The sequence below is a fragment of the Patagioenas fasciata genome, chromosome 5, assembly GCF_037038585.1.
Source record: "Patagioenas fasciata isolate bPatFas1 chromosome 5, bPatFas1.hap1, whole genome shotgun sequence".
NCBI lineage: Eukaryota > Metazoa > Chordata > Aves > Columbiformes > Columbidae > Patagioenas > Patagioenas fasciata.
The window spans coordinates 6737599-6809687 of NC_092524.1; the positions used below are offsets into that span (position 1 = coordinate 6737599).

General features: G+C 36.9%; 4 long non-coding RNA genes across 4 annotated transcripts; 2 read left to right on the plus strand and 2 right to left on the minus strand.

Moving 5' to 3' along the window:
• The first annotated feature begins 1567 nt into the window (after nt 1-1567).
• Nucleotides 1568-7747, plus strand: LOC139828066 (uncharacterized). Its single transcript, XR_011739246.1, has 5 exons — nt 1568-2351; nt 5355-5494; nt 6546-6675; nt 7083-7182; nt 7646-7747. It is a non-coding gene; the product is annotated as an uncharacterized lncRNA (long non-coding RNA).
• On the minus strand, nt 6676-12736 carry LOC139828067 (uncharacterized). The gene is made up of 4 exons (XR_011739247.1): nt 12540-12736; nt 12169-12327; nt 9818-9985; nt 6676-7216 (listed from the first exon to the last, which is right to left on the minus strand). It is a non-coding gene; the product is annotated as an uncharacterized lncRNA (long non-coding RNA).
• Nucleotides 10090-15442, plus strand: LOC139828068 (uncharacterized). Its single transcript, XR_011739248.1, has 3 exons — nt 10090-10174; nt 11984-12078; nt 12892-15442. It is a non-coding gene; the product is annotated as an uncharacterized lncRNA (long non-coding RNA).
• A 1182-nt stretch (nt 15443-16624) lies between these two features.
• On the minus strand, nt 16625-21083 carry LOC139827988 (uncharacterized). The gene is made up of 3 exons (XR_011739137.1): nt 20981-21083; nt 18481-18562; nt 16625-16699 (listed from the first exon to the last, which is right to left on the minus strand). It is a non-coding gene; the product is annotated as an uncharacterized lncRNA (long non-coding RNA).
• Between the last annotated feature and the right edge of the window lie 51006 nt (nt 21084-72089).

Here is a 72089-nt window from a genome sequence, read left to right on the forward strand (position 1 = left end):
CGGCTGACTCAGGAAGACACTCATACTCTTGATAAACTTGAGTAAAAATATTTAGACAACCAGTTCACCCATTCAGTTGAGGTAAGTTTTGTGTTGAGGTAAGTTCAGTTTTTGTTGTAACAGCTCTGTTCAGTCACTCCCTCGATTCTTCCCTGAGCTTCATGGGCAAATCACCTTCACCCATATCCTGTGAGTCTTCTCTTCTCTTGTGGAGGTTTATAGACCGGTCACAAACTCAGAGACTAGTCCAGGTCTTTCTAAGAACTGATAGGATGGGCATTGCATCAGAAAAACAGGATAATGGCAAATCAAAACCAGAGTGACTTAACATAAGCACACCAACCACTATTTTTCAGAGATTTTTAACTTTACTGATCATCTTTAGATCAAACACGTCTTTGAAGCTATATAGAATATCCTCAAGTAAAATTTGTCATGGACAGTAGTTTAACATGGGGAATAATAGCAGACAGGAACAGCAGTTCTCCACTTCAGCTGCATTTCTTTGTTCCACCTCTTTTCTGATGAGTAGCCATGTTGTTTGCAATCATACAAAAAATTCTGCTTAATTGAGACAAGGGAGCTTCTTTTCTGCAGTTTTGTTTATAAAGTTTATTTTGAAGGTGCAATTAATATTGTGAGTTCCAGACCTATCTTTTCAACAGCAGTATGTGTATTCTTGTAAGGTATTATTATATTGAATCTCTGCTTTTTTTTTTTCCTGTATTTCTATCAAATTGAGGATATAGATTTATTTCAGCTCTTCTTAGGGTGTTTCATTCAATTACAACTACAACCCTTATCCTGGCAGCACGCTCAGGAGTATCTCACTGTGCTTCAGTCAATGATCACTAAATGTCATTAATCACTTTCATGGAACAAGAGAGGGAAGAAAGCCCAGAGTGAACCAGTTTCTCTTTTCACCTAGTTCTACGTGCTTTTGTCTTTGATCCTTAGGGTTATGTGCCCACCCACCCCCTGGAAAAGAGGAAACTGAAATCAGTATTAGACTGTTAGCTTTTGAAATAAGAATATACTTTAAAAAGCAATTTTTATGAATTACAAAAAGCTACTTATTTTGCTTTAAATCATAAGTTCAAGGATGAATCACATAACATCTTGAGATAGGCAAAACTCCTATTACTGACATTTGTATTTTGTTCATGAAAAGGAGTTTCACCCATCAAGAATTCTTAATTATATTGGCTGATCGTTACAGCATTGCAGATGCGAGCAAGCATAAAGTTTGAAGTCAGGAAAAAAACCTCTGTATACTGAGGACTCTTTTCATCATTTTGATGTATGTGCAGATGAATAATTGCAAAGAAGAAGGGAGAGAACTAAAAAAAATACTGGAATGTAGAATTATGAAACCAAGTAACTCCATATTTACCAACTGGTATCTCCTGGGTAATTTTTCTTTTGTTGGGGCTGGTGAGTGAGGCATAGAAACCCTACACCGATTATTTGATGTTATTTATCCCATAATATATGAAAAGGTGTCTTGCCATCGTAGACTGATCACCAGGAGAGAAATCATCCATCATAATTCCAGTGCAAACCATTCACAGCAGGGCCCCTGGTCAGTGTGGCACTTCAAAGAACAGAACAAAAACAGCTATGTCAAAATATAATTTTTGTCATTTTTAGATAGAGAATTCTGTTCTAGACAGAAGGGTTTTCTGAGGTTTGTCAGACATGGGAAGTCTACGGAAAAGACACAAACTGAACTTGGATCCAGATCAGAGTTAACCATTAGACCATTTTAAATCGCTGAGAATTTATATGGCATCCCAAATGACATGATTATAAAATTGAAACCTCACTGAAAATATTAGGCCTGACTTTTCTTAACAAACATGACTTTAATTGTACTAGAGGAAAGGTAAGTGTTATTGGACGAGAAATTTAATTATTTGTTCTTAAATGCATGGACTTTTTATACCTCTTATTTTGTTTCATTCCATTATCACAGAAAAAAAAAAATCATCCAAGTTTCCTTCCACTTCTGGATTGTCAGTATAATTTTAACACTGTTGGCTAAAAGAGCTATCATAAGGAAACAGATATATTAAACTTTATGAAAACCATTTGAATTTTACTAAGAATGATAAATATAACCATTTATTTTGTCATATGTTTAAAGAAACACCAGAATTGGAAACACTTATTTGATGCTAATCAACATGATACCTGCTTTGCTTTTCTTCCTTTAAGATGGTGAGCATTCCCATGGAAGACGCTGCATGTTGATAACTTTCCATTGCACTGAATGGATGTTCAGTTGGACAACTCTCACCAACTCTTCAGGAATTGGTCGAAGCATTTTTTGAGTTCTGAATACCATAAAGGTAATTAAGCTTTTTTCTCCTCCACAAACTAATTGTAATAAAAATTCACTAAAATGTCTAAGTTAGATGCCAGATATGAAATTGAAGACTTTCGTATATGTATTTTGATAGATTCAGATTGAACATATCCTTGCATAACTGAGTAGTTTAACATTAGTGCAATTAAGAGGACTAATGAGTTATATCTGTCTTTACTGTAGCTTTTTATCCTTATCTTCTGTTTAAAATGTGTTTCTAAGCTAACATTGCAGAACACCACATAAATAAGCCTGAAAAAAAGAAAAAAAAAATGCTTCTTTATCATCAGAAAAAAAGGCAAAAGAGAAAGAAAATAATACAAGATGGCAAATAATTAATTTTTCTTAATTGAACTGTACGAAGATACTCCACAGAACATTAAACCCCCATTTTATGTCATATGACATAAACTAAGTTATATTTTTTAATGTTATTCATTACATATCCCTATAAAAGGAAACATCTTAGCATGGATTGGAACAAATTAGTTTATGCTTCTTGAAAAATGTTCACTTTGAATGAGGTTAAAAGAGAATCTAAAGAAAGCTCAAAGCAAAACAAAAACAAGTAAAAAAAACAAATCAAACAACCAAACATACAAAAAAACCAAACCAAGACATCCCCTATGAACACCAGATGGACCAGTTATAAAAGAATGGCCATTGCCACACTGGGAATTTTGTTATGCCATGTCTGGGCTGGGTTTGCCTTCTCACCATGAGAACAAAATTCACATCTGCTTCAGTTTTTTTAGTAATTTATAATCCTGACCACTGAAATTACAAACAGGTGCCAGTTAAATGAAAACGCCATGTAAAAAAACCCTACACAATATGTTTTCCATAAGATGTGGAAGTATAAGAAGAAGGAAAAAAAAGATTGTTTTAAGTCATACAGTCAGAGAATCAAGGAACCTAAATTTTTAAGAAATTATCTTCAAGATGGGATCTTCAACATTATTTCATCCATAAATGTTAAGATCTGAAAGAAGTTGCACAGCCAACAACATCACAACTTCTCCAGGATGTGTATCTGTATCAGAAAATCTGAGGTGACAAGAGTCCATTATGGTTTTCTAGTCAGGTCTCTATTCTGGATGCATTAGATTTTTGTTTCTGCCCCTCTTGCCCCTTTCTCCATGAGAGAAATGTTCTTTCCATGAGAGAACAACAAATCATACATTAGTACTTGCTATATAGAATAATGTCAGCAAACAAGCAAACTACCAATGCTAAAGAAGTAAAAAGATGATCAAAAGGTAGACAGCACCAGATTGAAATAGGGAGCTGGACTGACTAGGTCTGGAGAAGGGAGGACCAGGTTAGCAATGTTAACTGTGGCCGTTTTCACACGAGTTACGGAATATATTGTTGGCAGGAAGTTATTAAAATAATACCTATAAAAGTAAACATATGTGATTACTTCATTAAAAACAGGTTGTAATAGAGATACAATTTGTTCAGAAACACAGGACCATCCAGTTCCTTAAAATAATTAGGCTCCTAAAAGACAGGTTGGGTAGAAGACAATCTACTTACCATGTCATTAATTTTAAGTCTATGCTAGGAAAGAACAAGATTTATAGCCAGAATGTTAGGGGAAATGATACTGTCAAAGCAGAGAAAACAACTAATTGAGCATTTAGTAGCTCTTTTACTTTCTAATGGATCCATTACATTCACAGAGCTTTAAAGTCAGTGTCTGTCAAATAGCTTCAAAACTACAGGAATAATTTTTTGAAACCCTGAAGTATGAAGTCAATGTTTCATCTTTCCTTTCTTACAAGGTCTTATATTGAGATGATAGAACTCAAGACTTTAAGGATATAAGAGAAGTCATAACATAAAGCTCAAGAAAGGAAGGCAGATTCTGAAACATTTCAATATTATAAGGTTAGGAAATACTATTGCTTTTTAACTACATTGATGCAAATCTTGAGGAAATGTTAGAATTAAAGTCATAGTTATCTTTGACCTCAGAACAATCGGAATCAAGTAATTTGTTGGGACTCCTGAGCTCTTAAAGCTGCTTTATTTTAAAAGGAAAAACTTACGAATTTAGCACATGGAAATTGCATTTAAGGGAAATGGAGACTGACTCCTAATCACCCCTGTTGCAAGTGATCACCAGAAATTAACACTCTTTTTTTTTTTTACATACTGTAATCTAAATACTGTACTTCTGTATTACTTTTATGGCCTTTTATAAAAGAAACAGAAGGGAGAACACTGTATTTATTTTTGATACAATTTTTAAAGAGTATTGCAATATTAATACAAGTGTGCATTTCTGACTTGTGTCCAAGAATGTTAAAACACTTGTTGTTTGAAATAAATGCTGAAACATTTAACTTTGTGTTACCAAAGAATATTTAGCTCCAGTAAATTAATCTAAACTTGAAAGAATATTCTGTTCTCCTCTATTTATGAAGAGCTTTGGGTGCTCAGGAACTTTATAGTGAAGCAAAGTTTTAAAATGATACTAATGTGTTTGCAATTAAACAGTGTTTACTTTAATTTTTAGAAACCCAAGGCAAACTTTAGTTTCATTAGGCAGTTTGAAGGAACAAGGAACATGTTTTGCTTTGGAAATTTTCTAACATTTCTTTTTACTAACAGAAATAAAAACTTGTCAAATTTTCTTAGAGAAACAAACAAAATTGAATTAGAACAAACAAAATTGAGGTATTTTTCTTGAACTTAAACCCCTTTTTATTTACTTTCTCTTACTAGAGTCTTGACTTTTTCACAACAGTGTCCAAAATCTACATGTTCAGGTAGAGTTAGATGCCTACAGCTTTACTTTGCCAGACCCAGGGCTGGAGTTTACTCATTAATTAACAATTAGCCAGTGGTCAGGCTGTTCTGACACTGGGAGTCTTGGATTTTTATCCTTCATTTCATATTTTCTCCCGTGACTCTCTGATGCAAAAGGTACATAAAAACTTAGGAATACATAGTAGAGTCAAAGTTTATTTTCTTTCAGATTTGCTGTGAGCCACAACACAAGGAACATCTTGTGATCTTTGAGCCTCATGAGTTTTATGCACTTCCAGGAGCTGATGTCAACAAACAAGCCATAGTTTTAGACCTGGGCACCGAAATTCTCACTTACGTCCTGCACAGGTAAGACTTTTACCCAGTTTTGCTCTAAGTACCTAGGTCATGTGTGTAAAGGCTGAATTTACCAGGGAGATGGTGAAGAGTAAAACAAATAGAAATGGATTCCAGTGTTAGGGTCAGGAAGCATCGGGGTGTGGCAAGATGGTACCAACACTTTCCTGATGAAACAAGCATCTCTTGTTATTCAAGCCAAAACACGTGGTGGGAGGAAGAGGAGGAGCTGCTTGCCAAGCCAGTTATAAAGACACACTGCTCCTGAATTTAAGGAGCAGCAGTAGATGGGAGAAGAGCTAAAATGAGGTTTTTATCTGATGATTTAATAAATATTTATGACAGCTCTTTCTCAGAGAGAGGGGTTTATTGGAAGATGTCACTACCACTCAGTGTTTGTTAAGAATAATTAATTTTGCCTTTTCTGCCCACGTGTTTGATATGATGTCAGCATAAAAGAAGGCAGAGCTCATGTTTCAAATAAGTAATTTTTCATTAACAGAGTCATGAATCCTGTGACTTGCAGCAGCGGTCTTCAAACTGCCCAAACCAGAGCTTGTACCTCCCACTTACTCAAGAGTCTTAATTATTCAGTAGGTTCTGAAAACACCACCCTAGCATACAACTGAATTTTAAGATAAGAGATCATAGTTTTATTTTAAGGAATTTGTCTGTACAACAGTGATACTATACTCCGAAATCTGCTCTCTATTATATTGTGCTAGGCCTTTTAACGTATGGATTTTGGTGAGATCTTAAGGACCACATAATTATTATATTTTTAGCCGTGCAGTGAAGTAACTTCCTTGTTAATTAGATATTCTGAAACTAAATTGTTCTCGAAGATTTTAACAAAATCTAATATATGGTATTTTTGCAAAAAAGTTTAAAACCCGAACACTCTTTACCTGAAATGCATTAATGATCCCCGTATTTTGTTAAATATGAACATTTAACAGTAGTTCTTTATTTTCAGCACATCTAAGTTAGCATGTTAAAAAGGATGACCCATGGGAAATTTTGACTGTTCTCTAACTCTGCATATCATCGTCTGTTGTGACAGCAATTGTGAAAGAATGTCAACTATTGAGAAGACACCTGCAAGCCATGGATGGCAGAAAACTGACCTACCGTTGTACTTGCTGATGTAGCATCAAGAGACAGTAGCACACCATGAAAATCACATTCCTCCGGTAAAGAACCACATGCACTTTTAAGTCATTATGGGGAAGTCTGCATTTCTGTTTACTATCATTCGCTGTCCAAATTGGATTTACTTTTTGTTAAACTTTTGCATTAGTCTTAAGCATCAGATTCAATCATCTCTCTTCCCGATGCTCTTGTTTATTACTCTATATTACTTTGGCTTTTCTTCCAAAAGAACTTTGGCAGTGAAATGAATGTTTTTAGCACCTGAAATATAATGCAATTAGAGGCATTTCCTGGCTTGACCCCTTTTTGGTACCACTGGGAAGGATCTGCCTATCAGGGCTGTGACAGGAGTCAGCAGAGCTCTCCATGGCCAAGAAAGTTCTTCTCCTTGGGAAGACTGTTGTTTCCTGCAGTGTCACTTCCATACTCACCTGATTTTCATTTCCAGCTCTACTGAATGCAGCCACAATGGGAAAGTTCAGAGGGAGGCGACCCTCCCGTGATGCAGGGAGAACACAGTGAGGACAAACAGCTCTGAGACAGCAAGGGTGGGTAAAGCAGTTGTGTAATTCACTGTGGAGCCTAAGACAAGGCAAGGGGGATAAAAAAAGGTAAAAATAGAAAATTTAACTAAGTATATAAATTTGGAGGAACTCCCAACTCCAAGATTGGCATATTAGAACAGAGCAAGGTCTACATGCACAATGGGGAATAAAAGACACACAATAGTGATTTTAAAAATCTAAATTTTTATTGTATTATGTGGTTTTTCTCTTTGGTTTTAGCTTTTTTTTTTTTTTTTTAATTTACTGCATTGGATTTATGACTGAAATATGTGTATACTATCTAATACGCTGCTTCTCTTAACACAGTAATTTAAGATGAATCTCATTAAAAACCCTCTTTCGGAACACATAAACAAAGCACTAATGTATTTTTAATGAGGTAAGGTGATTTCTTGCTGTGCAAATGTGCCCAGACCTATAAAAACACCGTTTTCTTTTTACCTAGTGAGGATAATGATGCGTGTTTATCAATGCATCATCGTCCTATTTGCTGGTAAGACTGACCTAGTGAGCTACATCTGAGAACCAGGGACTCCTCTGCCAAAAAAAAAAGGTCAGTAGCGCTGTTCTAAAATGACATTGTTTCAATAATGTTTGAATTGTTATAACCACCGTTTTCTTTGTTTGAATTACAGCTTTCAGTTGAATATGCGTTGTTGTTATTTGGTTTGGGTTTGTTGTTGTTGTTTTTGTTTTGACTTAGGATTCCCTGTTACGCTGCTGCTCATATTCAAAGTGGCACCATCAGAACTGTGGGGGATGCTCTGAATGGTTTCTCATGGTCAGAACAAAATCATACTCTTCCTTTCCAAAAAACATGGCGCTCATGTTGAAGAAGCTTCTTAGAAAATGTAGAAATGTTTGCTTAGCAGTTTTTCTTTTTATATAAAATCTTTATTTGTTGAGGGAGCTATGGAAAGGATTGAAAAAGAGCAGGGACAGTATTTTTAGGAAACAAGCCCAGAAAGAAGGCTGAAAAAATACCTGAAATACAGTTTCTGAGACAGAGAAATTTCCCCACTGCTGATTCACAAAAATTGACAGGAAACAAATCCCCCCAAAATGAAGTAACTTGTACTCTTGATCCAAACCATCTGAACCTCTTTGGTTCTACTTAACATAAAGCCCTCTGGATGCTGTGGGAAATTTCACTTGTCATTATGTATTAGACACTTTACATCCTATTAGAATAAGATGATGACCAAAAAAGTATGGGTTTGTGTATTTTTACATTATGCTGAGGTATTTCATTTTTTTTCCTCTTAGTGTTATCTAAATTGGTGTCTGACACATATTATTATTACTATGATTATTACCATTATGGGCTTGGCTTCTGTTTTCTTTCTACGTTTTAGTCTTGGCAACAGGTAGAAGTTTTAATTCATTTTGTAATTTTTCTGTGGGGGGTATATTGTATCACGCACTAAATAAATTCTATTAATTTCTCATTGTCTTCCGAATTTTTAATATATGCTAGCCACGGGATTATTACTCATACCTAAATCTAGAAAAAACCCCTAAGGTACAGAGTTATCTAATCTGATATAAGGCAATGGAAAAGTTCAAATTTATGTAGAATTTCTGCTCTTGGGTACAGGTATAATATAAGCAGAAACTTTCAAGGAAAACGCATACTTTGATCAATAGGCATTTTAATTAATAACTAAATGGTTAATGTATATTGCATAGAAAAAGACAGATCTGAGAGATTCTTGGAACTAATTTTCCTTTCATTTCCTATTTGTTGAAAAACTGGTCCTATGAAATAGTGATGAACTCTAAATTGGACTCCAAGAGGTTTTCAATGCTGCTAAATTTGCAAGAGTATTTTGTGAATTTTTTTAATATCTAAGGCCAACTTGTTAGCTAATCAGTAATAACGAATACTGATCTCAGCGTGCAGATTCTAGACAAAGACAAGGGAACTATTTTAGAAGCATTCAATTTCAATGAATGGACATTAGTTTGGAGGAAAACTGAGCACTGCCATCTTTTGTTGAAAGAGACAAACTGCAACTTTCAAATGTCAATATTTGGATCAGTTCTGATTTCTACGCACTACCTTCTATCACAAGGTTTGTTTACCACTAATTAGACAGATGGTTTTTCTTACTAAACACAAGAAAGAACATTTTCTGTATTTGGTGAATATTTGTCGAGGGAGAGAACTTCAAGTATGAACACATCTAGGAACAAGACCCACCATTTTACTAAACTACTATACTTTTATCAACGAAAACAGGCCAAATCCATGAGAATACATGTGGTCTTTTTTATGATAAAGACAATGCATTCAAGTTTGATTTGTTAATGTAGCTGATGTAACCTTCACTGCTGCTGAGAGATCAAGAGTTAGAGTGGTCAGAAGGTCTTTGCTTTCTGTTTTGTAGCTCAGGGATAAAAGGGTGAAATGAAAAAGGGCAGGTAATGTACATAAAAACGCAGAAATTTTTACTACTCCAATTTAATCATTATATATGATCAAAGGAGTTTGTAAGAAAGAGCTTAGTGAAATTTCATAGTGCCTTTCAAAACTGGGAATTCCGTGCTTTTAAAGTTCTTCTTTTTAAAGTTTTTCATTTTCCCAGGTAAGAAGATGAATCGGATCTACACTTACCATTTTTGTATGCGTAATTTGCTCATTTTGAGCTCTTTCTGACACTTTAGTACTAAACTCGGCAAATCGGGACTCTTAAAACTGCATTTGACTGTCAGTCTTTTGCTGAAGATGCACAGTAGGTAACCTATGGGCAACTGTTGGTTAATGCCAGTACCTCAGTAGGAGCTGAAAAAGAACAAAAATTCATATGTTTACATAATGAAATAAATAGGCTTATAATACATTCATTGTATTCCTCTTGTTCTCCCTTCCCGTTGTACAGTAGATTCCCACATGGAAGCTCAAGATGGTGGAGTCGCTTATGGCAGAGGGAAAGGTGTGAAGAGGCCAGATGATGGAAGAACCCACATTAATGTCAGTGCTGGGCTTAAACCATCCTGAATATCCCTAATTACAAAAATTTGCCCTGAGCATGTAGAACTACTACCAACCATCCTAAACTGCAGTAGGGAGCATGAAACCTGAATTCTCCTCCACAATTGGGGCTGTAAAGACTTCTTTGTATTCCCTATTAAGATGCCACCATAGTTTGAACACTGGGCATATCTGAAAGGGCAACTGTTATATTCTTGCTCTATCCAAGCCTCAGATGATCTAAGCTCAATAGGTAGTGTTAATTTTTTTCTTTCTGTTTGATACTATAAATGTTTTCTAAACCACTATCAGTACTTTAATACAAAAAGTCTTTTCCTTTGGCAGATCTACATTTAGTTTTTAGCTTGACCAAACATTGGGAAATTTATTTAGTTCTTGAGTTTTCAGATGGTCTATTTCCTTTAAGAATATTTGAATCAAAACATTATTTTGCTTCATTTATGTTTTACATGTAGAGGAAATTAACCATCCTGTATAAGACAAGTAACAAACACTCTCAGATCTTAGTCTTCTTATCTGTCAGGAGCCCAAATTCAGTAATATTCCAGTAGTCTTCCATGAATCTGAAGTTAAACAGATCAACAGCACAGATGCCTTTGGCAAGTCTCTGAGTAATTAGACTAATTACATGACCTCATGTATAGATTTGGATGTGTGGAGCATGACTGGTATGAGCCTGGACTTAGGAAAGAAGAGACCTGCAGCTTCTTGCTGTTCATCTATGGAATGGCCCACAGACCTCTGTCTTGCCCTGAAGACTATCCTAAAATATGGGATGATAACATATTTAGATAAAGATTTTCATAATTCTCCCTTCTTTCAAAATCCAATTTGTGGGAAAAAATATCTCTATAATCCTTTTTGATAAGAAATAATTAGACTCTACATGTATTAATATATATTTATTACATTAATATGTTCAATCAATGGGCTTATCGTGCAATTTTTTTCTCTTAGTTTTCCCAACAGGCAATGGTAATCACCATCTCACAGTCTTGAAGAATGAACTGTAAAAAAATCTCGTTTGGAAAAATTATTTGCTCAAACAGCAAAATATTAATGAAGACACCCCTATTAATCTCTGTGTCTTTTCTTGACACAACTTGTTAACAAGGTTTCACATGAAAATTACTGAGCAATTTCACTCTATGTCCTTAGCTTTCTTGGCTATGTAAGCACTGAATTTTGAAAGACATAAATTCCCTTATTTTAAGAAGTCTTTTTCATGTAACTTCTCGTAGAGGTTTGGCCATGCCAATGTTTTTATAAATATTAGCACAATTGCACATTAACAAATGCCTAAACACCCTCATTATTTGTTTACTGTAGGTATAGTTCAATACATTAACTGGAGTTATAGTTTAACACACTCAAAAGTAAAGTAATTTTTGCATAAAATCAGGGGGGTGGAGGGTGGTGTTTTTTAATCTAATAATTTAAACATATTTGAGTGAGTTCCACAGGAAAGGAATAGTGTTTCTGCCCCAGTCAAGGCTACAATCAGTTGCCAACTGACTATGCATGGCAAGAGCAAGGGCTCCTCCAAAGTAAGGCAGACAGCTGGGGTAGGAATGAGAGCAGTGGTGCGCTTCCCAGATAACAAGGGAGCTCTGACTTTTGCTAGTGGAGGGTTTTTACCTTTTTTTTTTTTTTTTTAAATAATAAAAAAGCATGATTTTTGAAAACTGAATGTAATGAGCTGCTTGGGCAATGCAAAAACCTCATAATAACAAATCTATATGCAATACAAATCGCTTGTTCAATAATCTCAATGCATTTCTTTCAAAGACTCAGATTTTCAACCTATTCCCCCATATACTGCGGAATGGCAGCGAGGCAGCCGCCTGCTGCTGGAAGTGAAATGGCTGCATTTGAGGAGTCAGGTATATCCTGGAGTGCTTCTAGTTCATTCATGATCTTGCACTTTCCTTACTAAGTTCTGCTTCCCAAGTAATTAGGTGGTATCTACTTACATGCAGTAGAATAACCTCTGTCTCACGCATTCATGCCTCATTTCCTCATTTAATGCTCTTTTCAGTCTTCTTGTTATTTATTTTCTTCAATATTACACTTCCAGCTCCATAGTCAGATGAGTCACACTCATTGCCATCCACAACAGCACTCTCCAAGGCCTGTGAAACAATAAAGTAATTTAGAAAAGGTTTTTCACTGAAGTTATACACAGTCAGAAAAGCTAACCTTTATTTTAGTGGCACTCAAATTAGGATGAAGTTCCATTCAGAAAAGATTATTCACAATAAAATACAGAGGAACATAATGTATTTTATATTTAAAAAAAAAAAAAAAAAAGAAAATAACCCACAATACCACAGCTACAACTTACCACGATAGTGGTGTGAGACATACTGGCTTACACTCACAGATTTTTCATTCAGAAACTGTAAAACAAACCAACGAAAAAACCATAGAAAAGGTCTCAGAAACACCTACATTAAATACAGAATGACTGATTTATTTTCTTCACAACAGAAGAGTAATTTCTCATTTCAAAATATTGTTTCCTTTGAGTTTTATACTGTTCCCTGTTCAGCTATCATTATCTGCCTACAATCATTACATTTCACAATTAGAATTTAGGATAAGAAAGTAATTGTTACTTTTCTGAAGGTGATGTTGACAGAGAGATAATAAAATGCCTGTGAGCTAGAAGAGACATAATCCCTTTTAACTTACAGAAAAAAATCCTGCTACCTGAGAATAACGATATCCAGAACCAAACACAGAAGAATCTATTTACCTGTAACAGAGGAGGAGCTTCTATACTTTTTCCATGAAGGAAAACCACCATTGTTTCAATCTTGTCACTAGAAACTTGACCTGCAAAAGTACAATACCTTCCTTTTTCTGTCATTTTAACCACAGTTTGATTGGAATATTCTGGATGAGGAGATGGAAAAATTGTTATTATTTCTCTCCATAAGGTGTCTTGTACCATTTACTTTCACCTCAAACACATATACAGCTTACCTGTACCTACATTGCCCAAACTGTTCTGTAAAATTCAAGCAAGCTTCAAGATGCTGGCCTCCTGTCCCGGCTTATAAAAAATCACCATCTGAAGACATTCAGTTGAATCTTCAGTGAAGCAGAAGTCAGCACTGCCGAATTCAGTGTGACGGGGCCACTTCTACAGCCATCACAGTCTGCCATGTGTATTTCTCCAAGTCTGTAATGCAAAAGATGAGTTGTTCAATTAACAGTTGTTGACAGGAGTAGGGCCCAAACACTTACCAGGATTCCCATATTAACTTGCTAGGTAAAGAAGGTAAATCTAACAATAGATGCAGAGTCTGATATTTTGTAGCTCATTAATTCTGTTAACTTGGGTTCAAGATGACAAATCCAACCTCCAACAGACAAATATTGCTGAAATGGAGAAAAAAATTAGCATGTATTTTTTTAATAGATAAATAAATACATAAATAAATTTACCTTTATATGGTAGAGGAGCTGGAAATGAAATTAAGGATTTCGACTCCCAAACTTCTAATCCGAAGTTCAGAACATACATAAAATGAAAGCAAAAAGATGACTAGTCAACCAAGACAAAACCACCACCATAATTACAAACTGGCATTTATGTCACTGTGAAGAGTCTGCCATTCCCGCTTAAAGAATATTTATTTTCTGCAAAATTAAACAAGTGTTACTTACCGTATTCATATATCACAAGTTTTCACTAGTTAAAAAATAAATAATAATAATACCATTGCAATGCTGTTAAAAATCAGAGCATAAAATTTCATGCTTGCAGATGATTAAAAGGAACCCACATTTTACACCACCTTAAAAATCTGCTTTGTCTCTTCTATATAAATTGTGACATGATTCGTATAATGAAGTTTAATTAAAATGTATTTTTTTTTCGTACCTGCATATTTCTGAAGGCCATGGCATGGTACAGGTCTATGTAAATGTCACATACAGAATTTTCAGACTTTCTGTATAGAAAACATTGTATTTCTGTAATATTTGTAAGAAGCATAATTGGCTTTGGCTGTACACCGACATTGTTAGCAGAGTCCTTTACAACAACAGAGTACATGCTGTAATTTTCCCTAGAGCTGAAAAACTCTTTCAAATGAACATGAGTCAGGCAGCACTTTAGGGAATAACATTGCGAAGTTGTAAATGCTGCTCACCGGTCCCATGAACCCTGCCTTCTGGAGGAAGTACAGCAAGTGTCAGAAATGCCGTGCACTCTAGTTTGGTGGAGTACCTGTTAGGAGAGGGGTATTTTCAAAGACGTTACTGTATGCCGTCCTGCTAACTTTGAAGACAAATTTTTATTTAGGTTGACAAAGACTTGCACCAACCAAATACATGAAATGAACTAGGGCTTGCTGCATGATTTAAATGCGGGCCCATATTCAAAACTCATTGGCGTATTTTGACCCAGGATAATTTTATGTTAAATATTGGTTATTCAAAACGTAACACCAGCTTATTTATTGGAGAAGCACTAACACTCATATGATAGTTCTTCTAAACTTACTTAAAGACACATGCTCAGCTCTTCCACTTTCTTCTAGGAGCCCGCCCTACTATAACCGTGCCCTCTGTTTGGAACTCTAGTCATATGGCAGGAGTCTATATGATTATTTTAGTGATTAAACTCTCATCAGAAGCAGGACAGAGCACAAGGTGGCACAAAAATAATTAAATCAATTTGAATTAAACATGAATTATTTACTTCTTTCTGCAAATATTATTACCTTCCAGGAGAAGCTGTCTTGTGATTTGATGATAATATCACTGTTGTTTATTTCTGTTCAGGCTTTGTGGCTTCACAAACGTGTGTTTTCCTGGGGTAGGTACTGTCTCAGATTTCTGATGGTTTTGGTAATTTTTGTCAATATTGAAAATATTTTTTTTAAAAAAGTCAAACAATAATATTTTCAAAATTGTCATGTTTCAAACAAGCACTTAGCGTATTTTACTGTGTGGCATAAATTTTCATTAAATGGTTGAATATATAGAGAGTTGATTCATTATACAAGTGTTCTAAGTCACTTTTATTAAAGGGCTTGATACAAAGCTGGGATTGCTAAAGTTGTGTATGGTGAAAGCTTCAAAATCTCTTGTCCTGTATGTCCTTACGCTTTACATAGTATCGCTACTCTGTGTGTAATGAATGATACATGAAGGGCTGTTCGGAAGATGTGCTGTAGGGAAGGAATATTCTGAGTCATGAACAGCGCTGAACTGTAGACTCATTAATCTGATTAAAAGCATAGCTCATTATAGCCTAGCTGGTTATGCAATTTTTAAATAATACATAGTTTGAGATCTCATTCATTGAAGTTATTATGTATTTTATTTATTTTTATGAGTTTTTGAGCTAAATTGTTGTATTATGCTCTTTACATCATCAAATTTACCACTGGCCATGCATGTGCAACATGTGCGTGTTGGCAACATAATACTTCTGTTGCTTCCTAGATACTTAGTTGAGCTGTCAGCTTTTTGGTATGGTTTGGAGTTATGCACAACTAACTCAAAACCCGACTATATTTCACGTCATTGGTGCTTGGACCTTCTCTGTATCTGTTTTGAAAAATAATTGTATAACCCCAAAATACTACTACTAAAGAAGCTTATAGCAGAATCTAGGCAATGCTTTGAAAGAAACTTGCTTGCTCTTTGTTTTAAAAAAAAAAAATCCAATAGGATATACTTAACAAACAAACTACTGAAAAATCAGTTCTATAACTGCCTTCATGCCTGTATTCAGTTCCCTGGTGGACAAAGTCATTAAGGTCACACTGATATGATTATTCTTTCTATGATTACTCTTTCTATGAAATGCTCAGTATTAGATACCATGAGGCAATCAGCAATAACTATTATTCTGAATCACCTCAAGAGATGCTGAGTCAGGAGACAGCAAATAGGCACCAACAGTTGAAGAAAAAAGACTGAAAAAACAATGTTGAAAGAAAATCTCCATCCAACAGGAGAATGTTAACACTGCAAAGCCAACTCAGTTAAAAGCTTTGGTTCATATTGTCCTTAGATGAGCTACCAATACCATTTTAGTAGGAATAGATAATGATTTGAGTAATATCCAATCTACTGTCTCTACTGAATGCAGAAAGTTGATCTGCATCATAAAAGATACAGGAAACATCCTGGAATTTGACTCCATGTGGGGAGGACAGTAAGGAAAACTTTCCTTCCGGACCTAAGATTTTGATTTGCGGAGCCCTGGCTGCCAGGCTCATGTTTGACATGACATGTCCAGAAAGCTTGTAATGTGCTCTGATTCTGCAGAGAACTGCTTCATAACTCAATTATAGTTCACTGGAAAGAAACATTTACTAACAAGAAACTGTGAATGACAGACTAATTCTTAGAACTAATTCTAGACCTTTTTATCAGAATTGCAGGGACTTTTTTCTTATAGACAAACTCACCTTTTTTGGAGATGGCAAATGCTGTTTCAAAGCTTCCCACTTTTTCCAGGTGCTGCAATGATTTATTCTGAACAGCAAATAGAAAAAATAAATTCTTGAGATTTTCACTTTATATATGTAACAAGTTCTGAAAATTTACACTGACAAAACTTCTACTAATGTTGAATAAGAACATATAAAGATTTAAACAAACCATGTTAACAAAGTCCAGAGGAGCTTAAGTAGAATGTAACTATTGCTGGCAAGGGTTTTTTTTTTAACATACTTCAGTAGATTAGCCTAAAATACAAAAGATGAGACTTAACCAAAGGAAACTCAGTTTCCCAGGAAGGGACTCTTAAGCTAGCTGAGAAGCTATTGGCACCAATAATCAGAACTGTTTACCCAGGGCTTCCCTGTGAAACATAATAAACTCATTTTTAAAACCTGGGCTATGTATCCCCTGTCTCGTTACTCAGCTCCCAAGAAATAGCACCACTTGGAAGAGAGCAGTAGTGCATCTTTCTGGGATTGTGGCATTTCAGGTTTTCTAGTACACACAAACATTTTTCTACCTGATCAGTGCTCAACTTACACAAAGAACAAGAGAAAGTTCTATCAAAGAATGTATGAGAAATTTAGCACATGCCATATTAAGGTAAGATTCTTACAGAAATGCATCTGAAAAAAGAATTATATTCATATAGCAATAGAACCATCTAAATCATAGAGCTGGAAATCCTTTTGAATGGAAAATGATATACAAATTAACCAGGAAAATTCAACACCGTGCTATTGCTCCTCCATCCTGTCTCTCAACGTGCTGTTGAATCTTCATCCAAATTAGTTAACTTGCATCTTTCTTTGACGTCGTCGAAGTCCTTTCATCTAAAGTTTCCCTGTATTTTAACAAGACACAATCTATTCCTTAAATGAGGGCAAGGTAAGCAGGCAAGATCTGAAGGATTCATGCTCATGGATCTTTGAGCTGAGAAGAATGCAAAGTCATGCACAAGATGCACAAAGTAATCAGTATTTGAAAATGTTAGTGTTTTAGAAGTGCTAGTGTTCAGAAGTCTCAATTGGGCATTTCTATACACAACTAAAATATTTTGACTCACCATTTAATAAAAAACCCAAACAAACAACAAAACACCAAAATAAAATAAAAAAGCCTACTAATGAAAAAAAAACTATTTTGCTTTTGTTTTCTTTTAATACACTTGGCCATGTCTCTTTAATACACATGGTAATGAAGTTGAAAATCTCTCCCTTTTTTAGTGCTTTTATAATATTTTAAAAAGACCTTTTTTGTGGAATAATGAATTATAATTCCATGGGTTACGGAATGGTTCCAGTAGTAGGTCCCTCACTTGTATGGTCACTGTGATTTTACATCTGTAAAGTATCATGAGTTACATTAATATACTTCTTATTATTAACTAATCAGAGTTTACAAGAAGTTCTAGATTTGCTCCAAAGGGCTCAGCTGGTATATGTACTGGATTGTCTGATATTAGGTGTTATGTTTTGAATCTGGTTTTCCATTAGGCAGATTTTATTTTATTTTATTTTATTTTATTTTATTTTATTTTATTTTATTTTATTTTATTTTATTTTATTTTCCTACTGCTACTACACTCACAGGGAATCACAGAGGTAACTTCTTCACCACCACATGTAGTTGGACTAGATGATTGTTGAAGGTCCCTTCCAACTTAGAACTATTCTATTCTATTTAAATAACTTATGAAGTTGTAGGAAATAACTGACATGTCCTTATTTAGAAAGATGGCTGTTTTGGCCAGTTTCACTGACACTACAATGGCAGTGCTGAAAAACAGTTGTTTTCCTTACATCAAGTCTTACCTTGTGGTAGTACAAGAAGTTCCCAGTGCCAGGTACAACACCCACTCTTCACATTCATCTTAATCACAGATGACTTCCCAAGCTGTAAAATGTAAATCACCTGTGTGAACAGATTCTTTTTTTTTCTGGAAAAACAAAACCAAGGTCAATTAAGAGGGCAGGTTTACTTTACAGGACATCTAATAGCATAATATTCCTTTAAAATCCCAGGCCAGTTATAATTGTGCATTTTACCCATCACTCAAATAGACACAGGACTTACCCCAGAAAAAAAAAAATCTCAGCTCTATAGGAAATAACAAGAAAAGGAACAGTATATTGATTGATAAAGAACCAGTCCTTCCAAAACACATGTCCAGAAGACAGCAATTCTGTAGCCAGAAGCTGGTGTAGTGAGTTAGTGACCCACAAATAATCACTTTTCACTTTCTCTGTGCCTGTTCTGACTGTTTCTCAACAGAAGCTTGAATGCCTTTTTATTTTTTTCTGAAAACAATGAAAACATAAAGTTGCAATCAAAATATTAAAGTGTTTCAGTGTGTATGTTTGTGTATTTTGTTTTAACCAAAACTTCAAAGCATTTTATTTAGGAAAAAATAATCTTGAATTGAACTTTTTAGCAAAAACCAGATCATCCAGGCAAAAAAAAATCCCAAGAGAAAAATCTCACAAATTAATAGAACTGTAGAAGAAACTTTGCTACTTCTGAGATGAAATATTTTGTTGAGCTGCAGATGACTGAACTTACTTGGATGGAAAGAGCCATGGCTCAGTATTGTTTGTGGGTTTTCTTAGAATTAGCTTCTTTGGGGTGAGTTGTTTGTGCTTAGCACAGTTACAGCCTTCTGGGCAAATTGCTGGACAAAATACATCTTAGAACAGACACGGAATTTTTTGGAAAGAGACAGGTGATGTATACCGGGCACAAGTATCTGTCTTCACTGGGAGTCTTATCTTCCCAGATGATGTCAGGATCTGCCTCATCGTCTCTGAGCACAATCCTACCAAAATTGATGCTTTTATTTATACAGAAGACATTTATTCATGAACATTCAGAACTATCAAAATAGCTATGTTTTCTAAAGAAATGAGAAAGTAGTTAATGTTCATGTGTTAATAGATGGGGAATACAAACTTTTGGGAGCAGTATATGCTTTGGACAGCTTATTTATATAAAGCATAAGATAAATTGTAAGGTCACAAAGAGATATAAATAATACATATATTTGTTATCTGTATAGCATTTTTCTTCCAGAGTATCTCTGATCTTTTCAATACTATCAGACTTGACATTTGGTCAAAAGAAGAACCTTGTAACCAAAGACACCAGAGAATTCTTACTTTCTGGGTACATGTAAAGCCTCTATTTAAAGTCTCATACAAAAGGTTTCTATAGAAACCTGAAGGGCTCAGCCAACCGGTGCTCAAAAGCTGAACCCTGAGGCCTATACAAAACCCACAAAACCATTTATTCATCCTTACGGCTCCTGAAGCCACTGATCTCTGTCATGCTTCAGCATACCTTCTTAATATATGTTATAGCTTACATTAGCATACTCTATCTCTGAAAATAAAGCATTCTCATACGTGTTGAAAGCATGGCTATAGCTCAGGTCCTTGACTGATCCCAAAGCTAGTGAACTGAAAATTAACTCTGATCTCCTTTTTGGCATATACTATCTCCTAAGACATGTAATATGAGTTTTGCTTTTTTTTTAAGGAACTGTTTGCCCTATATATAGTTATGTTTCAAATTGCTACTCACTAAAAGAGCAAGTATTTTTGGTTCCTTCTGAAAGTCATATTTCCATAGTGATGCCGAGCTGACAAAAATATGAAATACATCACGATAACTGAAAATTAACTCACTATCACAGATCCTGCTCCCAGATACCATTTTAAACTCAGTCTGAAATATTATGCCGGTACAAAACTAAGATTTTCCTGAACCTTATTTTAATGTATATTCAGTATAAAGCATTCAACTCTTCTTAATTTTCAGCTCGTTCCCTGTTTCTCTTTTGGTTTGTTTCAATGAGTGAGCTGAGTCTAAAATAGAGGTAATGACTCATTTCAGTGTCCACTCCTAAACAGCAGCTTGGATGAGGCTGCACTAGATTTGGCTTCCACTTTCCTGTGCAGAGAGACCCTCTCCTGACACTGCAGCACTGCCTGGTCCTCCAGCAGTCCTCGCAGAAGACTTCCACCCCTAATCTCTGCAGCAGGTCCTTCCATCATGTTCATTTCATAGTATAGAACCACTGGGGTCATCATCCCTGTGACAGTATTTCTCCATGTTGGTCTCTCAGAATGCTCATAGATGTTCTGTTGGTTGTTAGGGTTATTCGGAAATCCAGAGAGACATACGCATCCATTGGGTCACACAAGATTAAAACATTAACTAAGCAGAAGGTGTATAGCGCAAGAAAGATGGAAGGCAAATCAACTCTATCACTTACTTTGGGCAGTGCTTTCAGAACAGCCCATGTATTTCTCATACCTGCTTAGCGGGAGGTTTTCTTTGAACAGAATCTGTTTGCTTGACAATAGTCTTGGAAATGCAGACTCCTCCATTTTACTACTTCTGATATTTCATTGTGGCTCAATATCTGTTAAAACAACATTTAAATTAGAGTTTTGGTTGATAAATATAGTAGCATTTCCTTTCTGCTACACCAAAAAGGTCTTGCAAAAATGACAGAACTCTGCAGCTCAACAGCATGCCAATGCTTAACAAAGAAATGGCTCTCCAAGAGAAATGAAGCATTCATTTCTCTCTGAGTTCACAGAGCTACAATAATAGGACATACCACAGATACAAATTCCAAATATAATTATTCATACCATATATGAACAACTTTCACAAATGTTATGGAGTTTGGGGCAAGTTTATCTTTATAAAGAATTCATGACATACCTCCTTTCAATCATCTCACATCCACCCACACTGACATTTCACAAACCAAACTTATCCATAATACCTCTCAGCACAAGGCATTTTCTACACATTTGTTCAGGTCAGCATGCAAATGTTCTCACTTTCAAGTATTTCAAAAAGAAGAAAAGTACTCCCACATCCTTGTGCAAAACACTAGTCGAGGTCAAGATCAAGAATAAAGGCCTTTGTCTTCCTCTTTTGTCCTTCCCCTTACTTTGTGCAATACCTTCTTTCACACAGTGTGTAATACGTTTCCAGCGAGAACTTTGCAGCTTTTGCAACTTCTTTCTCCCCGGGATAACAAGATCAGACAGAAACAAAACAACATATATTAAACATCTTCCCATTTCAAAAATAATAACATTAACTCTTCTAGAAAAATTTAGTTGCAGAAAACAAAACGCAGGATTTTCTCTGTAAAATCCTCATTGTACCTTACTTATGCCAAGAACTTTTTAACGATTTCTTTTACTGTTGGAAGTAGTTATTGGAAATACTTGACATACTTTATAGCAGATTTTGCTCGTGTATGTTTATCACCCACTGAGCTGTCTAGACCAGGTTGTGTTTCTTTCAAAGATGTAAAAACTGCTGAACAGTCCTTTTTCTAACTCTGAGACAACAGTTGTGTTTTTCTCTTGGGTGGACCTCAATGACATACTTCACTTACAAAAAAATGACAAGAAAAACAACCAGAGAGTTCTTTCCATGGTAAGGCAATACATGTCTCAGCTGAAGACACACGTCTGTGTAGGATAGTTATATTTGATGAACCACAATAAAAGTTGGGAAACTAATCATAGAAAGTAGAGTGTTATTTATGCAAAGGAATGGTAAAAAATCATTAAACATACAAAAAATATAGACATACTTTATAGGAATTAACATGATGTAAAGGCAGAAAATGCTAACTAGCACATGCGGCTTCACCAAGACAATTATTCTACAAAATTCTTTAAGTACTAAACGTTATTATTCTCTGATTTACAGATTTTTCTTGTGGAAGGAAAGTCACTTGCTCACAGCTCGCTAGTGTGTCATGGTACCTGCTGTATAAAAATGAATCTATTTCTGACCCCAAAGAGCATAACTGAACTATTACACCTGAATAAAGTGCGGATCATGACTGCAGTTTCGGAGAAAAGTCCTCATCAGCTTCTGAATTTTATCACTGCACCACTTCAGTGCCCTGCAGACTCATTCATGAAAACAGTTTTCAAAACCCCATGTCAAAGGATGCTGAACAGAGTTTCCAAAGGCTTTTAACTCATTTTTAATCCTTGTTCCCAAGCATAGAGCTGATGCCAATAAAACGGCCAGAAGTACTTTATTTTATTTTAAGAAAAAATAGTTGGGTTTATGCTGGTATTGCTCCCCAGTACGGCTGAAATGTTTTATCTTAAACTCCCCAAAAATGGCAGCTTCAGGCAACTCATCTCAAGTTAAAAATATCAGCTTTAGGACTGAACTACAATAAAGCAAATGAAAAGGGCCTGGCAACTGCAAGTGTCTATAGACGACATTGTCAGATCCCTGTGCAGTCCAGGGTGTTGTAACACGTGTTTGGTAGATGGTGGCTTTTGTCATCTGGATGTACTTAATGATTTCCGCCACTTTGTAAATGCCAGACATGTGACATGAATAGAATTCACGTTACCACTTCAGTGTATAATCCTGAATAATCACTATAATCTGATTTCAGCAACTGATAGGGATGGACATCTACTTCCTTAACTTCCGCATCAGAAATCACTCCCAGTTCTCACAGTAAACTTCAGGAGACAAGAAAATGAGACTGAAACAAACAAAAAGCCTCTATTCAAGATTCTACAATGTCATTATAATTTCTGACCTTGAACATGTGTATAATTAAGAAATTAATTAATTCCACTAAAGGAAATAAAGCCATTGTTTTGAAGGATACTGTATGGTTCTTACAGCAGTAAAATTTAATGGAATGCTGTTGAAAATAATGAATTATAATTTTTTAATTACAAAAAATAGGAACTATCCCCACACAAACGAACAAACCCCCTGAAATTAAAACTAGCCAAACAGACGTGAATAAAAGATATTATTTTGCAACTTAAACTATATTTAAGATGTAAATAAATGGACCCCAATTAGGTCTCAGTAAGAGAAACTACCTAGTTAGATCTTTTATTGGTATATACTCTGAGGAAAGGCACTTTGATGCTTTCAGGGGAGATACTGCTCACATTTTTTTGCTAAATATCAGCACAAGTACTACAGACTGCAGAATGACTGCTGCTGCTGAAAAACCATCTAAAAAAGGGATCACAGAGGGAACAGGCACCAGATTTGAGTTGAGGACGAAATGTCCTAAAAATAACATGCCTACATACAATATAGCTGAACACAGAAGCAGCAGATAGTATAATCAATGCAAATTGAGGTCCCTAAAAAGGAATACTAGTAAGCATAAACTTGATACACTAGAAATAAAAGAAAAACTCAAAAGTAACACATACCACTGATATTTTAGATTTTTTTCTGAATATTCTACCAGGGATAGTAGTTTTGATTACTTTGCTTTACAAAGAAATGAATTAATTGATTACTGACATTATTTTCCATAATGTATAGATTTAAACATTTTAATTTTAGAATTCATTTATTTGCTAAGCACAGGTTAGACTAAAGTTACAAGCCTCTTAATTGTTCATAAAAATCAAAATAATTGATTTAAATTGAAACTGGATCCATTTAATATAAATAATGTATCAGAAAAAGTGATATGCTCTTTAAAATTCCATAAAGTTGAATACCCTGAGAATGTTTCGATCTTTCTAATATTCAAAAGGCTTCTCCTGAAGACTGAAGTAGACTAGAACCAGTATTTCCATCTTGACTGCCTTGGTAAAGGGGCTTAGCAGAACAGGCTGCACAAGGAGGAACACCAAACCAGCAAAGTGGGAATTCTACAGAACATTATTGGGAAAAATGTTAGTGTTTCTGACAGAGGAGCAGCAGATAGAAGGCTGTGACTAAGGACAACAACATTTTAGATATGAAAAATTGATCTTGTAATTTTCTAATAGTCTTCTAGCAAGAGATCAAAGAACGTGAAAGCATCGCTAATAAGACTGTGTTAAGAGAGATGTTTAAGGAGGTAGGACCACAGAATTAGTGAAGGTGTAGGCAACAGAAGAAAATTAACTAAAACACTTCATAGCACGTCGGACTTTTGATACAAGAATATAGGCGACATTGAAAAACACTCATTTACAGATTAATGTATTCCAATTGGAAAATACTCATTTACATGTGAATGTATTCTTATGAGCAAAGACAAATCATGAAAGGAAGGAGGAAGCTGAGCTTTTTAGTACTAAGTTGATAAAGGAAAACTTCATCATACAAACACTCAAAAAAGGAAGGAAACGGTGCTTATTTTAATTTCTAGGACTCAGTAGGCTATAAAAGCCAAGAATGGGCTATGGGCTATGTCCAAACAAAAGAAAGTCCTCACCTGAAGGTACCGGTACAGTTCCAGCAGTAATAAAATTACTTTTTCCAGGTGCTCGGATCCAGCCCAAGAAGCTGTTCTCCCACGTCTCGCTGCAATGAATAACAACCAAATACCGTTTTACGGGTTACAGACAGGACAGTGAGCAGACTGCTGCCCTGAAACGTCGCTGACACAGAAGCCTTTCCTAAACTTTTTGCTGAACCCTTCCATTTACTAGCATTCAAACTAAGCATTTACTCAGTACACAGCTTGCAAAGAATCTATATTTTCAGAAAATTACTTTTTTTTTGCAAAATTAACATCTGCAAAATAATGTCATTTCACACGTACAGCAGAATAACCATTTCCAAGCAGAATATCAACATTCTAGATGTGGACTTATGGATGTTAGAGAAATATTAGTATTCAAACACATGAAATAAGCAAGGTCTGGGTTATTTTGTTCTTCTGTTCCCCAAGAAATGAACCTCATGTTTTTCTATCACAGTGTTTTTCCTTCTCTTTGTTTGAAGAATCAAAGTGTCAGACTGTGCTCCTTTAGGCTAATATGCCATTACAAGGTAAGTGATGTCTAACAGATACAATTCATATTCTAATAAAAAGATTTTGACTTTTAGGATGGAACAGCACGGAAGCCACTCTTATAAAAGTCTGAAGGTAAACAGGATGATATGTTAAGCCACCAAACTGGAAATTTATGACAGAAAAAACATAGTCCCCAGCTACTCCATTCAAGTATCAATGGCATCATCTTCTAAAAGCAGTTGAGTTTTGCAAATTAATCAGAAGAAAGTTATTAATGTATTAAATTTATATTGCAAGAAAGACTAAATAGTTTGTCAGTGAATACTACACCCTGCACACAGACCTACACAAATGAAACAAAAGTGTATCAAATGAATAACAGTTGATTTTGAAGCTATACCAGCTATTAATTTTCTGTCGAATCCTTCACAATTTACTTACATAAATAAGCCATTCTCTTGACATTTGCTAAACAGAACTGCTCCCAAGTGAAAACTGTTGTCCTTATGCTCCTCTGAGAAGCTGCATTCACTATATATCTGCCCCAGTCTGTTCCTCATGATTTTCTGCAGCTGACAGACCATATTCTCCAACAGCATCAAGAAGGTTGACCCAGTAGAGGTTTGCAAGATGAGGTTCTAGTTGTTCCCTTTACTAGAAAACATTATAACTAGGTAGATATGAAAATATCACTTCTTTGGGATATGACTTCAACTTCTATCTGTGGAAAGTGAGTTACTACACTCAGCTGTATTTGACTAGGTTTTAAGGAAGCTGTTGAAAGAACTGTTGATCCCAAAAACATCAAAGGCTCAACAATGCCCTCCTAAGTCAGCCATGCTCTTCAAGGAAATGATAAATATGGCATTAAGAGGCCTTAAATTTCATTCCAGATAAAATTCTGTGCTATTTTCTCCCTCAGCTAGCAAGTCTCTGTAGATGACATAAGTGCATGAACTTCAGTCAGACTTCTTTCTATTTTTGATGAGCATCAGCTTATAACGCAACTCCCGCCCTCGGTTCACGGAGGTGTGTAAGTATTACTGACTGACTGCACTACAACACCAGCAGTCAAAAATACCTCAGAGAAAGGGAAACAATCAGCACGCCTAGACAAAGCAGGTAAAATTCACAGAGGAAATATGATTGTTTTCCAATGAACTCCTGTATAAGATACTGTGTACTGCCATGTCCACATTAGGCAAAGAGGTAGCATTTGAGTTTCCAAGGACATGATTTATTTGACTGTTAAATCATTTCCAGGAGTCTCAACAGTAACATTAGTTTCCAAACTGTTCCGCATCAGATTTGTCTCAGGAAAGATAAAAGGCTAGCTTAAATCCTGATGTGTGACTACCACTCCTCCCTTCACATTTTTAACTTATCTACATCTGATAAAGCTACTCTCTATATGTCAAACACCTCCTTTTACCATTCCACTTTAAAGTCTAACTCCTTCTAAACTCTTTGTAGATCAGAATCACCATCCTCTCTCAGGCCACTCTGCTTTAACAATTACATAGGGCTCTTGTTACAGAATTTTACATATATACAGATATTATATCGAGGAACTCCATCATCCATCTTACTAGTATAAGATTCTCTCTTCCTTTAAAAAAATCCTTCTTGAGATGAACACTAGCAAACAGATAGCACCTGTGAGGCAAGGAAAACAACTCAGACATGACCTATGAAGATATTTTGAAGCTATACTGTTACATCCGTAAAATAATTAGGGGAAAAATACAACTCACTATTCAAATTACAACGTACACACCAATCAAATTCAGGTATCAGCTAATATAATTTGACTGACTCTCTTATGGAACTACTTCAAAACAGAGCTGGAAGCATTTTATGCACGGTTTTGAACTTGATTTGGAGGGAGAATCAGGTCCATAACTTTGGCCTAGAAAGCATTATGTGTTTATACACAGCTTGTTGAAGATGGCCAGGTACCAGGATCAAGACATTCTTCCCCAAGCAAAGCAAAGACTTTAAAATACTCTTTGTTTTAGGGAGTGGAAATAATTTTGACTGACAGCAAGTATATCATCATTATGCCAACTTCAGTGTCAGTGTTTGAAAAAGCAGACCGTTTATTTGTTAAATATCCACTCAAGTTCGGTTTAGTCTCTCTGAAAATAAGAAGGAAATCAATTCCATATAATATCAGCACTGGCTGAATTTTGAACATGAGATTCTCGAAAGATAAAATCTTAGCTGAAAAACTCAGTGGATTTATCCATCATTAATAAGAACAACTTTATCAGAGCAAGGAAACAGAAGAATTGATAAAATCATTAAGGGAAAGATGAGCCCTTCATGTCCACTTCCTTCTAGCTATATTTTCACCTCCTGTCAAGAAAGAACAAAAGAGTGAAGATTCTTGGGCATCGGTTCCCTGACTTATGGAATCTGAGTTCTATTCCTTTTGGGATCCTCCGTGTCCAAGGATATGATGGAGATTACTTCTACCTCTGGAAATGTCAACTCTGAGACCACAATACCAAAAATTTCTCACATGAGGTACACCATGCTGCTATTTGCACGGGATGAATTAAAGTAATTTATTCTCTACAATTTAATCTAAGTTTATTTTGAAAACATTAACATGATATGGAAGCAAAACCATGTGAATCACATCCAAACCTACCAAAATGAAATGTTTCCAGAGACAGTCAAAAAATAATCTTTTGATATATGATAGAAAGAGAAGGCCAAAAAAGAAACCTTTATGATTCTCTTTGTGTCAAACAATGAATTGTTTTGGCTGTTCTTTCCCAACGTTTCCTCTTCCGTTCCATTCAGCTTACGGCCTCATCAACACACACAAGTCTTCTGGCCATAATGAAATCCATCATGGCAAAAGATGGAAGCTTGAAGGATAAGGGAAAACTGTTGCCTATCTGTAAAGTCAAGTTAATGCCCTTACAGTAGAATTACTGCGATGAAAAATCTAAAATTTGAACAAAACTGAGTAAAACATCTAAAACTCTAAGTCATAAACATAATGGGACTTATGAGATAGATATAACTGGAAGGAGAAAAAAAACAAACAAACACACAGAAACCTCCAACAAACAAAAGAGAAAGGGTTTCTTTTAGAATTGATAAAATATTCAAAACCCAAATAAACAGTTCAATATATCTGAAGAGAATATTTAATGCCCAAGACCTCCCGTCCTCCCTGGGTAAACATTTTGCTCCCCATCAGAGTTTGGGAAATTGCTATGGACTTCAAATGGAAGGAAGCCTTTCTGCATAGGCCTTACTTTAGATTCAGAGAATTTTAATAACTTGGTTAAATCTTATTCTCTTAATACAAGACGTCAATTCTCCCATCTATCACCAAATGGAAAGGATATTTCCCAGAAGATATAGATCCACAAAAGATACTAATAAAATCTGCATTTCCATAACAAATACCTACATAATTAAATTCTTTATATTTTTAAAGTTGCGTAGTGCAACACAAACATGTACAAGTGTAGGTGGCTTACTTTGGTTTTGGGATACAGAACTGAACTTTGCAATATGAAAAAAATGTAATGAGTTCAATTTTCACCTTTATTATGAGTGTTTCTATACACGACCAGCCCAGGTGGTTAACCATTTAATATTATTTTTCATACATTTATGTTTGAAATGCACTGGTTTATGCTTTTATATTTTCTTTTATTACAATGAAAGTGACTTAAAATTAAGAGTGTGGGAGGCATATAAAAAAAATCTACCCTACCCAATGTCAAAAAGAATATCAAATTATTGATCTGTAGACAGGAGGAAATTAAATATGGGATCCCCCTCTCATTTGAAAGCAAATAACTGCAACAACTCTGCAAAAGTTCGCAGAAGAAATAGATTAAAAATGCAGGCATAAAATTGACTGCTGTCTTGAATGTATCTTCCGCAGGGGTTTTATTTACAGAACGCCAAAAATATAAGGATTTATCAGAAGAGTATAGACTTAACTTTCTTTGCTGACCTTAACTCCTGTGTGTATGCAGTCACAGAGACATTTCATAGTTGTGACAGCCAAAATTACTACTTTTACTCTGAAAACAGAATTGTTTTCAGTGACATATCTTAACATATTTTGCTTCTGGAAGTTTTTCTTCTTGGATTTCTTGAAAACAACTCTGTATTTTATTAGAAGGCAGTCAAATAGATGGACAAAAATTGATGAATACTTTTTTTTACGGAGAGTTACAAAAGCAGTTTTGCAGCTCTGAGGCCTGAGTTGTTTTAACCTGGCACATTTTATCTCCATTAAATATTAATTAAAAATCAATCAAAAATTGTCACTTGACTGCAAACTGTTTCTATCTGTGTAATTGTATCTTTACCTGCTTTTAGTGTCATTTCATGTACAGCTTGGTCTATAAAGAAAACAAAGAATGAGATAAAAGACAAGTGCCTTACAGGTGTCCAAGTATCAAGAAATTCAGACATAGGGACTTGAGATGTAATAAAAAAGATGACATTTAGCTTAACACATCCAACTTCTGCACTCTCCATGTACCGGTCTCTGCCAGAAAGCAGGACTCTCTCCTTTCATTGACAGCAGATGGAACCAGAGATGACCGCCCTTTAGCTAAAGTTTTCCTTTCTAAATATTTACTGTTCCTGTATGACTTAGGCAAGCAGCAACAGAGCCATGGACATGGACCACCATGCTCCTAGAACATCACTTCCATTATTCATGTTATTTCTAAAACACACTACAGACTGTGTTCTAAGACCTATATAAAATTATCTTTTCTTAGATAGCAGTCATTTCCATTCAGTTCTCAATTCCTGTGCACACACATTGTCAAACCAACCACTGTAAGTGATGTATTTCTTGATAATTTGAGAGAAAAAGAGTACTGAAAGGATCGTGGCTAATCCAAACTTCTTCTCAGAGCAGGGTCAACCATGTGATTAGACACAGGTGTTCCAGAATCAAACCAATCAGGTCTTGAAAAATCTCTAAAGATGTAGAATACACAATTTCTCTGGACAACCTGTTCCACTCTTCCAGTGCCCTAAGTCGAAAAAACCTTTCCTTGAATCAAAGTTGCAACCTCTCACCTTTCAATTTACTTCTGTTGTCTCTTGCCTTCCCAAGACATGCATGGCTTCCTTCACGCTCAACTATACAAAAATACGAGTAGGATACTGTTTTCCAGCACTGACACAATAATAGTACTGAAATGAAATACTTCAAGTTAAATTACAGACAATATGGTTTCATTTTGAGTTGAAGATTCTTACAAGTAGTCTTATTAGCAGTTGATTTAATAAAAACAATAGAAGTAGTAAACAACCCATTGTTCTCTGCTGTTTCCATACCACCTCTCACATATGCTTTTCTAGCCTTGCAACCCTCTCACTGAAAGAAAATACAAAAATGAGAAGAAAAATTAGAAATAAAAATAGATCAAAATATCTCAAAACTTTAGAATTTCCATTTAAAAAAAATGAAATAAAACTTCAGAACAATTTTTGTATGTTTAATATTTTTCAATTCCAATATAGATTAAACTTTTCATTACTATTCAATTTATTGGGAAGAAAAAGTTAGAAGTTCCCCTCTAATGCACTTTAAAAGCCTCTGTCTTACCCAAAAAGTCTCTTGAACTGCAGAATATTTTAGAACTCTTAGAACCCTTGCTGATTCCTTTGGTCAGCAATATTGGGAAAAAAAGCTCTTGTACAGTTCTCCTACCCACCTTGACTACTGGCAAAGAAAACTAAAGCACAAAGAAACTCACTAAATATAAGAAATAATTTGAATATAAGACACTGCATCAACACTGGTTCTGTTAACTATGACAGATATTTGGACAGAATATGTTGTTAGATGAACAGATTTATCATGGAATAATTTCTAGGCAAAGGCTAACATTTTCAAATGTCAGTACCCAAAAATCGATCTCAAGGCACACAATTAAAGGCATAATTTTCAACTGTACATCTGTGCAATTTTAACTTTCCACTGAAAATCTCATGAGTCCCAAACAAGATGATCTTTGTATTGCATGTATATGTAGTGCCACGGTCAGAGAGGCTTCAGGTTTTGAGAGGAATGGTTCGAAGAGAACCCTCCTCCAGATAAATTCCGTCCTTGACCATAGATATGAAATAACTCTCGACCAGCTTTGTACCAGTTCACATCTTTCTCTGCTTCACAAGGAAGGAGACAACAAATGGTTGAGAACTGCTGAGCAATAAAGATATTAGAGATTATCAGAAAATCAGTTTGTATGGATGGTGGCTAACTTACTAGGGAAAGCAGGCTTAGCACACGTAAAAAAATTAATTTGTTTCAAACCCACCTTTTCTTATACAAAGTTCTAAGAAAGATTGCTCTTCCTTACTTCTACAAAAGTAAATAGTTTTGTTTTTCTGTTTTGTTTCCATCCATGTGGATCCAGGCAGTACTACAAATATCACCCAAACAGTTGGAAGCAATTGTCTTAATTTTGATATTAAACTGTTTTACTTATATACAAGGACGTTTTGGACAACAACATTAGAAGGCATTTTAGCAGCTATGCACAAGTCCCTACTTTTACAGAAAGGAAAGACAGCTATTAAATGTACATCACAAATCTAGAAGTAAGCAGCTGGCTGACAAATCTTTCCTGTGCTGATTCTTGTCTTGTTAGCTTTTTTGTAAGTGTCCCAAGAGTTTCTTTAGTTGCACCATGTGATATTTCACTACTGCTATTTTCTGCTCTTGCAGCAAAACCTACTATTTCATCGTAAACAAATAGTGTTAACGCTTGTGATGCTTAATGTTTTGTCAGTTTGCTCAGCAAGTGTGAAGAAAATGCAAACACTTCCAAGCCTTTTTTCATGCTGTCAGACTTCACTAAGCCAAGGAGATCTCCCAAATGAATGGTCTTGTATGCTGCATTTAGATCATTTGCTGAAAAATTAAGAGTTGAAACTCATGCGATTCTTACAACAGGCAATACCTGGTTAGCAAAACGTTGTTCTGGGCTTTTTTTTCTCACCACCTGGAACAAGCATTTTCCTTCACAAGAAGCTTAAGGACGTATTTCTTAGCTACAACAGGCTTGCTTCCCAGAATGGCTTGCCTTCTTTGTATTTCTGTCAACAGCTTCCTAGATATTCCTGTGCATAATTTCCTATACAAATGCATTATTTTATATTTTGATATAAAAATCTGCACTATCTCGGTTTTTCTTTCTTCCATTGGTTCCTTTCATACACTACTCTTAGAATAATAGTTAGCTGTGTCAGACAAATCACTAATAACAGATACATTATCCAATTACAATAACTTATATTAACTTTAATAAATGTGGGTAACCTTAGGAAAAGTTGATATGAACCATTCCTACTATGCAGGCTGACACAATTCTAGGTGTTTATATAAAGTACTCAAAGAAGTAATCCTGAGTTTACCATCCCTTTAATTTCAAAAGGTATTTGAGATGCATTAAAACCTTGAAAATGTAAAGTTCAATGTATTTCACAAGTATCTAGTGCTTTTTGACAGGACCTGTGATATTCACGCTGGCCTCCAGCTGCTAACCCAGAAGGTTATGGGTTTCCATAGATCACAATCTGCAAACCCCATGACCTGTCTCAGATACTTCATTGCATCCCAAATGACAAGAGACTGTTATTTTAAAGCAACTGAATCAAGCCAGTAATAATGATCCGATATATCTCCTAACTGATTTAAAGCTCTACACAAGATGTCAGACACCACGTTGCCCTGTTTAGTATGACAGACAAAAGAAATGCTCATTCTTGGGGTTGTCCACCTGGGACTGGCTGAGAATGGTGTTTGGGCCTTGGTTGCAGAGACAGAGTGTTGGTGGTGTTTGTTCCTTTTATAAAATCTGATTGTTTGAGGGTTTTTTTAACATTTCTTTGCATACTACACTGGTGTAGTCCAGTTAAAAGTGTTGCAGCTGTGGTCAGAATTGTAATTAAAAAAGCACGTGCCAGTCCTCTGCCCTGAACTGATCTGAAAACTTTCACCAAAAGCCTACAACGTCCTTTATAACGCTATGCAAATATTCAAGGCAACGTAATGATGATAATGAGCCAACCGTTTCAGCAGGTTTATACCAGAAGCAGGAGATGGAAGTTAAAATCCTACAAAATTGATTCTTTTTAAACTAGTTATTGATTTTCTTACAAATACCTTAAATTAAAACATTTAAGCTGTCTTCTATTTTAGCTATAGATTAACACGGTTTGCATTTCACATCACATCGCAAATGTTCTAGTATTTTATGCTGTGTAACAGATAGAAGTGGGCTGGGAGGGGATGAGCAGCAGAGTGTTGGAGGGGATGGCACTCACTGCTCCTTTAGTGACCTGCCAGTGGGACACAAGATTTATTACCTACATTACTACATTACATATATGATACAGATTATTTTAACCAAAAAAATCCAGTATCTCCTTTGCTGTTTTGAACCACGGAGTAACACAGATTTTCTCATATGTGGTGATTAATCTAAAAAGAAGAATTGAAGAGAATTTTAACTCATTTTGAGTGCATCACCCAGGAATCCCTTCCTGACAAACAAGAACAACTCTGGCTGATACACACTGTTTACCTCAGATTCAGTACTTTTTCAATATATCAAACCCAAGAAAAGTCCGACCTGTGAGGTTTCATTAAAATCTCTCATCCCAGATACTTTCCTTTTAAACATTTCTACCATCACCACGAATGTTTTATATGTGACTATGTTTTATATATCAGTTTATTTCTAGTTAAAGTTTTACATTATTTGCACCTCAAGAAATTAGTTTCACCAAAGACGTGGTCCTGGCAGGACAGGGAGAGAAACAATAAAACTTAATGGAGAGAAGTAACAACTCAGTGTTAGCTAAAACATTGGACAAAACCAGGCCTAGAAAAAAAGTGTCATTAACTCTTAGGAATACACAGAATTGTATTACTTTAACTGTGTAATAAACTGCTCCTACTAGATTTTAACAGAGACAAATCCAACAGTATAAATATACAGAAAATAAGGAAGGATATCAAAATCAAGCCTGCAAACTGCAAAGTATCTGAGGTAAGCACTAATTCAATCCAGGCTGAGGTCTCAGAACACTACTGTGACATACTGGTAAGTTTCTTTTCCTAAAGGAACTAATTCCAAAGCCAAGAACCCACTGCCATTCCTAGAACTCACGTGAAACCCTTCAAGCACATACAAGAATAACCTGGTGGGGAGAAGGAAATATAAAATATCTGTAGCAATCTATTCCCAGACCGTTTACCCAGGTTGATGGCAACTAAACTGAAAGGGGACTAGGAACTCCTGCAGGATTTAGAAGAGAAAGAGCATTTAGCTTTGATGCCACTGAAATTTTCCAAACATCTAACTTGTTAATGAATAGAAAACACTGTAGGAAAAACCACCACACAATTACGCTTGATTTCTTGTAATTAAACCGCTTCTCTTCGTATTTATAATAAATTGCTACACCAGGAGCTGCCCAGTTCTGTCAGGCATCTTGTTATGTAGAATATTTTCAAAATAATGACTAAAAGTTTTTATAAGAGAAACAACCAAAAAAAATTAATGCGCAGGCAAATTTAATATCTTGCTTCCTGACGGATTTTTGGTTTGTATGTTTTTGTTCTGCTTCAAAATGATTTTTAAACAGACTCGGACATCCCTTTACATAACATTGTCAGTTTGAACCAGATTTATTTGTCCAATGAAGTATGTTTCATCAGAACATTCATTACCCTTTTTGAACATAGTGGAGTCAAGGATCAGAAAGCAATTTTCCTTCTTTCCTGTTCTCAAAAGTATGATTTTTTTTTTTTTAGTGAGGTTAAGTAGTGCTTTTTCAAATTCCCTGTGCTTGATGTGTCATCTGTCGATGAGTCAAGCCTGTTATGCTGGAACTCTGAATACCAGAATGGTCCCTCACTTTGAAAACTTTTAAAAGGAATGCTTTATTGTTTCTATAGGGGAATTTGAAATATGCTGTCCTTTTATTTGTAGATGTCATGGCCATACAAGATGTTGACTTCATACACAGACTCTTCAAATATTCATACTTCCACCATGACTGCATTGTTTAACCAGTTCTGTTCTGAAGGACTAAAGCTACGACATCAACATGAACAGACTGGAATTTCTTTGCATTTTTAGAAACATCTGCTCTACGTGTCACTGTGGAATACATCTATATATTTACTGTAAAAGAAAATACTGTGCTACTTTGCTGCCAAAAACTTAAGCATGTCCAGGACGGTACTATTTTTGACACACTGCAGACTGAGTGCTTTCAAATGGAGAGTTCAGCCTTTGCAGCCGCGTGTAAGGGATGCACACCCATCCTCCAGATAAAAACAACCCTATGAAATAAATGTTTAGTCTGCCCTTCTGCTTTTCACTGAATTGTACTTCTAAAAGCTGTTTTCTACTTCACATAAAATACTATTGATAATTGAAGGAAGAGCTTTGCATCTAAAATCTGACTCATGTTTTTCTTACTAATCATCTTATCCTCTTCCTTAACTTAAGGGAGTTCAAATTCACAGGTCCAAAATCCAGGAAAATATTCCAATCAGACAATGTTAGGCTGGATAAAGGGTACCCTTTATGACTCTTACTATGAAACTGTGCCAGTATATAAAGAACCATATAATATGCACAGGGAGAGAAGGAAAAAAACCAAAAACCAGGAGTAGGACCCTTCATAGTGGTTACAACTTTTAGCTACAGCATTTTTTGATTTATAAAAGCTCTTTTTTAAAAGCTCTTTTTCTAAAAGTCCTTTACTATCTCAATTAAAACATAAAAGTACAGTGAAGAAAACTAGAAAGGCTATGGAAAATGCTCAAGCATTGGCATGCATTAGGAGACTTTGGTGCAGTAGGGGGGCAGGAGGAGAGGATATATCAGTCTCTCAAAATACTAATTTCATTACTACAGGCAAGGCAGTGGTGAGAATGAAGTATTTTTATTTGGTATCTTTTTATTTCTCAAATGCTGCCTCTTCTTAGTGGGCAGACTGCTGAACACTTTCATTCTCGGGATACTACAATTGCACCAGGCAATGCTGGTTCCATTTAAACTTTGTTATTACTTGTAATTACCCGGTTAAACTACATTGGCAATTAAAAAATGCATCTACTTTGAATCATCTGAAAATTTGAATTGATTCAGGAGAGAGACCGCAACATACAAAAAAAAAGTTAATCTCAAAGTTTCAGAATATAGATGCAGCCAACACTGTAAAGTATTTTACAGTAAGCAAATACTTCCATGATTGCTATGTAGAGGGGAGTTTGTGAAATGAAAGGGTGATATCTCAGCATGGAGAATCTTCTGTGCTTTTTTACTTTCATAGCTACATGTAAGAGCCAAAGAATAATCCCGTTTTAGACTTTCTTTTCCTAAAAGCTTTTTCTGCAGTGTTCAGGTTCTGGTATTGTGTGCGACACTCAGAAAGTGAGTGCAGGTCTGTTAGTGCTTCAGCACAGGTCAGAAAAGTCCTCCTGAGGCGGGTTTCTGGCCATTCCCCTTCGCTGTTCACACCATGGAGCGGTGTCACTGAGCACGAAGAGGATTCCAGCGGGGCACTGGTTCCAGGAGCTCACCTCCCACCCCAGCTGCAGCTCGTGGGACCAGAAAGAGCTGGGCTAAGAAAAACCTCTCCATCCAGCACAGGCGTGATGGGGATGTCAGGTCCTCAGCACCAGCTGTTTTACTCCGCAGATCCATTCCTTTTTATCCACCTGCTAACGCAGAAGTAGCTCCGCAGCCTGCCAACTGTGTGATAAGCACCATGACTGGCATTTCTCGCATATGCTCATTCTTCCTTTTTGTCTCTCCCTCACAAAATCAGGCAGAGAGGTTGCAGCTCAATACCACAAAGCATTTTCTCTCTTCAGTCCCTGAGCAATCCGTCTCGTCTTCCCAGCCTTTACGAACCCGAGGATTTGGAAAATAAAACTATGAACTAAACCCAACTAAATCCGATTGCACAGAACAAAGCAGAGACAGAACTCTGGCTGGCCCTCACTGTTCAGAAACACCACACTGTGCTTCTACCACTGATGTGTAGAAAAATAAATGCTTCTCTCAAATGACAATTCTTTACTTTTATTTTTCTTTCAATAAATAATACTGAGTGTAGATGCTCTTTAAGATAGAAGAGAATGAACCAAAATTAAGGGGTATTGAACATCAAAACATCACTCCAGCTAAGCAGCAGGATCCTTGCTGAAAGCTTCGCTGAACTACTGGAAGCTCCTTGACTCTGCAAAATCATGCAATACATTTTAAAGCAGGTCAAATATTAGGCACTTCAGCTGCCAGGAATATCCCATCAACAAAAGGAGAGGACAAGGAGGAAAGCAGCTCTTCCATCATTTTAGAACCCAGGAAAAGCTGGTGCTGAAGTCAGGTGATGGTTATTGGTATTAGATTTTGTTTTATGTAAATTTTCCTTCTATCAAGTTTGATTATATATCATTAATACTTTTAATACAACTCGCTTCCCCTCCCGGCCCAGCAAGACTTGTGTCTACATTAAAATGTATTCTGAAAAGACAATTTTATGTATACTTACAAAAATCATTACGCACAACTATGTGTATAGAATATTTAATTGCATGTATGCACATGGATAATTTTCACCATCTGCATGTTCACATCCTTAAGTGTTTGAAGAACAAGCATAATATTTGGACATAATTTATTAGGTGGACAATTACACAGATTATATATTTGTATTTTAAATGAGTCCTTTATTTTTTCTACATTCTGTGTAATATTTGATCAACTCATTAAGAAATATGAAGATTAAAATTCAGGAGTGTCTGGATGCATGCCTGTTACACTTAATTAGTGACTACTGGAAAAAAGATCTGAGAATTATCATACTGCAGAATGGCAAAGATCTACACAGCAATAATAATATTCTGCACAGTGTTTTAATTCGATTCACTGTCTTCGGTAAACTTAAAGAGGTGAAATAAAATACAGTCTTTCCATTATGTCAGGGGTTAATTTTAGAGTTTTATTTACAAATGCTACAAGTCATTTAAAGAAAGGAGTAAGTGTCATAGTGAAAAGGTGCATTACGGATTCTTTTCACAGCCATGCTGTAATGGCTTCCGTGTATATTAAATATTTAAACATGTATACCATACATTAAAAAACTGACAGAACAGCAGAGAGTAAAAATGCAGCACTTTTGGTATAAAGATTTCAGATACAATACAGGGCATGAAAGCAAAGTAACCGAGTAAGTGTGAATCATCCTGCTAAGATGCTGAAAATGTTCAAAGGGTTAAGGATGGCAAATCACATTTTGTTGCTATGTGCAGCAAGGATAAAAATCTACTGGAACCCCCTTTAATAGGTGAAAGGTGGACTGAGCCAAAACGCACATACTGACGTCCAACCCTTCCCCAGAGAATCACTGATGGTTTTTTGTGTGTGATCAATGTAATATTCCACAGCTAAATTTAGGGACTCTGCATCCTATGAAAATGGCACCTCTCTATGACTAATTAACAATAAAAAATTGTGGTTACCTACAGGTTTAGTTATTTAATCTCCAAGGTTTTGATTAATTTAAATCTTTTTAGTAAGGACAAGAGAGTGTATGAAAAAAATGCATTTCTAATGTTGTTTATTCAGAAGGGATTCTGTAATTTTCCCTTGTCAGCTTGTAAGATTACACCATCTTTGCTGTTAAATCCCCTAACCCAAGCAACATACAGTGTGAGACAGACTGCTAATAAACCTGTTTCAATGTGTCTGTGTATTATTTGGCTAAATCATAAACTATGCCTACATAGCTTCTTTTTCTTTTGAAATGTTAAAGACTTTTAGTAATACACAGAACATAAGATTCAGCACTTGATTTCCATGTGTTAGAAGGAAGCTGAAAAGTTAAAACCAGATGTCTTTAGCCACAGTGATGGTAACTGGTTTCAGGCATATTTTATAAAGCAAACAGATCTTTACACCCAGGTCCACTCTCTTTTCAGTACCAATACTGTATCTGCGTGTTTACAAGTCACAGGGTGACACATGTTGGTTCACCAAGGTCAGGGGGAGTTTTGTCTGGTATCAGTGGGGTCAGATTTTACTTTTAATAATTCATTTGTCACATGGGCTGAAGTATTTGCAGGGACACAGTGGGTGGGTATTGTGCAAAGGATGAAAAAGGAAAGAGACACGCTCACCATAGAAATTCTTCCAGAAGCCAAGACCACTGCAAGCCCTGTTTTCTCCAAGCACTCTGAAGATTCCTGCTTATATGCTAGTGCTATGCCCAAAAGTGCCTCTACAAAAAAAATCATTTAGTGGAGATTTAAAGAAAGAAACAGACCTGAAATTCCAGGAATAAGAGTTCAGTTCTCAGGTATGACACCAGCTTGCTCTAAAATCATAAGCAAACCATGGCTCAATTTAGAAATATTACTAAGAGAAATAAGCACTTGAGGAGATTTTTGAGAGTCTTGCAATTCATATCACAGCAAGAAAAACCCCATGAAAGTCATCTTTTGGAAATATACCCTGCACTCTTCCTCTTTTTATTTTCCCTCCCTTAACCTTATCTCCCATTTGTAAAATGGGAAAATCAAGGTACATTATGAAAATGAATATTTTTATATCTGGTATTATTCTTAGTACTGTGAATATTTAACCTGTTACTGTAGGATTTATCAAGCAAAGTCTATTAGGGATAAGCTTCATATGATGTAGGCATTGCTTTGAAATGGTTTTTATGCTAAGCTTACATTCAAATACATCTTTGCAGGTTACACTAGCAAACAGAACACATTTTCTAGAACCAATCCTGCGAAGGAAGGGTGGGGAGAGGGAAAAGGCACTTTGTCCAAATACCTGAAGAAAAGTTCTGTTAGTGTGATTTCATGGTGCCCTTGTGATTCAGGCAGACATGATCTCCCCAGACAGAGAAGTTGTGCAGCATTATCATTAAACCAACAAGAAAGAAAAATATACCATTGTAACAAAAGTCAGGTTTAGAGTTTTCGGTGTTGGTGAGTTAGCAACACATGGACAACTCAGCTAGAAAGTTTCGTACTTTAAATCAGTTGTTCCGAATAAATGGAAAGTTTTGACCAATGAGTAGAACAGCCTCTGTAGGGATTCCCAGACACAGGGCGAGTATCGCAGCTCTCTGGTGATATTTTTATAGTTCCGATGCTAACAATAATATCTGGTTCATCTACAATTATAGGCCAAGTCCTGATGCCATCATCCTACTGCATAATAGATACATACAGACCTCTCTAGCTGCACTCCTTTACTCCCCTTGGTTTGTATTAAACATAGAAGCTTTGTAAATTTTTATATTGTCACAAAAATACAGATCTTGTGATCTTATCAGGCAAGCATAAAGACAAAACATTAAAAACATTTTTCCGATTGCAGTGGACACATAAAAAAATCGAATCTCTTTGACCACTCAGCTCTGCTTTGCCTAGAGAGGGCACGAGACACAGCAGTCAGGATCATTGCAATCCTGTATGAGGAATTGTTTTCTAGCTTTCTCCACAGTCTCCTTTCACAGGCAGGCTCCAGATGCCAACATTTCTCTACAACTAAATTTTCAGGGTCATTTTACAACCACATGGCCTTCTGGTGGAAAACAGACATCTTTCGCATATTCTCCCTCATACAGATAAATACGACAAGAATTCTGGTTTGTTCCATGGAGAAAGAATATTCATAGAACTCTGTTTAGTCTTCCTCTCCAAGAAGTGTTTTCCACTACACTTTAAAATGAACACCAGTGACTGAAAGGCCCAGAAACCTCCATCTTTCCGGGAAGCCATCTCTATTTCACTTGTCTTGTAAATCATCTATGCAGGGACTAGGATACAGCTGAATTTTAGCAATGCTTAGGTATGTCTGATTGGGAATGCCAGCAACTGCAATTTTATCTGTAAAAGAGATATATGCTATCAATATGCCTCTCAAAAAAACAACCACCAAAACCAAACAAAACCTCAAACCAACCAACCAACACCCAAACAAAACAGAAATGAAACCAAACCGACCCCTAAACCTTTAAAAATATACTGAAAAATCTTGCCAGGCCCATCATCCCAGGTCACAAACCAGGGCAGCTAGACACTTCTCTAACAGAGTTAATATGATGGAAACAATGAAGACAAGAAGCAGAGGTGGAAAACTCATTTGGGAGATATTCAAACGCTTAAGAAACTAAGTAACAGATTCAGTTCCATTCGGACAAAACAAGAAGGATGTGTGTGGTCGACCTACCAGAACATCTACTTTTGAAACACTAGAAGACATTGATTTGATAGTATGCTGAAAGTTTCTAGGTGGCTGTAGTTAGTTCGCTCTCAACCATAGTTCTTGCTATACACAATGATAAAGGCTAACATAATGAAAGTAAAATTAAGTAAACTGTAAATTTCCTGTGCAGTTTCTTTTGGGTGTTTATGCATTTAATGCCCCTGCAGGCCCAAATTCTAGCTGATTATTCCCAAGAGTGCTCCATTTCAAACTGATGACAGAGACAGTTTACTTGAACTATCCAGAACATGGTTTTGGAGCAAATTATTCTTCCATATGTTCAATATTGTGGGGAGAAAATAGTCCAGGCAGCCCTATCTATTTATGTTTAACATTTCTGGAACAGCTTTTAATCCAACTGAAGTAACAGGTGACTGCACTAAAAGAGGAAGAAAAAGAACCACCTAAGCATGACCATAAGCTATTTTTCAGATGACTCTGTCATGTTCCTGACAAAGAATAGGCAGCATTCAGGGTATGTATTATGCCTGTACAGTGAATGAGGCTCATGTCCATTGGAATCCTGCTTTATTTGAAGCAAGAAGGAAATACATGGGCTGAAAATGTAAGAAATTTCAGAAGAGTAGAAAACTGAAGGACAGCAGGATTAGGTAACTTCTGAGGTCACATACAACAAGCTTCTGGCACAGGCAGAAGATGCTCTTTTTGGTCTCCTCTTTCAGTCACTGAACAACAGGCAGTATGGAAAAAAATCTGGCCATGTAGTAAGTGGAAATATATGTTTTGCCCTTCCAGCTCAGCTTTTTGTCTGTGCATTGCTGAGTGCTCACTGCTCTGCCCCAGGCTTCCACTCTGCTAACAGGAAAAATCAGTCATGAAAGCAGACCCGCTGTTGGAACAAAACCAATTACACTTCCACGCTTTTCACAGGTGACACAATCCACTCTTCCTTTTCTCAGATTAGTTTCTCCAAATGGATTCCATTTCCATTTAATAGATTCAATGGAAAACTACATAAGTCTTGCATAAACAATATTTTTAAACAGTCACAGACATGTCACACTTACTTTTCCCTCAAGACAAATTATTTCCTTATTGTGCAAAAAGTTTCTAGAAGATGGACTTCAGGCTTGCTTTTAGAATCTCTGAAAAAAGTAAAAAGGCACTCTTGAATGTCAGGGGTGCTTAGTCACGTGAATAGAAGTAGCCAGGGAAATTTCAGAACATGAACTCTTTCCTGACCCAGAACTGAAATTAATGTCCACAGAAGGTGAGAGTACAGCAACACACACAGACATTAATAATGGCTCTGCAATTCTAAGGAATATCCTTACCCAACATGATTTAGAGCAGTCACCAGGCAGCTGAGATTTGGGGCACCTTACAGCAACTATATGAATGCATGATGCATCTTTGATATGCTGAGAATCCCTTTTCCTCCCAACCTCAACATTTCCTTTCCTGAAAGACCGAGAAGCAGAGGAATTCTGCCAAACATTTTTGGCCGTGGGGTCACAATTAATTTGGTCCTGTACCTGTGTCATTCTACTAACACTAAAAAACACCGTTCCTGACCAAATGTCATTTGTGGCTCATAGTATGCAAGTGCAATTCCACATTAACAATATCTGATTACTTGTTCCTGGCTTCATTATCTGTTTATGCCAACAATATAGATTGACCAGTGTATTGCAGTTCTGTCCTTGAAAGGTGTCTGTGGCTGTCCTGTAAATAAACTGAAATGCAAGAAAACCACTACCAAGAAAACCACACAAAATTAAACCAGTTTGTGAAAGACTGCTTGTAAGTGTTCTATTAGTATTTTTGTCACTGCGGGCAACCAGAGTGTGAAGCTGGTAAGAAGTCAAGCAAGCTCTTGACGTCAGTTATTCCTCATTTGGAACAATTCTAAACAATCTTTGACTTATGTTCATGTGCTGATTGTTGATTAAGCCACAGGGATGTTTCCTCTGGTGTTTCTTTGCCTTTATTATTATAAATAATGTAGTACTTTTCCAAACCACTTTGTTTCAGACTCTGTGTATGGTCTATTAATAAATGCATCCCTATATTTTTTGTTTTGCATTAATAACTAGAGGACAGCTGATTTCCTGACAAGCTCTGTATCGCTGAAACACTCATAATTATCAGCAATATGTTATGTTTATCTCTTAGTTGCATTTGAACATTAGAATTTATGCACAAAGAATAAATCATTTCTCTAACAGAATGATCAATTTTTGTATTTCTCCATGTACTTACACATTAGTCACTTGGCATTTTCAGTTAGATGAATACATTCACTTAAAATAAATAGTAAGGAAAAAACAATTGTAGACATACAGGCTTAATAGGCAAGCAGTATATTTATTGCCATAACTAAGGGACTTTTGATATTATAAGAAACCACTGATGCCCACTTGCATTCACGTAGCACACACAGTGACTTTAGACAGGATTAATTTCTTTCAGCATCTTTTATTAAAAGCAAAGGCAAGCTCCGGTTCACAGATTAAAAACCCGTGAGTTATTATTTCAACTGTGTTCAGTCAATATCGCACGTGTGTGTCTGGATTTCATGTTTCTCCATGGCATAAAACCCAGTAATATGGACTCCACAAGTTTTCTTTTCAGTCTTTCTCCATACCATTCTCAAAAGCCATTGCTATTTCTTGCTACCACCCATTAAAAGTCTTAAGTTGCTTTTCAAGGCAGCATCACTGAAACAGGTACTGCAGCTCAAAAGATAGTCTGAGAGCTTTTTCTGAGGAGCTGTGGACACTGCAACTACTAAACATCCAAAGGTCTGGTAGGTCAGGTATGAATTGTACATGAGACATCTTGGACTGTGTGCTGAAGATAAACTTGCAGCGTCAGCTCAGCAAAGGTGGGAAACCAATGCAATGACTGATATGAAAGAGCAACACACCAAGAACTGCTGTTAACAGGAAAATTGTTCATTTCCCTCCCATCTCTGGTTACAGTCAGGAAAGGCTCATTTTCCAGGCTAGCACTACTCCAGAGCGCAGCAGAGCAGAGATGCTCGGCCTCTGAGGGAAGGTGAGAAAAGGGAGCGTTCCTAAAGCACAATGTGGAAGAAAGGGAGCAGGTCTGGAATAGCTGGTGTGCAAAAGCACAGGAGAATGGGTTTGCCCCTCTGATACAAGCTGCTTGACTCTATCGACCTCATTCTGCTCTTTTCCAAATTATTACTTATCTTCACAGAGAACACGTAATTTTTTTTTTTTCTGGCTGATTATAAATTCAATGCATCTTTAGCTGAGAATGGCCCAGCAGAATAAACCACTTATGAACACTTTAAGCTCAAATTCCTGGCTCTGCCATCTCCATCCACAGAAAAACCGTTTGAACCCTCCCTTTAATGAGTATATGAAATAACCCCTATTTTTTATCATAAAATATCAGAAGCACCAACAGAGAGTGGTGCAAAGCAGAGCATTGCAGATTAGTAGTGACATATTTCTGTGGTCAGGTCATATAGTAACATGATCATTCAGCTAGACCTGAACCTTTCAGCAGGATCATGAAGCACAAGAACGTTTACATTCAGTCATTTTCTGCTATTGTTTCTTGCTCCTCTCAGACTTGTTCTAAACTGTGACAAGAAGCAAACCCTTTAAGCTTCTTCACACATCTTTTTTCTGTCTAAAAGGTGTTGAAGCGTGAAGTAACTACTACTACAGTCGTTCAGAATAGGCATTTTTATGTACACAATGACAGCAATTATTACTGGTTCTGAATACTGCATTCACGGTACTATAGCCTATTAGATTTTTCCCCTTCTGTTGGATATTTTGAAATACTTAAAATGAGTTTGTGTGGCAAGACTAGAGGGGGGTGTCCACTGGCCATCAGCGATGGCGGTAGTATCCCCTTGATAATGTATTTAAGAAGGGATAGAAACCATAGTGGAGCAGAGAGCCACCTGCAGCCTGTCGAGGACCCCACACCAGAGCAGGTGGGTGCCCAAAGGAGGCTGTGACCCTGGGGGAAGCTCTTGCTGGAGCAGCTCCTGGCAGGACCTGCGTCCCCATGGGGGACCCAGGATGGAGTAGCCTGTTCCTAAAGGGCTGCACACCATGGAAGGGACCCATGCTGGAGCAGTTCATGAAGAACTGCAGCCCATGGGAAGGACCCATGCTGGAGAAGTTCCCATGGGAGAGACTTCACGTTTCAGCAGGGGAAAAGTGTGAGGAGGAAGGAGAGTCAGAAACAACATGTGATGAAATGACCACAATTTCCATTCCCCATCCCCCTGCGGCCTTTGGGGAGAGGATACAGAGAAACCAGGAGTCAAGTTGAGTCCAGGTAGAAGGGAACGGTGTGGGGTAGGTGTTTTAAGATTTGATTTTATTTCTTATTATCCTACTCTGATTTAGAGCGGTAATCAATTATATTAATTTTCCCAAGCCAAGTCTGTTTTGCCTGTGATGGTAAGTTGCTGAGCGATCTCCCTGCTCTGCTCTCAATCCATGAGTCTTTTGTCATATTTTTCTCCCCTCGGTCCTGCTAAGGAAGGGGAATCACAGAGTGGTTTTGGTGGACACCTGACAGCCAGCCAAGGTCAACCTACCACATCATTTACCTACCGAGGTACATCCATTACAGTAGCACAGCTTTGGAATGAATTCAGCTCCTGTTGATACTAGTAACAGTTTTGCTGTTCTTTTCCAAGATACAAAGCTCACACCAGTCGTATGCCTATGGCAGCTGCTATTAAGTTGAAGAGATCAAGATATTCCAAGTGTATATTGAATCATATTATGAGCAGTAAAATCTTTCCTTGTGAATGTTTATATGTCATCTCCCCAACTCCCCCCCTTTTCAAGGATGAAACAAACACCATAAAAACAATCAAAAAAAGCCTAGAAGAACTGGGAGAATTAAAACATAACTATAAAGTATTTCCAGGGGAAAACCTGACATTTTAAACCACTTCTTTGAAGAAGCATGCTTCTCTCAACTCTTATTGCAGAGTTGCTAGGGCCCATACGCATCTTCCAGTTGTCCCTGTTCAAATTATCATTCCTGCTGCAGGAAGGAAAGCAAAATGATTGCTGTAAAAGAAAGGGCCACAGACAAGGAATGGAAATAGTCATAGAATGGAAATATCTTTGTTGACACTGTAGATGGAGGTCACTCTATAGAGAGTGGTGAAATGCTTTCCTTCCTCCTTGGTGCCCCTTTCCGTGCCTCATCTCCTGATGCTTATTGAAAATATTCTCTGAATGTGCTGAGTTTCATCCTGTGATGTACAGTGCATAAATTCCGGTCTACCACATAAAACCAGGATCCAAGTGTAAACTGATTTATTAAGCCAACGTGTCCAGGGAAGTTTTCTGACAAATTATCTTTTTATTATTTTTTTTTTTTTTAAATCAGGGGTCTTACAAAGGGCTAGTAGTTACTATTCTAACAAGTGCTTTAGAGTAACAACAAGTTTTCCTTGTTTGTCCCCATCACAAACTTGTGAGATGACTATACAGTCCTCTTCGACACCATGTAAATTCAAATTCGTCACAGTATAGTGTTGGGTGCGTGTGTACCTGAAAGCTCTTCTCTCCCCCACCCCACTGCCCAACACAATCTCCAAAAATACTGTTGTGTGTACAGCTATGCAAACACTCAGATTATACTCACTGAAGGCAGCAACAGAGGTTAAAAGATAAATACTATTAACATGCAGTGCTACTCCTACACCAACAGCTGGTAAGCCCTCAGAAAAGCATAAATAAACTAATTAGACACAGAAAAAAATTCAGCGTAATGATGTCTATCCACACATTGTACCATCTTCTTTAATAAGCAAAGGGAAAAGGGAATCAACACAATTTCACTTGCAGGCACAAGGCCTATGCACCGGTAACCTTTACCTAAGCAGTGCAGTACCTTTATGTATAGCTATGTGCCAATGTACACAAGTATGCCCAGCTACCCCATTACCTGGATACAAATTCCATTAATTTCTTTGCACAGCCTTTCAAGATTTTTTTTTTCCTGTTCATAAGAATTGTACCAGTCTAAAAATTCCCAAAGGAACGTGTGGGAGCTTCTGTTACCTGTGTAATAATACTTTGATTTTGAAGTTTTCAATACATATAATGGAATACTAAAGACGAGCCATTGTACAAAGTGAAAACTCCTATTAAAATTTAATTACAGTATTTTTACTGTTGTTTCCAAAAACTTGCAATGATGTGTACATTTTCTGGCAGGAATGCAAGACTACTATTTGACTTTTAGCTAGAAGAGTATAAATTCTTACTTAATCTAATGCATCAGACTGGAGAGAAGATGAAAAGGGGAAAGAAGAGTTCTACAAGATCTGAGAGATGACTATTGCAAGATGGCCAACTTTGTCAGTAACCACACATACAGATGTAGGAATCTATGTTTACTTCCTTTTAGTTATTAGATTTAATTCTGTTCAGACAGAGGTTAACTTTGTTCACCTCATTTTCTTCCTTTTCCGTCTCAATAATCATACCAAAACATAAGCATGGACCAAAATCGGGTGTTTCATTAGATTTGGTGCTATATAAGGCTTTTCACTGAATGTTTTTTTTTGCTCTCCAAATAATATATTTATTTGCTTTTCAGCTCAAAGGTATGTGTATGAATTCAACAATCAAATCCACAGAATATTGAGTTTCAAAATAAGACACAACACCAAAGAATCCAGTAAGCATGGCTGCTGGCTTCAGTAAATGCAGAATCAGAACATAAATACTGCAGATTAGATCCTGTGCTGTTTTACAGTTATGCAGTTCAGTTTTAATCACCTTATTAGCAAAGGTTTTAGTTTAGGTCAAGATGTCCTCCGATACAGATTTTAATGACATATTAGAGGTATAGAGAATAGTATCCAGAGTAGTCTTCCAGATTTTGCAAAAGTGAAGAGAGTGAGAATCTAAAGCAAACAAGAAACAGGCTTGGATGGGATTTAGTGCTGATGAAATAGGCAAGACATTTCTCCCAGCCATAGGTTCTCCTAAGAGATCTGCAAAGTCAGAAAGTCATAATGGTACTTAGTTCATTTCAGAAATATCGTGTATTTTCTTAGTGATGTGTAAAATCTACTTATTAATGATCTGCAACTTTTGCATTGACTACGGGGCACTGCCATTGTGCCACAATGCCCAAACCTACTTCATGTGTTTTACAGACTTATTTACTGCTCAGTGAAATTAAAACAAAAAGAAGATTATAAATTTCACAATGCTTCATGCAGACAAGATTTCAAACCAGACAGAACTGTGAAAGTCTTGGTGGGTCACAGAAAAGAATACTGCAGGCAGGGGCTTTTCCTGTCTGCACCATTACTGGTCACAACTGTAGAGCGAAATGATGTATCCTCACACTGATAATCTGCCTCCCATCGATGGTACAAATCAGCATAAATCTCCCCTACAGTAAAGGAAGAGCACCGATTTACATCAAATTCTGGACGACTCTCTGTGGTCCACACTGGACGAGTTATCCTCTCTTGAGATCGAGGTTAGGGTATGTATTCTACCACTTACTGGCAGCAGTTGGAACATCCCCTTCATCTTAAAAGAAAAAAACTTAGGCACCCACTACTGTAATCTTTACATTTATAGTAACCTTCCAGCTTCTGCTTTTATTTAAAGCACGTTCTAATTGTACACGGGATTTTTAGGTCTCAGTTTATATTTGTAATGTGAAACAGTGTTCTCCTACAGATTTTTCAAGGAAAGCTGAGAAAACACTATTTTCTAAGAATGCAAGTGAAGAGGTTTTTTTTTTTTATTTTTTTTTTCAGTGTTGGGAGAACAATAATTTAAAACAAATAGAAAGAACGATGAGCAGTACTTGAAAGGAGATATTTTCATTCATATACTTGCTATTGTATTTCCACTGGAGTCAGAATTACAAAATTTGCCCCATGAGTTCCATTATTTAATTTTTATCAGTCAATACTTTATTTTCATATCAAAGATCTTCTCTAATACATGATTCCTGGAGGAGTGTTATAGGATTATTTGCAAAGGACTCTTTTTTTCTTCTCCCCTTGAGTTTTCTATTCTAAGCAGGAAATGATGCTGATAGTATTTGGATGAGCTCCAGGAAGAGGAGCACATGAATAGCATATGTGCTGGATAAGAAAGGATTATAGACAATGGAAAACACTATATGCAAATGCTTACTTAAAAAAAGATCTCCTGCTCTTGCAGTACCCACATTTTTACTGCTGCTTCCTGCTGCCCACTGTAATGAACAAGTTATGTCCTTGCCTTTTACAGAACATGCCATTCTCTCAGAAGGATTTATCCATACCACTACTTACACTATTTCTCAGTGATTTAGCATGGAGGGAATGTGTAGATTTAACTTACTACAGATTTCATTTATTGTAAAAGATAACATCATCTCTCCCATTTCCCACTCTTTAACAAAATTAATCAACTTGCAGTGCATGGTATTTGCACTCTTCAACCTGGCTATGGAGTGGGCAGTCTGGGAGCTGGAACCCATCTCAGAGTCAAGATGCAAGGGAAAGCATTTAATAGCCTAGGAAGTGGAGATGACTTTAAATAAAATAAATAATTGAATGAAAATAAACCCAAGAGCTTGGGGTGAGGGAAAGTGAGCTCCACAAGCTGGGCAAACTGCCCCTACCCTTACTCTATTCCCCCAGCGTTCTGTGGGGTTCATGGAGACATGAGTTCTGCCCCCCATCCTTTCACCTGATGGGAACAGAGGCCCAGAAAATAGCACATGTTATATCGCATTATATGCCCACGTTGCTCTTCCAGGCAACAGGCAAGTAAGCACTCACATGTATGTTACTTTGTGGCTCATATCTACATTTTGGCTCAAATTTTGCTTAAAGACTTTATGTCTATCGAATACCATACAGCATGATGGGTTTCCATCCATTACGCATCTTTTCTTGTCCCGCAGAATGAATGTATCATATAAAACATTGTTAAGTCATTATAATATCCTTGTATTCCTAAACAAGTGTTATAGATTTAGTTTCAACACCATTTTTTTTTTTCACGTTTCATCAGTGGAACTTACTAAAAACCCCACAACGCAGTATCCAAAACTGAAGAGGCTAAATCTCAATTTAAAGAACCAGAAAAGACACAAAAGAAAGATTGGGTAAAGTTTAAGCCAATGAAAGGATGAGTCATTATTATATAACAAGCAAGTTGGGTATGTTCTGATATTTTAAGCTGAAGAAGAGATAGGTTGAGAGGGGAAGAGAGCACAGAAGTGGGAGTCAACAGGGGAACTGAGGTAAAGTAAGTGGGTATGTAAAAGTTTAGGAGCACTAATAAGAGCTTATGTGTTCTCTTAATTCCTGTTTTCCTACATTGTTTTAACTGTCCGGTAAAGCTCTTAAAAAATGTTTACTGTTTTCATCCCAAGGTTGAAGTTTCCATTTAAACCATATCAATGTAATGAGTTTTCACTAGGTAGCTATTAGGCAACTTCTAGGTAACTTTGACAAACTTCTTCCATTCATAGAAGACACAGCTGGGTAGAAATTAGTCTCTAAAAATACTTTCACACAACCTGCTTGTTTTCTAGTCACTGTCTTCTTATGCTATGCTCATTCCATCTGTCAATAGATATGAGTCACACATTCGACCTTTCAGTTTCACTTGCGCACATAAATTTCTTCCAATTTCCTGTGAAACAAACACTTTTAACTCTTTAGGGGCCAGCAATTTGCACATACAGCACGCTAGAATGGTTAAGGTAGAAGCAAGCTCTTGTGCTGATATTCTTAGCTTTCCAGTCTGCACTATGTTTTGAAAGCAGATTGTCTCTTCACTTTGCTGACCACCCTTCTGCCCACCCTACCACTAACTTCCACTAAAAAAAACGCAAATATGTGGAGCTCCAGCCTAAAAGCCACAGTCTAACTGTATTTTCAAAGAAAGCTAAACAGCTGAAAGGCAGATACAAGTCACTCCTGACGTTACCAGCCATGATCAGCAGATTCACTGAAGGGAAACTATCATTTTTACCATTTTTAAATCTGCAGCAAGCAACATTTGGTTGAAAGCTAACTTAAAAATAAAGACTCATGCTTGCCCAAATGCTACCCACTGACATAAATCACGATGCCTTTACCAACAGATCCTATTTTTTTTCTCCTCAAACACAATAAACACCTCCAATATGAAAAAAAAAATAAAAAAGGAGGAACACGATCAAAAGAACACGGCAAAATATGAAAGCTAGAGCATTATTCTGGGATTTAGGAGTATATTGCCTTACTCTTTCTTTCTGGCACTGTATACAATTTAATTTAATCTTTCAGGGACCTTTCAAGACAAAGGGGAAAAAAATTACCAGTTTAAATAAGAACCACAAAGCTGGACTACTGAAAATGAGACCAAATTCAGCACAGTGCTCTGGTAAAGAAGGACAGGGATTTGACATGTCCAGTTTGTTGGCAGACCTCACTGATGAGCTCATTTAGCTCATTATTGTTGAAACAGCAGCTTAGCAATGAGATGCTTTAACAGAACAAGAGACTCAGAGACTATTTCAGTTGAGCATTACAATGGCATACAAGGGTCTGTGGTTTGGCCTTACGGTTCCTTTCCAAAATACACCAGACTCCAACCAACTGTAAGACCATCCCATCAAAACTGCTTCAACCATCTAAGCAAAGTCTCTTTTCCACTAGTGTCTGAGATTTCTCCATCTATAGTAAAAAGAGGTCACTTTTAATGGAGAAAATAGGATGTTAGGCCTGAAGTTCAGAGCTCACAGTTGCTGGAAGGGATGATCAGATGAGCTATGGCTGAGATGACACTGGAACTGCTCAGGCTCCTATGCCTGTGCATTAATGTGATAATCTAAAGGGATCGGTAAGGTTCCAGAACTGTCATGTGAGAGAAGTGCTTTAGATAACTCTATAAAATGTGGAAGCACCCAGAAAACCTGTTATTGACTTATGGATGAAGACTGAAGTTTTTGGCCTTTGGTACGTTAGCATCAGTATAATTAAACAGAATGCATGACCTGTTGATACAATGGATGTATGGATACAATGTGCTCCCAGTCACCTATTTAAGTACAGACTAGTCAGATTAATGAATCCAAAATGACATCATAGGTTCATGTATGTGAACTTTGTGTTACAAATCTTTTCCTTCCTAACAGACAACACACCCTCAAAGGATTAATTTTACTTTTGGTGACTTACCCTCACTGTTAACTTAAGCAAATCAACTAAAAGAGAAAGGACTTTCAAGTAGTAATGAGGTCACTGGCAGACAGCAGCTTGTACATTGTTCCTGAACTGAAGATAAAAAAGGACTATATATGGACAACAGCAAAAACATAGCCTAAAATTAGCAATAAGCAATATTAGTCCCTGTGGGTGTTTGTTGTGTGAAGTGGAGGTGGGATGAAGTGGTGGGGGGGGTTGTTGGGGTTTCAAGAACTGAATAAGCTGCAATTGTATGCTGATATTTTGGTTTCTACATACCTTTAGGCTAAATTAAAATTATCATTCTTTAGGTTCTTCATATTGATTAGTTCAGATAAACACTTGCCATTGGCACACAGTTAGCTGATAGTAACAGTGTTAAAAAAAAAAAAAAAAGCAGGAAAAGAAATCTGTTAAGTGACTGTTTTAACAGGCAGCTTTTCTGTGTCAGTTTTTGAAAAACGTTATGATACATGGTCCATTTACAGCCTATACACACTCTACTATTGCTTTCTTAAGGCTTCAGGTCTCTCAGCATTTTTTCCTTAACTTCCAAAAGTGTAAATGTCCATTATTGCTCAAAATTCTTTCCACTGAGGTCAACTGAATTTAGAAGATGACTGTCACAACATGTATGAGATGACACAGCAACCTAGCCAGACTGTTCTCAAGTCAGTGCATATTTGCTCCTCCACCAAAACCTCATCTTACTTTTGGCAAATCTAGGTTTTTATTTCACAAATCAGGCAGAGAAAAGAACAGGACTTAAGTACATTCATCATCTAGGTTAACAAAGCTAATAGGAAGATTTCAAATCAATGTCTCACAGGACATTATCACTCTCCAAATTTATTGAGTATTGATTATGAAACTATGACCTGAAATACAGACACTGATTTAAGGCTAATTTTACATACAAATAAGTGCTTTATGTGTTTTAACCTGACTCCAAATTAGTTGAAGTCAGTAGGCTTTAGATTAAAATCAATTAAGACTAAATATTTCAAGAGTCTGATTCAATAATTTTGTTTAGGTATTAGTAAAACCCAAGATGACCAGTACAAGCAGGATGAAGGAAAGAATCAAAAGTAGTCTACATTAAGTTTCTCTTAAAGTGTCCTTCACAAGAAAAAGCCAAGCAAGTGGTCCATAATAATTAATTAATAATAGTGACAATAAGAATGAGAAAGCCATATTTTTAGACTCTTTACCAGATATGCATTTGCAGTAGGTGACTCACCACACAATACAAATTTTTCAGCAAATCTGCAGAGGTCTGTTGACTACGGTGGTCTGTCATTTGTATCTGATCACTCCTAACTAGGGAAAGCAAAATTTGGCAGTGGTCTTTTGGGTTGAAATTCTCATCTGAGGCAGTGTTAATAACACAAACCTTTTACTCCATAATTGTGAGTTAAAAACCTATTTTGCTATTAAAAGAAGGAGTATCCTATATTATTGTAATTTTTCATGAAGTTTCTAAAAAGGTTAAAGTTTAAAAAACAAGCAAACATACAGGACTGTGTGTTCATTCTTTCTTTATAGTTACTTAACAGACAGAAATGGTCCAAACCAATCAATAATTGACCAAGTGTTATTTTCAGCAATATTTTCCAACCACAGCTACTAGTGCATTTATTAACTGATTGCAAACAGACAAGGAAGAACTTGATCAAAGTATTCAGACAGCAATAAATTTCACACATTGTTCACTTTCCGCAGGTTGTTCTGGAACCTTAAGTTTAATCAAATGATGCAGAACGAGAATAGACAGTTTATGATATAGCATACCAATATGCCCAGACACCTTCATCTGCATGCTGGCGGAGTTTTACAGCTGGAAGTTGCATTAAAACTGATGAAAGACAACGTAACTTCTGTTGGATGATTCTGCACATCTCTGAGTTAGCAAAACAACACACCATCCCTAATTTTTGTTCACGAGAAAGTCTCCCAAATATTTTCCTTGTTTCGTTTAATGAAATGCCTTTGTCCTAAGTAACTTGTTTTCCTGTTTTGATGCTGTTCTACCATTTCTACTCTTAGCTCTTTGCATATGCAACCATGAAACACTGTTAATAGCAGGTTAGTGATACAAAATTGCTTGTTAAAATTAAAGGGTGCAGGAAACATTGGAAATACTCCAAGTTGTATCATTGTAGAAGTTCTCAAATCAGGGAAGGTTTAAAGAAAATAATAGATTAAACAAGCACCTTTAGCGGTTAATTATTATATATACGAGACAATGTTAGACATGTGCTTGACATATGTGCACAGGTGCACTGCAGAGTAGGTGGGTAATATGCATGATTGCACAGGATGGTAGAAAGGTTTTATTTTGGGTTGAGGGGTTGTAACTGCTCTGGATGGCTTCATTACACAGCCAAGGCAGTTGTTCTGTTAGTGCTAATTAAACCTCCGGGAACAATTTGTTTAGGTAGTTGGAGAAAATTTGGACAAGAGTAAAAAGAGGAATTTTAGTGTTTCAACCCCAAGCAGAAGCAAAATTTTCAAGGTCCCAACTTCCGGGATTTCGGCATAGGAGTTAAATGACTGATCCCACAAAGAGCAATAACCTCCAGCTTTCAATTGAAGCTTACAGATGTTTGCAGCGCATTTCAGGATTGAGTCCTTTTAATGCAGGTCTATTACTACATTAAAATAATGTTAATTAACTGCATCATTTTACATAGTTGTGCCATCAGAGAATACTCTTCTTTTAGTCAGGGTCACACTCAGGAGTTTACAGTTCAATATGAAAAGTACCGCAAGTAGTGGGTTTTAATCACTAAAGATTTTTCTGTTCATTTTTCAAATGCTAGTTAACAAATGAAGGAACCATCAGATTCCAGCAAAAAATAAAGTTCCTATAGTAACTATTTAATTCCGTTAATGACAGCCATATCAGCAGCAGCAGCACTGGAGGCTGTACCTGCATGCTGTCGCGTGAGTTTAATCAAAGATGGACTGCCAGCACAGCTAATGTCTGATCTTTCACCTAAATGTGAATTTAGGTGTTGCCTGTTTTTTCTTCTGGGTCATAACTTCAAGGACTAAGAACAGATAAAAGGCAAACAAGATAAAAGAGACTGCTTGTTTCTGCGCTGACAGAAAAAGCAGCAAACTGTGAGGCTGTCTAGGGAACAAGAATATACCAAACAAGAGAAAAGCAACAGTTCCCTGCCAAGGTAGGCAGAGGGTAAAAAAAGTGGGGTGGAAAAGGTGTTTTCTAGACAGGCTACCTAGTTGAGAGCTGAGAGAGAAACAGAAGCAGCAACTGCGAGATGTAAACACTACCAACTTTGTTATGGATTTTCAAGGGGAGAACACAGGAGAAGTATAATGAATCATCCGAGGACAGGCAACAGGGATATGAGTATACACAGATTTGTGTATTTGGGGAGAACTTTTTCCTCAGATTATACATTAGAACACTGGAGATGAAAAGCATTCCCTTTTTAAGAAGGGTCTCAACACTTTATGATCCATAGAAAGATATACTTCATAAAAATAATAAAGTTGGAATCTTTGCTGGGCAACAGCACAGAAGTAGACGCCTTTAGGTGCCAAAGAAAAGCTCAACACAAATATGTGTACTTTACCAAATCCCATTCTTCTGTTAAAGTCTCCTCTCCCTGGATTCCATGAGTTTTCCATCCTTTATAAATCTGCAAGTTTCCCACAAGTCTCCATTACTCTTCATGACTTTCTTTCCTACATCCCCTATCTTCCTTCCTTGCCATTCGACTTCTCTGCTTCTATGTCTCTCTGCAATTCCTTGACCTTCTTTGCTCTCAATTTGCAGTCCTACACACATCTCCTGTGCATTAACCTTCTCCCTCCAGCTTCCTCCCGCTATCCGAAATTGCAGCCATTTCTCCTTGAACCAGCTTTTCTTTGTTCCTTCAGGGAACAAAGCAAGAAAGTGACCATCTTGTCTAAGGACAACATAAGCTTCTCTTCTCAGAGGATGAAGGGTCATTGTAATCCTTTCAACAGCACGTTGGAAAAGGTAGCCTCCGAATTAGCTACTGAACTAAGATTTTTCTTCCTTAACCCACAGCATGTATGTTTAGAGTTAAGAAGAAGAAATCTGGGTAAAAGCCCAAGGATTAACTCTGAGCTTTAAAATCATGGTTTATATACAGCTGAACACTGGTCTGCTTGCCTAAAGCAAGAAAGTCTGAAAGAAGAGATGGTAAAGATGAAAATAAATGAATTATGATTAAGCCTGATGCTAAGATTAGAGCATTGGCTCGAGGTTCAAGGCAGCAGAGATTCAGAATGTGATGTGCTGAAGATGTACCAGGGCCTAGAAAATCTGCAGAGAGGGACAGAAGAACTGCAACGCAACTGCGTATCTAACAACAGTTAGATTTACCTCGTCATCCTCACTTTAAACTTCGGGGACTTTAAGACAAAAAGCTGGTACCATCAGAAGCTGGAGGTAAGGGCATGGCTAGGATCAGCTGAAGGACTGTGTTTATAGCAAATTCTTTTGAGTCACTGCAAAGGACATGTGCAGTAGACAAGTGAGTTAAGACATAATGTAGAGACGGGCAAGAAGTACGGATAAGATTTGCTATTTAGGAGGCTGATTTGCCAGGAGACCTGGCTGAGGTGCTTGGAGGCCATGGGCAGCTTAGATAGATACTAGAAACTGAACATGGTTCATGGTATAGTCTGGAATTCGGAGGTGTTAAAACCAGATATCAGGCTGATTTAGAGTTTAAAGTACCTTGATCCCCAAACAAGTAATTACTTCTACAGTGATCTTAAAGAAGGTTGAAGACTAAAACTGATACAGGTTTTTAGAGTTAGGCCTGGACTACGAAAGCTTAAAATTGAAAAAAAATCTAAATGCATGGACAAGAGCAATGATACTGCTCAATCCCAAAGGATAAGCAAGGGTAATAAGGAAATCTTTAGAATGAAAGTTCAGTTCAGACATAGCTGCAAACAAAGAGATTAGGATGACGGCTGTGAGTCACTTGGGATTTGGATTATGTCCCATGCAGGCAGCAGTTCCTAGGTTACTAGGCTATACGGTTTAGGGTGGGAATAGAAATAAGGTTGCAAAATTTGGTGATTAAGAGCTAGATTTATATCACAGTGCTGAAAAGGCCACAGTTCTAGGACAAGAATTTATGCTGGCAGAGGCCAGGATTAAGTTTGAGATAGGCAGAAATCCCTGAGCTTGGCTAAGAAAGAAGTGGCAGCTTTCTTAAGAGATTTAAAGTACATAAAACGTGGTAAACTGGGAAAATAAGAGAGATTTTAAAGTGTCACAAGGATCAAGACTTAACAACAGTGCGGTACATCTCATTAGCCCGAGAAAAAGATGAGTTAACATTCAAGAGAATCATGTGAGCACCTAAAAGAGTGGGAGTAAAAACATTCATACTACTCCACTTAACAGTACGCATTCTGTAGATGGCCTAATTCCCCAAAATAACACTTTATAAGTGGAAAATAAATGCAGGAGTTGTAACAGCACTGTACAAGCTATGACCCAAAGCTCAGTAAGACTGCTGTAATTAAATCCCAAGTCCTCATTTCTGCATTCTCGTGTCTCAGTCAATGACTAGAAGCACTAAGATATGTGCAAGACTCTTTTCACCTTTTCAGGAAATATTTATTTTAAACTAAACACGGAAAAGGGAATAGCATTATAGCCAAAAGTAATGTGAACAGATTATCCCTCCGCCGAGATTAGGGGACTGCAAATAATACAAGTAAAAAAGGTAAAAGGAAGCACCACGGGCAACATTATCTGTTCATTTTCAGGTTGGTTTGTGGTGTTTTTGTTGTTGAGGTGGGATTTGTTTGTTTGTTTTTATTTAACTCAGGGAAATGAAAACAATCACAGTATTTTCTTTCTCCTGAAAGAAGTTATGGATTTTTCTACTGCCTCTATGCACTTTTGCTGTGTTTTGTAACTCAATTTCATATGAAGATAAGCAAATGTCATTATTTAAATTCTACTAAAAACTAAAACACACACTTTGTATTTAAGTCATCTCTAACAGAAAAGAAGCATTTAAAAAGAATTCTTAGTTAAAAAAATCATTTTATTCAATGCCTTAAAATATATTTAATTTATAAATACGTTAACATGCAGAAAATATTTTATTAGTGTCCCAATTGTTTGTGTTCTCTGTATGAGTTGGAAATTGTTTATTGAGGACTTTTAAAGACAAGTTTTTGATTTGACAAGTTTTAGAGTAAGCACCAAAGAAAAGATTTGCACCATCTGAAGTTTAGTAAGACTATAAAAGTAGATAAGTACAACATTAATCTTTTAAAGACTGTATAACCAGCAAGATGAATTACTTTAAATAAAAGAAGAATTAAAATAACGAACTTTCCCATAATCATGATAGAATTTCTTTTTCCATTTAAAGACCCAGCCCAAAAGTAAAATATTTTGAATTTGTCATATATCAGCAGTCATCTGGAGGACAGTATAAACAGCTGCATTTTCTGTTTCTTCTGTTCAGGCAGCCTTTCTTTGTGAATTCATTTTGTTTACCTACACCACACAGGTGGCTGAAGACCATTTCGGCTGCATATGCTGCATCCAGCAATCATACCAGGTCTCAGCACAAAGGCAGGCTGGTTTTGGACGAACAGTCTTTGCTCCAGAAATCCGCTGTCTTAGAGCTTTGTCCCCCATGTCACTGTTTCTCCACCTACATAACATTCAGACAACTGATGAATCGCTAGATCTCGTCACCCCATGGCTGGCAGCATCTCCTGGGTACACTGCACAGCTGGAAAAGGCTCCTCAGGCCACACAGCTGGTCAGAGTTCAGACTTTTATTTCCTCCTAATGCCTTTGAGTTAAGTTGCAAGCACAAAACTCCTTCAAGTGAGTGGGAATCCATAACCACCCCAGCAGCAGTGGATATAGGACAACCCAGACAGCACTTCAGGAAGAAACAGTGAAGTGGCTTCACTTCACTTCAGGCATTTATTCAGGAGGTTGGTAGGAAAACCAGCAATGCTGAAGATCACATTTCGTCTTGCATCTATCTATAATGAAACAACCAGATGGGATGGAGGAAGGAGTAAGGGAAGGAAATGCAGAGAAAGTCCCATTTTGTGTATTTTATGACCTGTTTTACAATGTTCCGGGAGGCGGGGTGGGGGGGGCAAAATCAAGTGGATAGCTCTGCCTTTTTAGAAGTATTAGAAGTTGCAGAAACACCATGCTGCTTTCGTCAGGAGCTTTTCCTGGGTAAGCCAGGCAATATTGCTTTTCAATGCCCATAACAGAGCCCGGGCAGTTCATGGCATTGCTCCTTTGACATCTGGCAAGTGGATAGTCCATGCAATGCAAGGCAAGCTGACTGACATTCCTCATTGGCATTCATTGACTGCTGTCGGTATAGTACACCATCCCAGGTCAAATAAATGTTTGGCCACAGAAGACAGTTGATTCCTCCCCTTTTCCCCCTTCTCCAGTCAACTATAGCCGTCTGTAAGCAGCAATTCAGAGGAGTGTTTTGTTGTCAGAAGAGATGAGACTTTATGGTCTGTGGCTATTCAACAAACAACAGACACCCCAAGAACTTTTGAACAATGTGCTGCTTTTAAGCTTTGCTAGAGATAAGCATCAGCTTGGGTGCTTAAAGCCTGGTATGTGCACGTCTGTGGTGAAATGCTCTCACTGCTAAAGCTGATAAAGAGGGAACCAGGTGTAAGAGGGTCAATAACTAAGCAGGTTCTCTAGGGCTGACTCATTTAAACAGAGGAGAGTTTTTGCTATCCTATAGTCAGTGCAGATAATCAAGAAGTAGTTATGACTGTATACTATGTGTACAGCTGCAGAAAAAATAATTCTTTACATTGAGGAGATTAATAGGACAGTTTGGATTTTAAGGGTAAGGCGTGGGTTTGTGAGGATCAGGTTTAAGTCAGCTTGGCATCTGCCTCCCCTTCAGAGGCAGTATTCTGCATGTTTTAATACAGAGGTAGACAGAGTTAATGCCCTACAATTCTTCTCTTTTGACAAAGATAAATACAACTGACATCATCTGCTCCTAAACTCTGGCTCACCAGCAAGTCCAGGAACCACTTAAACTAGCACTGTGTAGTTCTATTTGTAAGCGCAGGGCCTCGTTTCTGCGTAGGACTGAATTTCACTCCACTTGACTTTAAGAAAGAACTGTTTATTACTCAGCTAACCTCTCAGATAAGACACTTGGTAGACATGGAAGATCTCCAAAGCATTCCTTCAAGTAATAAACTGTTTGGCTGTCTATCTTCCATGGTTTTGTCTCTATTTTCAAAGTGGGAGTGCCAAATTTGAAAGTGCTACTACCCAAGTGAATTCTCAGAGCCAGAACTCCAATATTTATAACCTGCAATTATCCTCTTATCTGAAAACAGAACTGGAAACAACAGCAAGGTCACATATTGCAACGAAGCAGTACAGAAAATGTATCAAATCTGAAAAGACAGCCTAAGCCATCTGACCCCTTCTTTTCACAGTGCCAAACATCTTTCTTATTACTCTGTCTCTGAAGGAAGCATTGCTGGAGAAGCCACTTCACACCTGCAGAAATATCTTTTTTGAATAACAGAGTGGGTAAAAGGATAAAGTGTTTTCATTGTTCAAGTTTCCTCACAGAACCAGGATCTGGCTGCAGGGCACTTCCACCTACAGATCAACATAAAAAAGATCCTGCTGTATATATGCTGTCCTCCCCCACTGGGCAGGAGTAATGGGAGAGGGGAATTCTTTAGTTACTACTCTGCCTAACTGGAAGACAGAGATTTCCGTGAAACTGTGTGTGGGAGCGTTTCACAGTGAAACCAAAACACAGTTAAAAGTAAATTCAGTGAACTACTTCTCATGCAGTGCTGCTATATGAAAAGACGAGGATATTTTATTATACACACACAAACCGCCAGACACCAACACCGCTGCAGTGCCAGGTGGCCACCAGAGATCTTGTCCACAGGATCCTGTTACTAAGGCTGTGAATCGAGTCATACCTTCACACGCCAGTCCCAATCTACTCCTTATTGACCCAAGGAGCTGAGGGCAACACGCACTTGGTTGCTTCAGGTTCTGTGCAACTTCTCTAATCCAATTAAATTCTTGTTTAGAGATTTCACAATCAAATAGCGTAAGTCAACACAGCATCCTTAACTTCCAAATTATACCAGATTTATGCTGCTAAAAGAACAAACGTGGGTCTTACAACAGTGCTATACAAGTGACAAACTTCTGTGGCAAATTTGTTCTATGATAAAAATTCATTGCACCTACTTGCTTCATGCAGTGCCAGTCCAAGGACATACTGAAGTGAATAAAGGTCTTAGTACAACTATAATGCCCAGCATTTTTATACAGCCATATTGTTATGGTGGTTAGGTACCTGAATGACACTGAGAGTAACACGTTAGTGTTTTGCTTTGCAGGTTTTATCATCCATATGACAAAATAACAAAGGTTTACTCTCTCCCTTATACTCAACTCGACAAAACTGAAATACTTGATGTTTAATATAATTGATTTTCCACCCACCAGAAGCAATAGCTAAACATCAAAAATCAATGCCGATCTCTAAACTCCTACTTTTTATTGATCACATTTGACTGTTGTGTAACAAGTCATATTGAAAAGTGTCAAAGTGAAGGGCAAAAGGTAGCAAAGGAAATAACATGGTCAAGACCATTACGCTCTTCATAATAAACACTTAGAGCATCAAAATATTAGTGACAAAACAACCTCTTGTCAGTAAAACTACATTGTCTGTTTAGGACACTGGTATCTTACAGCTGGTCTGTATTCCCAATTCATACCAAAGGGACACAAAAATTTACAACACTGTAATTCTGTGAATGTCAATGCAGTAGAATTGAAACTTCATACTTGGTCTGAGCAAGTCCAGCTACCGCTTATCTGTAATTTCTGGAAAAGCTACCCCAGAAAATGTGCTCTTCCATTCAGCATAAACGTGACTTCATGTCCCAAACATTTGCAGCTACTCTTGCTCTCATTTTCTCTGTGTCCTTGAAAGTGTATAGATCAATATTTGCAAAAAATACTTAAGGAAATGTTGATTTTTAAACTCTAGTACAATTGACACACCATACTCTGAGGGCAACCTAAGAGAAAAACAACTATTCACATTATGTACACACTCAGCTATTGTTTATGAGGGATGGTCACTTGTTGGGAGTTAGTTTCACAAGTTACATTCAAGTTGCCATTACAAAGATAAAAATACTAAAGAAAGGACAAATAGGTATTAGTTGTTAACATTACAGTGATCCTTTGAAAATATTTGGTCATACACAAAGTGACAAGTAAATGCTACACACTCTACCTGACTGTATGCTATTGTATCATCTGGCCAAATCAAGAGAAGCTTCAGTTTCTACTATTTCACAATTTTGCAGTGTTATTTCTGTATTGAGGTATTCACTGTTTCCATAAAGAAAGTCTCATCACATACTGGACACATTGGCCAAAAAGTGTACTTGGAGCCAGCACAACAAGTAGAAAAAGTCAGGCTTTTTCATTATTATCAGCATTGAATAAAGATGCTTTTCATTTATTTCAAATGTTTGAGACACTTCTTTATTAATTCATAACTGGACACGGTTAATTGACCTACTAACTGATTGTTCTTTGTTGACCTGTGTATTAACTAACCATAAAGAGTTTTTGTCTAGCAGAAAACAACCCACACTCTCTTTCTTGAATGCTCATCTGAAATGCAGTAGGTTTTCTTTGTCCCTCAGGAAGACTTCTTTCCCCAAAGCAGGAATTGCAGTTCTGATGAGACCACATTTAATGAGACAGTCTGATATACAGGGCCCAACTCTCCCAGTTTCTTACCAATAAATAAACAAATTGTTTCTTAAAGTTGAGTAAAACTACTGATGGACCTTGCAGCAGAACTTTCACACTCTTCAGTTTTACAGAGTTTTAGCTCAGCCCGATTTTATGGAAACCACCAGACTGTTGGTGTTTTGTACAGTGCATTACATTGTGGCAATTACTGTAGGGATTAGGCTGTAGGCATGCAGTCCTTTTTTAACTGGCTACAAGGACATTATGTGCTGTCTAGTCTACCATACCTTGAGAAACTGTGCTAGCTAAGTTTTTCTCTGTGAAACTGCAGTTAGATTGATACTCAAGTTCAAGTGCAAGTTCAATTTAAGCTGGTTAAGAACACAGTAATGAGCTTTTCTTCACTAAGGCAGATGCCTCCAAGTGATGAGTAGACTTTAAGGTAGTCAGTGGTTGGGGCAGCATCAGCAGAACTGAAAATGGGCTTTACCCTAACTTTTTATTCTGAACCATCTTCACCACTAAAACAAACATACAAAGCTAACATTCACTTCCAGTAGAATGACGACACCATCTTTATGCCGCTACTTAGCCAGGTATTGATTAACTTGTGCATGAGGTATGCCAGAGTTTTTAAAATTACTTTATATTATAAATTATAAACTGTAGACATAATACTGTATTCTGTGATCTACACTGAACACTTTATGCAACACTGGAGTGGAAACAATTCACGTTTATCAGTTATCAGATTATACACATGAAAAATACTGCTCAGAATAACTTGTGCCATCTGAGTTGACATGGGGAGGGGGGAAAGGGCTTAGTGCTGTAGACATTGTGCCATTCTACACCATATTCAGTAGATTTAGTTGATGCTAAAGTGAAACTTGTGCAATAATCTCCAGCATTGAGCACTTCCATCCTAAAGGTTTTGTCACCAAGAACAAAAGGATGGTCCAGTCTGTCATTCTCTCCATGCCAAGAACACCAAGAGTCAGATCTCTCCACTGCGTTAGTGAAAACTATAAACAAAGGCACTCTTTGAGCAGTACTCCCATTGAACTGTACAGGGAACTAGGTCAAAGAAGCCCCAAGGCCTCTCTGAACTACAGAAGCAAGCAACAGCCCATAAAGGGATATTTCTGCAGCTGAGAATCCCTTGTGCAGAATAACAGCCAATTAATAGTCTCTTGTCAAGACACACCCATGTATTGGATGACAGGAGAAAGGAAAACGTCCAACTTACTCCTTAGTTCAAGAAACATCCTGTTGGCCTGTTAAGCCAGTTTAGGGAGGGAATGGAAGTCTATACAAAAGAGACCCCAAGAAGAGAGCCCCAGGCTGCCCTTTACCACCAACTGCAGCAATAGCCAAGCATTTTACCCACTGGGGACTGGAAGGAGACCAAACTGATCTCTCAGAATTGTTACTGTCCAACTACTGTTTGGTTGCAATGTACTACATCAAATTTTAAACAACAGCTTGTATTTAGACGGTCCTATAATCCACTGTCATAGTCCAGCCAGTAATCTCTAACTACATTTTCTTACAGTAGGTTATAATCAGTGAGGAATTTTATCAGACAGTTTATCAGAGAGACAGATGATGAAATTTATATCAGAAACAACATGGAATCCACTTGCTCAAATACTGCTAATGGTAAGAGTGCATATGTAGAGGAAAACAAATAAGAAAGAAAACAAAATACAACCTGGCACAGAGGAAGAAACACTTCTCTTAGAGCTCAGAATCCAGGAGTGCTTCAGCCTGTAAAAAAATACTGCAACTTCGGTATCAGCCTAGATTTATGGAAATGATATAGAGGTGCTCAAATATCTAACTTTTCTCTAGGAGCACTGCCTCCTACATGATAAAAAGTTGTATCAATAAATAAATCCTTTCCATACTCCACTGACATATTTAGGAAATATTAGCACCAGGGCTAATTCTGCATTCTTAATTAATTTCCAGCATATTATTTCCAAAATGAGTTGCTTCAGCTTTCCCATGCCACCCTAATTTTGAAAGACTTGCCTTTAAAAGACTTCTTGTTCATAATTTTATGTCCAAGTTAATTTACAAGAGCATAGCGGGGTGCTAAGAGAACCAATCCTCAAAACAATGGGGTTTCTTCAAAATGGAATGGATTTGCTTTATATAAGGACCTTTCATATACGTTGTAGGATATATAGGCATAAATACTCAATTCAGCAATTCTGTAGTGATGAGGAATGTAGTCTGAGGAGTTTATTTTCAGGGATGGTGATAAATAGTGATTTCAATATCAACATAATTCATGCAAATATCTCATCAAATAATTATTTTTTTATCCATAAACTGGCCCTGTGAAGTACCTTTTCCCACATTCCAGAACAGAAACCTACCATAATGACATGTCTTTCATAATTTTGGAGAGCACATAATTGCAAATGACATAGGAAGAGGCAGCAATGACAAAGTTCATGTCAGGCTTGTACCTGGATCTCTCCAGCCCAGGTGCCTTCTTGACACAATTCACATCCCTCTGCTGCATCTTCTCCCCAGTGGTTCTAGGTAGCACAACTGCTTTCTCTGCCAGGTTTGTACCAATCTGGTCCCTCTGAACAACCCTGACAGCTCTCTCTAGAGCCATCTAAGTTAGTTTTCAAACATGAATTTTCGCTCATATATTTCTGCTCGCCAGTACTGGAAAAATAGGACACCAGTAACACAGAGTGCATCTGGTAATGCCATCCTTACCTTTTAATGGACATACCTAGAGGTGACACACCTGAAGTTACTGTCTTCCTTCGTGCTAGTTTGTGAATATCTCAGCTGTTCAACTTCAGGCAACATAGACTCACAATGAGCACCACAGTAGCACTTTTTGGTTTTACAGTCATCTGAGTACCAAAATATTGTGTAGCAAACTGATCAGCCCTCTCAGCACAAAATACGCTGGTCTATAGGAGTTCCTATTGCTTTGCACCAGTACTACATGCTGTAAACAATAAAGCTAGCTTTACATCTTTCAAATACCTACAGCAATCATACACCAAGCCCAAACTGGTACAGGGCCTCTCTATACCTTCTCACATTATTGTAAGTTGGTATACAAAAATCTACCTCCGTTTGCAGACAAGGCATAAGAAGAAATCAGGCAGTAGGAATAACCAAAAAAAATCAATGACCCCAGACATTTGGAAACTCAAAATATTTTTCAAGCTGAATTTCAGCAATATTTTTACTGTACAGGAAATAAACAGCCAGCTTGTTCTCATTAGCCACTCTTCCCTCCAGTCTAACACACCCCTTTCCCCCTCATATTTATCTTTCTGGAATACTTTTCCCCTATTACTTCAGCCCATTTCAAAATGCTGTGGCACTACCGTTCTTTGCAGCAGTCTTATTTTTTACCTAGTTTTTGGTGGGAGATATACCAAATTATTATTATTTTTTTAATTAATCTCTTCAACAGAGATATTTTTCCCTATTCTTCACATGAATGGGTGCTATCACATGGGACTCTAGTCTTGTATAATCTCTGGGTTAAATTAATGGGAAAACTTCCTTGTGTAATAATAGCTCAGTATAGTAAAATGAGTGAGACGAACACCAGCTCAATAGTCCTAGCCTGACCAGAAAGAGGAGTATACTGGTGGGAAATGAAGACTATTTCCTTATACAAGAGGTGGGGTGAGGGAACAAAAGAATAACACACCTGTGCAGGTTTGATAGACAATTTCTAGAAGTAAGCATTCTTTGCAAGCTACCCACTGAGAAGAAAGTAAGATTTTTTTGGAAGGAGATTAGTACCCATATTAGATGAGTAAAACAAAACTAACATTTATCCAATTCTCTAGGAATTATGTAATCAGAAAGTCTCCCTAGACAATCAAGATGCCAGGACTTCTCCTATTAGTAATACCAGTTCTATGTGGACACAGGAATAAGTTCCCACAGTAACTTTTGGTGGTTTATTTTTAGGTATAACTTCAATAGTAACTCCAAACATATGTGAATATAACTCATCACAACAAGTTCCTGTGTACCTGCAGAGTGTAAACCATGAGGGCAAGAGCTTACCCAGCCTGTTATATACAGCAGCAAGTAGAAGAGATGCATTAGAAGAAGGTATGTTAGCCATGTTATATCTTAGAATGAGCCATATAGGAAGTAGAGTAATAATCCCTAGGATCCCAGAAATATAAACTTCAACTACAATAAGCAAAGGTAGCAACAGTTTACTCACTCTGGTATTTTAGCTGCTTCATTTAGTTTTGTATCCGCAGGTATGTGCCACACAACAGTTCTCCAGCCATCTCATGAAGTCCAGGTTTTTCAGGAAATGAAGCTGCACCCATAAAACAGTACTGCTCCAATTCCTCATTATACAACATCAAGGAAAAGAAGGGAAAAATCACATCTGTTAAGACTGAACTCAGAGTTACAAAACAACAAGGAAAAGAAAGAAAAACAAAAAGAGTGCTGGCTGTGCTCACATGTTCTGTAACCTGATCCAGGAGGTTAATTGGTCACAGGTGACACTCATCCGAGACCCTAATCAAAGGACCCTGATGAGCTTTACAGGTGCCTCTTATTTTATGCATTTGGGCTGAACTGAATATCTGTTCCTAGTTCCCCAATTTCGCTGTTGAAAACACAAAGTCTTGCTATTTTGTTTTTTAATTTAATTTTGGTATTAAAAAGTTTGAGGCTACTAGACTTTTAACTTACAGCACACAGAAAATTTTAAAAATAGCACATGCTTACAGATATGTCAAGGTTCAGAAAAAGAAGTCTGCTGGTTAATGCTACTGGTTAATGTTGTGTTTGCTTTTTTTCCTCCTTTTTATTTATTTTTCTTTTTCAACATTATAACCTTTATCTGTGACTGCTGGCAACATTCTCTGATTTCACCCAGTAAACACATGCAGAACCCACAGACACTCAAGTTCCCTTGATTCAACTTACAAAGAGATGAAGAGCTTGACAGATTCAATAGATTTTGTTCCTGGTCATAATCCTTCTGAAGTAACGCCTAAACTACTTCTTCTGCAGCTCGTATCTCAATAGTCTGTCTGTTTAGACTTTCTGTACTCTTACCACAGATTAAACACTCAGCATCTCTCTGTCCGTGCAGCCTCAGAACTCCATTTCTGCACTTGCAAAACTGATGCCAGGGAGTGGTAATTATACTTCAATGACTTTATTGACTGCAGATGATTAAGCCAAGCATGACTGACAAAGCTTCACTGACCACTTCTATTAATAACACACCATCATTCCCTACCCATTCAGAGTTAGCTACGTGTGGTTCTTGCATGAAGAAGTTCTTTACTGACTCTTAAGTCTTGGGGGCTTTTACAATAAGGGGGAGTTATTCTTTCATAACTGCTCATAATGCTTTTGGAAACTTCTCATAGCTTCTCGGATATTTGCAGCTGCAACAGAACTCTGTTGTTGAGAAGCTGTAATTTTTTTATTATTATTATTATTTTCTTGGTTTGGATTAACATATACTGCCATCATGTGGGCAGAAATAATAAGAAAAAATAATTATTCAGTGAAAGCCTGTCACCTTAAAAGACTCACCTTCATTTTAAAGCACTCCTTACTACCAGTACAAGCACCAACTCAAGATTATTGAAACAGAAGGAGGAAAAGCCTGATCTGTTTGTTTTTGTTGTGATATCATAGAAAATGTGCTGAGGGTGCAGTGGAAGGGCCGTAAAGCTGTGCTGCAGCTGGGCAGTAGACTGACTAGCATGGGGGGTAAGTACTCCTAGCCTTTCTCTTACTCCTCGACCGCACATCCAGACACAAGTCATACCAGGACAAAGATCAGAGCGTCTAGAAAAAGACCGAGCAAGGAAAAGATGCCGCAGCACAAATACTCTGTACAGGAGTGCCAATATTGCTGGTCTTTCAACCCATGCACAGGACTCAAGAAATCCATCAAGTGAATAACCATTTTTCTCCACTTGTCACTCCAGCTCTCTGTGTGTTCACCTTCTTTCCTGGGCACTGCAAGAATGTATTTACCTCTTTCAGCATTAGGAACTTCAACTGTAGTACTGTTGTAAGAGATCCAGAGAATAAAGGATGAAAAGGAAAAGAATGACCCACAGGCATAAATGTTCTTGTTTTTACAAACAAATATTGAAAGAAAATCACTATAGCATTTAAATATATCATAAATGTCTTATTCTTTTGAACATTATTGGGGAAAAAAAAGTTTGATTGTAAAAATTGTGTGTATTTGTATGGACTAATGTTATTTTTAAAAAAATGTTTTATAAAACCGGTACAGTTTAAAAAATCAGTATCTGATATTGCCAAGAACACCAGATCTCACATTGAAATAAGAATACACTTAAATTCTAGACATTATTATTGAAATCCCAGCAGTTTTCAATTGTAACTACACATTAGAAAAATGGGAGGGGGTGTGGTGTTAAATCTATGTATTAAATATAGCTTATCAAAAACTAGTACTTAAGTCTTCACTAAAGTACTAAAATGTCAAAGTTAAGGCTGAACGTGCCAGCTTCATCGTCTCTTTCTGCATAGCCATTGTAAGTGGCTTTTCAAGGTTCATCACGTGGAACCAATTAGCGGTATCCGCCCTCACAATGAGTAGCACTGTGTTCCAGAATGGTCCCACTGAGTAACGTGCTACTCATACTGAGCTCAGTACATCAGGATCTAACAATCAGATAGAAAAATATAAATAATACATTGTTTCCACTAGTATAGCAGCTTATCAAGAAGAATGCCTCAAAATCTATGAAATAGGATTCTTATTCAAGGATCTTACTATTGCAGCAAACCACCTTTGAAGTAAGAAAATTACATCCAGACTGCATAAGATCTGAGTCTGTATGCTATAATCACTGTATAGACAAACTTGTATTGTCTAAAGTAAGCCATTTACACAAAAACATGTATATACTGCCACATAGGTGTCACTTGAGAAAATCAATGCTCACCAACAAAACTGTAAGAGTATTCCTCTCGCCGCCCCCAATTAGGTACAATGGTTACCACAGGTTTTCTTTCCTTTATAAAAACTGTTAACCACTATTTTGTTAGGAAATATGGATTCCAAAATCTTGGTCAGTAGAACAGTTTCAGTACTAAGCTTTTAAATTCTTTAGTATACAGAATTAACTTTTCATCCATTCATTCATTCAGTTTCCTGTTGTGTTAAAATCAGATCTGTTCCTACAGCAACCTTTTAATACACTTGTTTAGGTGCTTCAGAACGTGTCATGTCACAGCTTGCTATTTTACAAGTTATAGCTAGAGGTGATAGAGAATTTAATTTATACCAGGTGTAATTGTTAATGTAACAATAATTCTTTCAATTTAATAACATTAATTTAGATTAAAATCAGGTTACTTCATTTCATTAAAAGTAACGCATTGTTGTGTCATTTGCCTTTAGACACAAGCTTGACAAACTAGACTAATCGAAAAGAAATTTTAGATAGATTAGCATTAAAACAAAAAGACAGGAGAGTTCCATTAAATAAACTGACAAATTAGCTACCTCTAATACACAGCAATGTTTCATAACATTTCTGTCACTAAGTCTGAGGTTCAAGCTTGACAGAAAATTCAGGACTCCTAACTCATGGATCAAGCCTATGTATAATACAATAGAAAGAAATAGGGAAAAACAAAAGAGAGCACATAGCATTTACTTCTGCTATTCACTTCAGGGTCACTCAGTTTTAATATATTTCACCAACATCCTCATACTCTTCAACAGAAAACATCTCGATAAAAAGTAGTTTGAACAGTGGTGCTGGAGGGAGTCCAACATATGTTGCTCATTTACCAGTAAAAAGTTCAGTTATTGCTCCTCATCTTTCTCACCATTTCCACTGTAAGCAGAAATAATTCTCAGGAAACAGTGTATGAAGTTCAAGGAGAACAAATACTAAGCCAAATGTATCATATCACTCGTCTCATATAATTTCTATATTACAGAAAGTTAAGAATCTCTTCTGACTTCGGTTGGAAGGAGCCCTATAGATAAACACATACTTCATTTCCACATCAATGAATATACTTTTGCCCAGCTTGAGAAGGAATCACGTAAAGACAGGACAGAAAGAGTGTTTTAGAAATAGCTAAAATTGCTAACTGGAGGTTTGGGGTTACATTTGAAAGACTACAGAAATTATTCCCCAGTTTCAGTGAGATCCATTCTTTCCAGTTACTTCCAAGAAGAGTATATGACAGGATAACTTGTTAATTATCTAGCAATTCCATCACAAAAGCTGATAACATATCTCATCTCTGATACATAATTTCACAACATTTATGTCACTATGACACAGACCTGC